At 33.6% G+C, this 72,089-nt stretch overlaps 2 protein-coding genes across 2 annotated transcripts; both read right to left on the bottom strand.

Moving 5' to 3' along the window:
* Positions 1-6,123: 6,123 nt before the first annotated feature.
* LOC114278227 (heparanase-like protein 2) lies at positions 6,124-10,309 on the bottom strand. Its single transcript, XM_082896494.1, has 9 exons — positions 10,087-10,309; positions 9,967-10,003; positions 7,979-8,162; positions 7,706-7,860; positions 7,374-7,607; positions 7,087-7,276; positions 6,861-6,986; positions 6,655-6,754; positions 6,124-6,544 (listed from the first exon to the last, which is right to left on the bottom strand). Exons 1-9 carry the CDS (start codon positions 10,300-10,302, stop codon positions 6,221-6,223), a joined length of 1,566 nt encoding a protein of 521 aa, XP_082752620.1. The 5' UTR covers positions 10,303-10,309; the 3' UTR covers positions 6,124-6,220.
* Positions 10,310-38,950: 28,641 nt separating this feature from the next.
* Positions 38,951-46,711, bottom strand: LOC114277850 (uncharacterized). Its single transcript, XM_028219810.2, has 11 exons — positions 46,392-46,711; positions 45,775-45,922; positions 45,254-45,325; positions 44,613-44,684; positions 40,814-40,885; positions 40,570-40,713; positions 40,399-40,479; positions 40,238-40,309; positions 40,049-40,120; positions 39,341-39,412; positions 38,951-39,262 (listed from the first exon to the last, which is right to left on the bottom strand). Exons 1-11 carry the CDS (start codon positions 46,486-46,488, stop codon positions 39,172-39,174), a joined length of 993 nt encoding a protein of 330 aa, XP_028075611.1. The 5' UTR covers positions 46,489-46,711; the 3' UTR covers positions 38,951-39,171.
* Positions 46,712-72,089: the final 25,378 nt, after the last annotated feature.

Here is a 72,089-nt window from a genome sequence, read left to right as displayed (position 1 = left end):
TGAGGACAGGGTCTTGCTTGGATCTAAAATTGTGCAAACAACCACGAAAAAGATTAAAGTCATTCAGCAAAAGCTTAAAATAACTCAAAGCCGACAAAAGAGTTATACGGATCATAGAAGAAGGGCTCTTGAGTTTGAAACAAGTGACCATGTGTTCATAAGGGTAATCTTGATGAAGGCTCAATCGAGATTTGGGAAGAAAGGTAAATTATCACCTCATACATTGGGCTGTTTCAGATTTTGGAATGGCTTCGTCTGGTTGCGTACCGAGTTGCTCTATCACCGAGAATGGAACAAATGCACAATGTGTTTTTTATGTATAGATGTAGAGGGGCTATCTCCGAGATCTATTCAATGTTATTGATCATCACCCAATAGCCCTCGATGAGAATATGGAGTATGAAGAGAAACTGATTTAGATTATTGAGCTCAAGTGAAATAGTTGCAAAATAAAGAAATCCTTATGGTAAAAGTAGAATGGAAAGAACACTACAGTACGGAAGCGACTTAGGAAAAAGAAGACGAAATGAGGCAAAGGTACCCCGAGTTGTTTCCAATTCGATGTAACACAAGTTTGGAGGACCAAACTTCTTAAATGGGGGAAGATTGTGACACACTCGCCACGTATTATGCTTTCAATTCTTTAATTGTGCATGTCCTTATGTATTAAGTGTGAATTTGAATGATAGTTATGTCATTAATGTGGTTTTGACTATATATTTGTTGATCGTAGGAAAATCTGTTATGATTCCCTTTGTGATATGAAAATTGAAGGTCTTAATGACGTTAGAAACAAAAATTGGTTAGTTTATTGTGATCAACATAATTTTTAGAGCCTATTAGAAAGTTTGATTAAAATTTGATTCAATCTAAATTAATTAGATTAAATCAATTAGAATTAAGTGTGATTAGTTAAACTTAAATCTTAATTAATCTCCTAATCTGATCCACATATATATATATATATATATATGTGTGTGTGTGTGTGTGTGTGTGTGTGTGTGTGTGGTATAATTAGGAGTTTGGGCTCCCTTAATCATAATTGAACTAAAAAATCTGAGGGGAGAACTCTTGAGAGAGAGAGAATCAAGTTCTAGAGAGAGAAAAGGCTAGAAGACTTGAAATTTGACGAAGAAATTGGAGAATTGGGTAGAACAACTCAAGTTCTTGCCAGAGTTAGTGTTCTTGAAGATTATAGGTAAGTGTTTATACCTTAATTCATAAGTTTACACCATCAAGTATGTGAATTAAAGAGGATTATGTGATTATGTACAAGAATTGAGCTAAGATTGTTGAATTTAGAGTCAATTCATACATGCATGAATAGTTTTGTTGAGTTTCACCATTTTTGGAGCATGATTACGTCATCCATGTTAAGTTTTGAAGCTATCTTCTACATGCATTCATGAATTATGAAGTTTAGAGCTTAGTTCCATGATTTACAAGGTTTTTGAAATGAATTGCATATTTCTGAAGCTTTGGAAAAGAGTATGGAAACAACTGATACATGCATGAACGTTTGAGTTTGAATTCTTGGGGGTTTGGACTTTTATTTTTTCAAATTGGCTTTGTATTCATGTTTTTGGAATATTTTCTAAGTGTTTTCAAAGTTTTGTCAAGCCGTGCAAAAAAATGATTTGAAAATACAAGCTTTGAAGGTCAACTCTGTTATGTAATTTCCAAATTTCTGCCTCACCGCTCGAGCGAACAATTCGTTACTCAAGCGCATATTTCATGCATCCAGTATTTTTTTAGACAATTGCAGTTGGCTCAAATGACCAAGTCATCGCTCGAGTAACTGCCTTTTATTTTGCACCTTGGCTCGAGTGAACATCGAGCCTAGATTCGAACCATCCAGTACTTTTACAGACCAAGTGGTCTGCTTGAGCGACCAATGTTATGCTCGAGCGAAGTGCCCTATTTTAGTATATTTTGAAAAGACATATTCTGATCAAATGTGCATTCTCATTCCCTCATCGGCATTCTTAGGCATGAATTGAACATCCTACATTAATTAAAGAGTCAAAAAAAGTCTAAGAGAATTGAATATATTAGAGAACGATTCGAATATGAAATATGACCTAATGTGTGTATGTGTTTATGAATTGTGTAGGGTCATCTACAAGGACAAGTCAACAACTGAATCACTGTAAGTAATATCTTAGTAAAGATATTTTCTTAATTACTCTATTTTCTGTATATCCTACTATGTTATGTTTTTCGAACTAAATAAGTTCCTATCTGTCTGATCAACATGATATCTGTAAATATGATGGATATGAGACGAATGTGTATGATGGACCTAAGGTCATTCTATATAACTGAATTGGCCCGAGGTTGTTCCAAATATCTGACAAGATGGACCCAAGGTCGTTCTGAATATTTGGTAAGTCTAATTATCTGTTATGAGTTAACCAAATACAGCTATAAATAATTGAACCCAAGGTCATTCCGTTAAGATATAATCAATTATGTCATGTACATTTGTTATCTGTTGGACCCAAGGTCGTTCCGCTATCTGTTGGTCCCAAGGTCGTTCCATTACGAATTGTTTATGATATGGAAATGCTTATGTCACTTAATAGAACTTATTTACATAACCCCTTTTATAGCGATCCCGGTTTTTTCCTTTCGATATTTGTTGTATTCCGGACTTTGGTTCCGTGGAGTTGGTAGTTGTATCTATCTTATTGTCATCATTTGATTCCATTTGTTTGAGTTTTAAGATGTGTTGGGCATGTTTCGAGCAGGTGGGTTGAGCCTTGGTCTAAAATCTTGTTGCCAGGTTTTTGGTCGTTCCGCTCTAGCGGGTCATCTAGCGCTCGAGCGGAGATTGCACACTCCCAGTATTTTGGTACTCTGCAAAACGTCTGCAGGTGTGATTTCTACGCTCAAGCGGATTTCCTGCGCTCGAGTGGGTCGCGCTCGAGCGGGCTTGTTGGAGCTCGAGTAGGTAGTACATTTTTGGTGTGAGTTCTGGAAGGGAGAAATCTACGCTTGAGCGAACTGGTTTTCGCGCTCGAGCGGATGTACTTTATTCTTGTGTCTTGGCGCTCAAGCGGGCCTTCTTGCGCTCGAGCGTGTCCAGATTTTTGTACGTGACGCTCAAGCGTCCTATTCTCCGCTCGAGCGGGATTGTCGTATATCAGAAGGCAGTTAGGCATTTTTTTTTGAATCACTTTTTACATTCACTCTCTCTCTCTCTTACTTTTCCAAAACCGATTTTGAGAGCCTCTCTCTCTAGAAATTCCCTTCTCTCTAGGGTTTGATCTAGTTAGAGTGCTTCCCTTTCCTTTGGCCTTTGTAAAAGTTGTGTTGATCGTCGAGGGTTTCGTTTTGATCCGTGGATCTTGGAGTTTGGAGCATTTTGGTTTTCTTCATCTCCTTCCCTTGGGCTCCGAATTTGAGGTTGGGATTCCTACTCACTTTTATGGGTTTTGACCTAGATATTGAGTTTTTTGTATAAATGGTTTTGGGTTTTGGAAACTAGGGTTTCAAATGTATAATTTTGAAAAGAGGGTTTTGTTTATTTTGGACCATAAATACGTATTTGGGTTTCAAAATGAGTGTATTGATGTTGTTGGTAATATATGGACTCTTGGAGTCAATATTGGGAATCAAAGGGAAAATGTCATGTTTGGGCATTTTTGGGTCACTAGTGTAATTAATGACAAGTGTTGAGAAAATACAGAATTGAGTTGAATATAATGAAATTGGCTCATTATGAGATGGATTAGTGAAGTTGGATTTATTAATCGCTCACTTTTGGAAATATGGATAAATTATCTGTTGACGCATTTATTATCTGTTTAGAAATAATTGCCTTGGGTTACCGGTGGAAGGTAGTCGTGATTGTTGTAGACAATACATGATGATTAGGCAAACTAAAACTAATCAATGGAATGTGTCATCGTATATGACAGTTGAAAGAATACATTAACTTTATGTATTATTTGATGATGTATATAATAACTGTTTATATGCATTGTGTTGTGTGGGAGGAGATAGGGGATGTACTCCACGGTTTAGGGAAAGATAGGGAATGGACCTCTAAACTGGTTAATGTTTGGGAGAAGATAGGGGATGGACTCCGGTGATACAGCTCATATGCTTATCCGTTGAAGTATTGATATAGCTCATATGTTTATCTATGGAAGTGTTGATATAGCTCATATGCTTATCTGTTGAGATGGTGATACAACTAGTATGCTTATCTATTGTGAAATGGGAAACGTTTAATATAAATTATTATCTCATTTAGAGTGTTTGGCCAGGTTCTGAGCCATGGTTGTGAATTGAGAATTGAATAAGAAATGGAAAATGTAATGAAATATGGACACAGTGGTCATGTAATGGAAATGGTGTATGAACTGGTTTATGAGAGTCAAGCATTTATCAATTGCTAATGTCTTAGTTACTACTCATTTTGTGTTTAGCAAATCTCTACTGGGCGTTGGCTCACCCTTTATGGGACATCATTTTCAGGTACAGGTAGCATGCCACCTCCAAGGACATAGCTTGGATGGTTATGGGAGTTGAAGACTCTTTTTGATTATTTTGTTTGTATTACATGTATATCAAGCCAAGGGCTTATTTTGTATAGAGTTAGTACTCTTCTTTTTATAACCAAGTGTTGACTTGGAAAGCTGTAAGCTCGTAGGGCATTTGCTTTTGTTGTTAACATGTAATACTGTTGTAAAAACTACTCTGATGAATAGAAAGGTGTTGATTTCTCTTATATCATGGCATGTCTAAAATGATGGGTTTTATGTATTATTTTGAGGGCGTTACACCTTTACTCTGATTTTATTCACTAAGCGTTAGTATATATATATATATATATATATGTATATAGCTGAGCAGCGGGATGTCCAACCCCAGCCTTAGTGAACTTGTGAAGGATACCAAGTTTTGTGAAGTCTGTCATGAGCGCTTCACGAGCGAAGCTTTTGTTCCTTTTGTTGTTTGAATTTCTGTCTTCTTTTATTGGTCATGTTTGACCTTGTATATATATAAGTTCTGGTTTTATATGATAACGATGTAAGAAAGATCTTGGACATATGGAATCTTATTATGTATGTATGAGTGTGAGTTATTAATATATAAGAAGTTTTGTTTATGCCATTTATACATGATCTCATTGGACAAATAATATATTTCTACTTCCGCTTCTGGCCCTATATAATTAAATATGATTGAATTTCTATCTAAGACCATAAATAAGTCGGTTATGATCCAAATTTTTAGGAGCAAATTCGAGCCATGACACTAACAGTTCATTCTAATCAAGTTAAAATAAACACTAAGCAAATTAAGAAAGAATTCCAAATCAAGCCAAACTAAGTTGCCAGGACAACACTACCAAAACAATAAAATGATTACACCCAAACACAACTATGCACCCAAACTCAAGACAATCACCAAAAAGCTTCAATGGAACAGTCCAGTGAAAAAAAAAACAAAAAAAGACAATTGTCCAGCAATGTCTTCTGAAATGGACAAGTCCTTTCAAAATAATCACTCAATTTTGGAGCTTCCATGCCTAACTCTGTTGCTTTCTGATTAATAAAGCCATAACACTTACCAAAACAAATATCTCTTCCTTCATAAAATCCCAACATCATAAAAATCGAATTGAAGCAATACCATTCTCAGCATATTCATCAATAAGAAGAGTCTGGCACTAAGTTAAGATCTTCTTAACTTCCTTTTTTAGTTCTTAATCGTGAAGCTAAGGGTTTAGTTGTGTGGATACAAATTACAGTAGTAGAAGAGTTTTTACACTCTCTAATTCTCTCCTTGTACATTCTACTTTCTTTGTACTTATGATTTTATTTTTTGACGAAATTTTTCTTTGTTGATCAAATAAATAAATAGACATCTAGGAAGGCTCTAGATTCAACCATTCCCAAATTTATGTTTATTCATGCTTTACTTTCCTTCTTATAATATTTTATTTATCTAATAACATATTACTTCTTTTGTCGATAAGGGAAAAGAAAAAAAAAAGTTATAAATTTAAACTTAGTGTAAACCCATTACTAAATTTGGTTATAAGCATACTTTTTTATGGTGACTAGTATATATATTTGATAGAAAGGATTAATGTGACAAAACGAGACAAAATAAGAGAATCCCATTATTAACATTTGTAAATATGTACCAAAAAAATAAATAAATAAATCAAAGATCTCTAATAACGTGACAAATAGAAAAATTCCTAAGAACAAGCTGGTGCTTTGAAATCTTTAAGAGTTGCAAAAACAATAGAATCAGGTGCAACACTGATAGGGTTTGAAGCATGCACGAGCACTGGATACATAGCTGGTATATCCTTTGACTCTGTGAGCACCAACGGGACACCATTTAACATCAACACATCACTTTGAATATTGCCATCCTTTGGAGTCAAGTGGTACTCTTCCCTGTGGATTTGTTGTTGGTTATCATCATAGTTGTCAGGATAGAAGTTCAAGTCATCCGCAACCGAAACTTCATAGGTAGTAGAATTTGACATGTTGATTAGAAGCAGTGAAATGCCCGACTGAGATAAAATAGAGTAAATGAATTTAATTAATGAAGTGATAGCTAAATGATATATTATTGAGAAGAAAGAGAAATTAAGCTAAAAAAGGTTAAGAATATTTCGCTTACTTCTTTCTTTGAACAATGAGAATATACTCGTAGATAAGGGGAACTATCATAAGTGGTCTGAAGTACAATCTTTCCCATTAAGCGATGCCACAGAAGAGCACTGTAGAAGAGCCAACCAAGCATTAATATAGAATAAATGTGTCAAAATGATAATTTCAACTTTATTAAATAGTAAAAGGTATTAGAAAATCTCAATATTGACTAACCCGTAATAATCCGGATTAGGGATAAATGTTGTAGTGTTGAGAAGGCCATAATTTCCTCCAATCAATGCCTGTCTGCAGAAAACCTTATGGTTGAAGGTTGATGTCATGCCCAATTGATCCAAATACCTGTTTCACTCAAAGTTTATTTACCTAATTCTATGTTTGATAGCACATATATGTAAATGCAACACTATTATATTTGCATGAGAGAGAATAAAATTGTGACCAGAATCCATCAGCAAAGGTATGTGATACATCTTTGCCACCACTGTTGTAAGCTCCACCAGCTTCCCCAACCCATGCCCCTGCCCATGGGCCAAACAAGTTGATAGTTGTTGAAACATCTTTGTATGTCTGAGCTATTTGGTCAAGAAAATATGGATCTTGAACCTTGTAGATTAGGTCGGAATCAACACCTACATGACCAGATATATTGATTTGCAAACTCAAAAGATCATTATAATTGAAACATGTTTGATTATCAAGTGCTAAATTTTAAGTACTTATATATACCTGCTCCAAGGTTGTAGATATGGTGGGTTAAGCCATCAACAACACCTGGTCCTGTAACCTGAAGGAAGTCATTAAACCATTTCTCATTATAGAAGCCTGCTGGTCCTAGGATCTTCGGCTGCGTGTCTTCGTCTGGGTACAATTCTTTCACAAGCTCCTTGAGGGCAATAATGTCTTTTCCATACTGGGAAGAATCTAATCTTGCAGCAACCCCAGTTCCACACAACTCATTTCCTAGAAAAAAAAAAACCAAGTCAGTTCATAATTCATTACTGAAAACGTAAAATGTGCACAACGGTAGGTAACATAGAAATTCTAATTTACTTGGTTACCAAGTTCATATGAGTCAATCTTGTATCCCTTTGAGATAGTATAATTCATGAGATCGCGGGCGTTTTGATCATCCCAATCGCCTATCCAAAGAGAGCCATCGTTCTCAGATTTGTTCCTCCCAGAGAGAGCATTCAACCCAAATGTTACTATAGCTCTGCAAAGATGGTCATGAAATGTTACAAATAGTTTTCCCAAATAGTATTAGTTGTTCAGAAAAAGTAAAAGTGAAATGGATATAGTGTTATTAGTGTGACTAGGGTGGGGTAGGGTACCCAGTTTGTGTGAATAGGTGATTGAGATTATCCCATTTCTTCATAGGGAGGCAACCTTGGCTAAATCCAAACAAGCCACCTTGTGTCTTCCTAAATTTTGGGCATTTATTGACTGCTTTTCCAACTTCGTACACAACCTGATCTTGCAGTGAACCTCCCACTCTGATTCGAAGAGTCTTGAATGCTGCAATTTTCACAATAAACTGTCAATTCAATTCAGGCTGTAAATTTTGGGCATTTATTGACTGCTTTTCAACAATGGAGGTCAATGGATGTCTGAAAGAATTTCTCATACGAATGAGTAACTCTATGATTGAATGAGTGTATGTAAAAAGGGTGTATGCACACTTTTAAATTTTTTATCATAAAAGGATATACTCGGAATAATTATGTGTACTTGTGTGTGGAGTGACAAAATTATAATTTATTAAGTGTTGAATATAGAGGGATGTTCACAGAGGTTATGTTTGATTCACAAGACTATCTATTGTTTGTTTTGTATTGAATAATAAAATATATGAATTTAGAATTACAACTATATTTATCTTCTTTTCTAATCTTACCCTCCATCAATATTTCTTCACAATTTTTACTTTATCAAAATTTCTTCATAAACGTAGTTTTGAAAAAAATTAAGTAAATAAATAAAAGCAAAATAAAAATACAAAATGCAAAGGCCATGTTTGGTTTGTTTTTTAATTTTTTTTTCAAAAAATATAAACTAATTTGATAAAATAAATATCAAAAATTATTTTTAAATTTTTAAAAATTATTTTTAGCCTTCTAAAATATAAAATTATATAAAAATAATAAGTGTTTTAATTTTTTTCCTTTTATCCGATTGGATTAGTAAGATAAACTATCCCCTTATCCATTGTTTGATTTGTATTAAATAATAAAACATATGATCTTTTCCAATCTTACCTCTATCAATATTTCTTCACAATCTTTAAACGTAGTTTTGAAAAAAATTATAAATTAATAAAAGCAAAATAAAAATACAAAATACAAAGGCCATGTTTGGTTTGTTTTTTAATTTTTTTTTCAAAAAATCTAAACTAATTTGATAAAATAAATATCAAAAATTATTTTTAGCCTTCTAAAATATAAAATTATATAAAAATAGTAAGTGTTTTAATTTTTAGTCAAGGGTAAAAGAGTCTTTTTATTTGATTTCTCAACTCAGGATATATAATCTTATCCCTACCTTATTACTAATAATCCTACAAATTTGTTGGATTAATTATCCATTGGATTAATAATCCTGAAACAAAATTTCAAAACAAACATATGATTGTTGGGCACACGGATTAATAATTTCAACCACATACTCTAACCCTATCAATCAAATACCCTAAGGCCATGTTTGTTTGGATGGACATGAGCTTGGGATTGGACTAATAATCCAATAAAATTATTAATCCGATGTTTGGTTAAACAATTGAAGTACGGATTAATTATTTTAAACTTAACTATTAGTTAAGATAGGATACATAATCCAACGAATTCGTAGTCCTAGGACTATTAGTCATGGGAATGCTAATCCAGTCCGCCCAAACAAACATGGCGTAAGAGTAAATGGTATGTGAAAATAAAACTTACCATTAAATACTCAAATATGTTTCTAATGCAGTTATGGTGTAAATAAAATATAATATGATGATGTTATGTTTGTAATAGAAATATGCTTGTTCCTACGATCACTTTCTCTGATTTCCAATACATTAATTATATTAATATATATATATATTTAACCCGAAAACTGGCCTGGTCTGGGATACTTTAACTGCTTCTTGCTAATAACTAATCTAGCATTAAATTATTTTTCCGTGTTTTAATTGTAAACTTGTAGTTTGATATTCATAAAACACAACACAATCATGCTTGATAGCAATAATCACTAACACAATCAATAAAAAAAAAAAAAAAAATTATAGACCAACTCGACACATGAATGTAGAGCAAGAAAAACATATTAATTTATTTACCTTTGATAGCATTGGCTAGAATCTTGTTATCTAAATCCTGCAACAATCAAACAATTATTTTTTATTTTTTATTTTTTTCAAGTAAAATTTAAAAGTGGAATAATATGGAGAGAAAAATACCAGATTCAAGATTCCAGCCTCCTGCCATGGACACTGATTGTAATCACACTTATTCGCAGGCCACCAATCCAACGTTACACATACAAAATTATCGTCTGTTTTAGCGATAGAGGTCACTCCTTGAACTTTCACTTTCACTTCTTCTATAGAAGAGAGTGACACACAAAACAATGACTGAATAACACAAAACAATATTATTGCAACTCTCAAATCCATTTTTCCAAATTTTCTTAGCAGAGAACAAAAAAATAATTCAAGAAGAAAGTAGAGAGAATGAAATTAAATACTACGATCTGAGCATCCTAATTTAAGCAACCTGATAACAACAAAACTTCAACATATCTATCCATATCTATAACTATATCATTTTATCCCTTTTTAAACTTATCTTTTGTTTTTTTTTTTTTTTGATGGATAAGCAATGTAGTTAACTATAACTATTATACCTTATCTACTTAATTATCTTGTTTTTATCAATTTCGAATCTATTACAATTTATTATGATGAATTATTTAGTTTGTAATGGGTTTAGAACTATTGATTTGATAATGCAAATTATTTCCCAATCACTTCAAGGTTAGACTTTTAATTCTCCAGCCCATACAATATATCAAAGTTTCATAAAGCATTAAGACAAAGAACATAAGGTCAGGAAAATCAAAATAAAAAATTATTATTTATTTTCAAAGCATTATATGACATTGTAAATGCGTATTAAATAAGTTATTTTTTATCTCTTGACTATCTAATATGAGTTAACATGTTTTATTTGTAAAATTATTCACTATATAAGTAATTTAAAACAAGAATAATGTTACGTAATCTTTTATAACTATTAAAATATGTTATGTACCAAATTTAATATAGGGATATTTTGAAAAAATAGTTAAAAATTAGTTTTTTTTTTTTTTTTAAAATAAGTGGATTAAAAATTAAAAAGTGACTTTTAACTCACTTCATGTAATCTAATCTGATCTATAGTATATAAGTGGAGTTCTGTACTTATATTTTTAGAATACCACCTGACAAGGGCAAAAAAAATTGGCCCACGTTATTCACTTTTTTTATATTCCAACTAAGTTCCTCGCTTATATAAAAGTCCTAATATATATATATATATATATATATATAATAAAAATAGGAAATCATATCTTATCATATATATATATATATATTATTGAAAGTAGTATTTTTTTCATATTTAGGTGACCCACTATATGAGTTTTTTTTTTTTTTTTTTCTAAGAGAGCTACGTCAGCCACTTTTTTTTTATATTGTTTTTTTATTTTTTATAAATTTTTATCTCTTTTAAACAAACCCACACAAATCACAATTTCAATTATACAATACTTCTTTCTTTTCACAAACTCAGACAAACTCAAAAACTCAATTCAAGTTTTACATAAAATCTAATTACAAATCCTATATGGATTATACTTTGAAAATCTTCCCTCTATCATTCTATACAATTACAACTCACCAATTATATTTTAAAATGGATAAATTATGCAAATGGTCCCTATAGTTTACACGATGTGTCAATCTGATCTATGTTATTTCAATTTGCTTGATTTTGTCCCTTAATTTGACAAATTGTGTCATTTTAGTCCAATAAATAACGGTTGTTAAGTTTGGTGGACGAAAAGTTTACACAATGTGTCAATTTCGTCCATATAGTTTACACAATGTGTCAATTTGGTCCCTGTTGTTTTAATTTGCTCGATTTTCACAGGGACTAAATTAACACATTATGTAAACTATAGGGACCAAATTGACATATAGTTTGACTTTCCGTCTACCAAACTTAACAACCGTTATTTATTGGACTAAAATGACACAATCCGTTAAATTATGAGGCAAAATCGAGCAAATTGAAACAATATGAACCAAATTAACACATCGTGTAAACTATATTCACTATATCATTTTATACCATCAAAAAACCTATACAAATTGTAGGATTCCCTCTCTCACTTCCTTCACCACTGCCCAAACTCCTCTTCGTCTCCCTCTCTCTCTCTCTCTCCGAGACACATCTCCATCACCAATCTCTCGAAGATTTGTATTGTTCGATTTTTAAATGTCTTATTCACACGTGACAAAGTGTCTCTTCCCTATAAGTCCTCCCCCTCTCTCTCTCTCTCTCTCTCTATTTGTTTCTTGGTTGATTTTTTTATATTTTTTTAATCCAAATATATATTCTATATAAAGTTGTGGGTTTTTACTCTCTTTTTTTTTTTTTCTTTTTCCTCTCTCTATGAATTTCTTTAGTTTTGTTTAGGGCTCAAACCTATAATTTAATATCATATAAATTTATTGTATATATTCATTTAAGTTATATTTTTGTAGCATGAAATGTTAAAATTATAAAATGAATGTTTTTTTTTTGTGTTATAATTTAATATAATTTAAAATTATATATATATTAATTTAATTTATATTTTTGTGTTATATTTTTATATGCTTATTATTTTGTGTTATCATGTTGTGTCATTTTTTATCCGTGTCCAGTTCGTATTGTAATTAGCACGAAAGGTTAAAATTATCAAATGAATGTTTCTTTTTTGTGTTAAAATTATTATATATATTTATTTAATTTATGTTTTGTGTTATATTTTTATTATTTTGTGTTATCATATCGCGTCATTTTTTATCCATGTCCGGTTTGTATCGCGGCAACGCGTCATATCAAAAAATTTCACTATTAACTAAAAATATAATAACCAATTTTATATGGACTCTATTTGAGAAATACTTATTTTCTATATATTTTTTACCGTGCATTCGGTTTTATCGTCATCAAATTTCTTTTATATAATTGATATTTTAATTTAATTATTATGATATTTAAAAAATAATTATCTCGATATACAAATAAATAAATAAATAAATAAGATAAAATGTGTTTAATTATGTATATCGTACTGATCAAATTAATTTTCTTTTCTATCTTTTATTTTTTGTCTATATTATTGATGTTTTAATATTAATTTACATTTAATTTTTTATTTAACATGAAATTATTTATTACAAAAAAAATTATATTTAATTTAAATTTTATATACCTATAACAATATGTATGAATAATTCAAAAAGAAAATTAAAGAAAAAATCAATACTCTACATAGTAAATTTATGTATTTGTTTCATAATCCAATCACAACATATTTGTATTTAATCTTTAAAATAAAATTTGTGTAGATCTATTTATACATAATTTTATTTTTCAAATAAATATAAAAATAAAAATAAAATTAAATAATTAGAATCAATTTTAGTTTTATACTACTAACTCTTTTTCTAATTTAACAATTATTTTTAATATCAAAATGAGTGTTTATTTATTACCTTATAATTTGATATATATCATATAAAATCATTATATAATAATTACACTTTTATAATAAAATTGAACTAAAATTATTAAAATAAATAAATAATCTAACTAAATTTATTATACATAAGTATTCAATTAACACTTTTATAGAACGATATAGTCAAAATTATTAAAATAAATAATTAAGATTCATATTATTTTTTTTAACACATATCATAATATAATATACTATGAGTGTCACGACCCAAACCCGCCCCTATGGGTTTAGCACCGTAACCGGCCAGTAATCCGAGATTACCGAAGGCCTGCTTAACAGTAATACAGTAATACAGAGTACAGGGGCTGGCGGAAGCCAATACAGTAAATAAACAATATCCAATGAGCTGTGATAATCTGAATGCAAAAAGACTCTTCATTCATATATATACAATCAGACAAGACAGTACGTACATAAATACATTCATTCAGTTCAGGGACCTAATCCCCATTAAACAGTACGGTAACAGTCTACACAGTCGTGCAAAATAGATACAGAGACAGACGGGAAAATTAAAAACACCCCTAAGCCGTAGCTTGACAGGCTCGGAACCTCGCATTGAGGCACATAGGTTGGCTCGACAAAACTGGAGTTTACCCCGACGCTCCTAGATGCGGTCTGGTGCCTGTACACTTACATATAATATGAGCAGTGAGCTAAAGCCCAGTGAATAACACAATGTGTAAAGGGGTTAAAAATGAATGTCCTTACAATAATGAAAACAGTTCATTAATTCAGTATATCAGTCATTCAGTCATATGTGGTACATCCATTAGCTTAACAATACAGTAAACAACAAGTCTTAAAAGACCAAACAGTAAATGATGGCCATCAGTCAGTAACAGTAGTGGTTCCAACAAGGGAACCGACAGAGATCTCTATAACAGTAACGGTAAACAGTAGTAGCTAAGGATGCCACAATACAGTTCAGAATATAGGGCATGCATTCATTCAAATAACAGTATCAGTTCAGAAAGCAGTACGGTTCAATTGTTCAGAAGATAATCATTTTGAACATATCTTTACACAGTTGTTACTCACAGAGTTCTGGGCTACAGTAAAGCTAGAGCGCGTCCCCAGTCACCAACCCTATACAGTTACAGATTGAACACACACTAAGCTACACAGTTGGGAAAGATAATAACTTAATCCCTAATTTGCCTCGGTGTGGTTCTACATTTATATCCTCATTAAGATGTTTTAAACTAGGCCTAAGAATGCCTAGGATGAGATGAGGATGCAAAGATGCACTTGAAAAACATTTTCAGAATTTTCAGAAAACAGGGGGTCACGCTCGAGCGTAGGTTACTCCGCTCGAGCGGACATGCAGACAAAGGTTTCCGCTCGAGCGTAGACTTACCCGCTCGAGCGTTCTGTAAAACAGTAAAAAGTGCTGGATAGGCGAAAATCACGCTCGATTGGGCGCTCAACACCCGCTCGAGTATGAGACACAATGTCCCGCTCGAGCGTCAATTATTCCGCTCGAGCGGACTTCAAAACAGAACAAAATGCTGGGAGCACGATTTCCATGCTCGAGCACCAGTCACCCCGCTCGAGCGTGAGTCCAAATTCTGGAAATTCCAGATTTGAACCTCAAGCTCAAAACCAAGTTTTAAAACATAAACTCCGATCCTCTTGGGCCAATTTTTCAGAAAACACATCAAAACTCATACTTTAACATGATTCAAAGCTCAATTTGTAAAATCAAAGCCCAAGGGTGTTTCAAATAAATCCAATTCAACCCAATTTCCATGAATATGAAGAACATGCAAACATGCATGAATTTAAATCATTTCAAAGCTCCAATTTGATGCTCTAAGGAGCCAATTGTTCCAAAAACAAGATGAAAACATGAACTTAACATAACCATGAGCATGAGCATGCAAGTGACAATTCTCCATGGAATCAACTCAAATTCAACAATTCAAACATGCATACATGAAATGAAGCCATAATTCAACAATTAAGAGCCATAACTTGGCTCTAGACTTCAACTTGCTCAAAACCATGCAAGAATCAATTCAAAACATACACAAGAGGCAATGAATCTACCTTAGGTCTTGTAGTTCAAGATGTACAAGCTCAATTTTGCAAGGAACTTTTCAATTACTTCAATTATCAAGCAAAACTCAAGATGAAATCAAGATTTCTCCTTACTCTCCCTCTCTCTCGGTTATGTTTTGAGGAAGTGGGTGAAATGATCTCACCATTAAGTCCAAATACAATATAGGAAATGGCCACTAATAGGGCAAGGTCGTAATTAAGTCTAAGTTGTGCAATTTAACTCATTTTAATCTAATTTAATCATACCTAATCAGTTTTCAGATAAATATGCTATAAATTCATATTAATTCTAACGATCATAAAACATCAATCAATTTTAGATTCGGCCGCCGATAAGGCCTTCAATTCGCATATTAACCATAAAAACACAAACAGATCAATTAACAAGCAACAGATAAAAATGCATTTAAACAGATACAGTCAATCAATCAGTTTCAGATTTCAGTCAGTTAGTTCAATATTTCAATCAGTTCAATTACTTCAGTCATCAATCACAATCAGTCTCAGTTTAGCAGTAATCAGTGGTTAATCGGTAAACAGTGACGGGGGTTGTTACAGTCTCCCCTCCTTAAAAAGAGTTTAGTCCTCTAAACTCGAGTTACCGTCATTTTGGAAGAAAACAGGATTCAGTGGAAACAGTTCAGGATATCTTTTAGCCATGTCATCTTCCCTCTCCCAAGTGGCGTATACGCCACTGTGGTTTTGCCAGTCAACTTTTACTAACGGGATCTCTTTGTTTCTCAGTTTCTTGATCCGTTTGTTTACAATCTGAATAGGCTGTTCCTCGTAAGTGTAGTTATCACTCAGCACTACACGAGTAGGCTCTATCACATGGAAAGGATCTCGGAGGTAGTCCCTCAACATAGAAATGTGGAAAACGTTGCGCATATGCTCCATTTCAGGAGGAAGCGCAACTTGATACGCTACCGGATTGATTTTCTCAATAATCTCATATGGTCCGACGTATCTCGGCGCTAAGTTGCCTTTGACTCCAAAACGAGTCTGGCCTTTCATCGGTGTCACTTTCACAAACACGTGATCACCCACTTCATATTCTTTATCCCGTCTTCTGACATCAGCATAACTTTTCTGTCTGCTCTGTGTGGTTTTCAGTCTCTGTTGTATCAGTTTCACTTTCTTAGTCGTTTTGTATACAATCTCGGGCCCAAGCAAAGGCCCATCTCCAACTTCTGCCCAGCAAATCGGAGATCTACATTTTCTGCCATACAATGCCTCGAAAGGCGCCATACCAATACTTGAATGATAGCTATTGTTGTAGGCGAATTTAGCCAATGGCAAATGGCTTTCCCAGTTTCCTTGAAAATCAAGGACACACATTCTCAGTAAATCCTCCAGAGTCTGGATGGTCCTTTCTGACTGGCCATCGGTCTGAGGATGATAAGCACTACTCAGTCTCAATTCGGTACCCAATGCAGTCTGTAAGCTTTGCCAAAATCTCGATGTAAACTTCGAATCCCTGTCAGAAATAATGGACACAAGCACTCCATGCAGTCTAACAATTTCGTCAATATAGAGTATAGCCAATTTGTCCGCATTATAAATTGTCTTAACAGGTAAGAAGTGAGCAGATTTAGTCAGTCTATCAATGATAACCCAAATTGAGTCCATACCTTTACTGGAGCGAGGCAATCCCACAATAAAATCCATGGTGATATGCTCTCATTTCCACTCCGGTATCGGTAATGGCTGCAATAAGCCTGCGGGTCGTTGATGTTCGGCTTTGACTTGTTGGCAATGAAGACATTTCGATACAAAGTCAGCAATTTCTTTCTTCATTCCCGGCCACCAGAAATTCAGTTTCAGATCTTGGTACATTTTCGTATTCCCAGGATGGATAGAAAATTTTGAATTGTGGCCCTCTTGCAGAACTCTTCTTTTCAATTCAGTATCATTCGGTACACACAGTCTTTCTTGAAATTTTAGTACATTACTTTCAAATTTGAAACCCGGTCTTGGTCTAGTTTCCCTTTCTTCGATGATCTTCTTCAAGAAGTCATCCAGTTGTTGTTTCTCTTTAATCTCTTCAATCAATGCTGATTAAGCAGAAATAGCAGCTAAAGTTCCACCTTATTTTCGCAAAACAATTTCAATTTCAGACTTTTCAAGGTCACAAAGTAGTTCTTTCTGCCCGGTAAGCAAACAGGCTAAATTTCCAGTCGATTTCTGACTCAGTGCACCGGCAACGGTATTGGCTTTCCTCGGATGGTACAAAATCTGTAGGTCATAGTCTTTAATCAGTTCTAGCCATCTCCGCTGTCTCATGTTCAGTTCTTTCTGTGTGAAGAAATATTTTAGACTCTTGTGGTCGGTATATACTTCACATGTCGCCCCATACAGATAGTGACGCCAGATTTTCAGTGCAAATACTACTGCAGCAAGTTCCAGATCATGGGTCGGGTAGTTCTTTTCGTGCGGTCTCAGTTGTTGGAAAGCATAAGCAGTAACTCTCCCATTCTACATTAAAACGCATCCCAAACCCTTATGAGAAGCATCACTAAATACAGTATAACCGTCCGTACCTGTAGGTAGGGTAAGAACCGGTGCAGTTACAAGTCGAGTTTTCAACTCTTGGAATGCCGATTCCCTTTGGTCAGTCTAGTCAAACGATATCCCCTTCTGAGTTAACTGAGTCAACGGTAAGGCAATTTTGGAGAAATCTTTGACAAATCTTCTGTAATACCCGGCTAGTCCCAAAAAGCTTCGGACTTCTGTCACATTTGTTGGTCTAGGCCAGTTTACTACAGCTTCAATTTTCTGCGGATCAACAGAAATTCCATCTTTGCTAACAACATGCCCCAAAAACATAACATGATCAAGCCAAAATTCGCATTTAGATAGTTTAGCATAAAGTTTCTGTTCTCTTAGGGTCTGTAGGGCAAGTCTCGGATGATGTTCATGTTCTTCTATACTTTTGGAGTAAATCAGTATGTCATCAATGAATACTACAATAAAGTCATCAAGGTATGATTTAAAGATTCTATTCATGAGGTCCATAAATGCAGCAGGTGCATTGGTAACTCCGAAAGGCATAACTAAAAATTCGTAATGTCCATACCTCGTTCGAAAAGCAGTTTTGTCAATGTCCGTTGATTTAACTTTCAACTGATGGTATCCTGATCTGAGGTCGATTTTAGAGAACACTTGAGCACCCTGTAACTGCTCAAATAAGTCATCAATACGTGGCAATGGGTATTTATTTTTCACAGTTACCTTGTTCAGTTCACAGTAGTCAATGCACAGTCTCAGTGAGCCGTCTTTCTTTTTCACAAATAAAACGGAAGCGCCCCATGGCAAAGTGCTAGGCCTGATGAACTTCTTATCTAGCAGTTCTTGTAGTTGCACTTTCAATTCTTTCAATTCAGTTGGAGCCATTCGGTAAGGAGCTTTAGATACTGGCTGCGTTCTCGAAATCACATCAACGGCAAATTCAATCTCTCTGTCAGTCAAATCCCCTGGCAGATTATCTGGGAAAACATCTGGGAATTCTCTGACTATAGGAATACTGTTCACGTTAGCATTATCATCAGTAGATACAGTCAATACAGAACACAGATATCCCTTACACCCCTTTCTAATCAATTTAACAGCTTTCACAGATGAAATCAAATACGGAGGAGGTACTACTCCAACCCCATTAAACACAAATTCGAGTAAACCCGGTAGACGAAAAACTACTTGTTTCGTTACATAGTCTATGGTAGTATGGTATTTCGTTAGCCAGTCCATTCCCAATATTACGTCAAAATGATCAATGTTCAGAGGCAGTAAGTCAATAAACAAATGTGCATCTCCAACAATAATTTCACAAGCAGGGTACATATATGCACAGGTCATAGATTCCCCAATGGGCGATGATACAGCTAACAGATAATTCATGGGTTCTAATGGTCTATTTAGTTTTCGCGAAAAAGCATGCGACACATATGAATGCGTAGACCCCGAATCAATCAGTATATAAGCATTTTGAGTACAAATAGAGAGAATACCTGACACAACAGTCTCGGTATTCTGCACGTCTCCCGATACTTGGGCGAACACTCGGCCCTGCCTCATGGGCTCTTTCCCGGTAGCTTTGGGGTTCGGTTTTGGTGCAACAGTTGATGCTGCTACGCTTGGTGCAGCTTTACTATTGGCTTGTGGAGCAGAGGGGCAGTCTTTAACCATGTGGCCCACCTTGCCACACCTGTAGTAGGCTCCAGATATTTTATAACAGACCCCTTTGTGCTTCTTGCCACACTCAAAACAGGGTGGTATGAAACCACTTCCTTGGCTGGGGCTAGTTGTTGACCCCGTATTCTGTTTCTTATTCAATGGGTTATGCTTGCCTTTCTTGAATTTAAAACCCTGCCTTTTACCACACCATTTAGACGCTGGTGTTTCAGTTTTCAGTGCTTCAATGTTCGATTCAGCCATCAAGGCTCGGTCAAGAACATTTACATAGTTCGGTAGTTTCAAAACATTAATTCTGTCGAGTATTGCAACATTAAGGCCGCCTTCAAACTTTCTGGCCTTCTTATAATCAGTGTCCACCATGTGTGGTTCATAATAGGCAAGTTCAGTAAATTTTGTCTCATATTCAGCCACCGACATGGTGCCTTGTTTCAGTTGTTCAAACTCAGTCACTTTTCTGTCCCTAACACACTAAGGGAAATACTTCTCGAAGAAGGCTCCTTTGAATTGAGCCCAAGTTATTACGGTGTTGTTATCATGGATAAGCATCCACCACCTTCTGGCTTCTTCTTGTAGAGTAAAGGTGGCCAATAGCACTTTATGTGCTTCAGAGCACGAAAAAACCTCGAACAATTTTTCAGTCTCAAGAACCCATGCTTCAGCTTTTAACGGTTCAAGACCTCCCTGGAAGGACGGCGGTTTCATTTTGTTGAACTTATGGGTGAGAGCAATTATGTCCCCATCATTAACATTGGCATTCTGTTCCGGCTGTACCGGAGGAGGAGGTGGGGGCTGTTGATTCTGTTGTTGGTCCAATCTTTCAGTTATTAGTTCCATCATTCTCTCTAGTCTTGCCATTCTTGCCTCAGAGGGTGAGGTTTCAGATTCATTTGCAGTTCTCGCATTATCCATTTCACTATATGCAGTTATAACAGTTATCAACATAGGCAGTCATTTGTTTAAACAGATTAACACATTAGCATACATTCAGTCATGTCATAGCCACACACACTTATCATGCTCATGTGATGCCCTATTTACTTTTCTAGGACACACTATAGCTCATTTGCACACGTGTGTGCGGTATAACTCGTGGTAAGTATCGCTCTGATACCACTCTGTCACGACCCAAACTCGCCCCTATGGGTTTAGCACCGTAACCGGCCAGTGATCCGAGATTACCGAAGGCCTGCTTAACAGTAATACAGTAATACAGAGTACAGGGGCTGGCGGAAGCCAATACAGTAAATAAACAATGTCCAATGAGCTGTGATAATCTGAATGCAAAAAGACTCTTCATTCATATATATACAGTCAGACAAGACAGTACGTGCATATATACATTCATTATAGCGATCCCGATTTTACCTTCATTGTTTAATTGTAATATATGACAACTTTTCAAAGATTATGCATGATTATACTAGATTCATCTCATTAGTAAGATATATGTACATCAATTAGATGGTGACTAATCATTGATATCTATTTATGCAATGTATAGAAGACTAATGCTAATACATTGAATGTGATGGATTTATTATGAATGGATCTTAGAGATGCATTATGTATCTATTATGAATATGTAAGATACATTAATCTATCTAATGAATTCATTAATATAGAAGATGCATTATGTATCATGAATGTATGAGATACATTAATCAATTTAATGAAGTTCATTGAATAAATAACTTGAGAGTTTCTCTCTCTAGACTACATCTTCTCTCTATAAATACATCTAGTTCTAGTGATCTTCTACCCTAGTTCCTTTGTATTGAGTGTGGAGCTTCCCTTGATCTTCATTTTAATATGAAAGTTTGGCAATTTGGAGCATTTTGGTTTTTGGCCTTCATCTTCTCCATTTGAGGTAGGGATTTCTTTGTTCTTTTTCAATACTCCGTCTATAGATAGACATGTGGTAATTTTGTATTGCATGAAAATCATATCCGTGTTGGATTTGTTTGAAATCATGAGGGGAACCTAGGGTTGGTTGTTTGAGAATGGTTTTGTTATCATTGACTGTGGTTTGGACTAATTAGAGAATAAAATTAGCATGTTATTATTGAAAGAAGAGAAAGCCCTAAATTATATTTTGATTTGGTAAAATAAAAAGGGTTTATGGTTGAACAATGTTGGTAAATTTCTATTGTTAATATGAGTTGTGTAGAAGGTGTTAACAGTTAAAGGATTAATTATGGTATTGGAGTTATTTTGAAATGAACGTAATGAATCAAGTTGGGTTATGGCTTATTATCCATGGAATTGATTTTGTAAAATGAAGAGAATGTAATTGGTTTTGTAAAAAGGGAAAAGTGTTTTTGGAATAAGTGATGGAACATGTTGACTTGAAAAATTATGAAAGTTGACCTTGAAAATGGTAAATGAAATGTTAACTCTATGTGAGTCTCAGAAAATAAATTTGAGAATTGAACTATTGTATCATGAGTGTTGAATACACACATTTGGGGGTTTTATCCTTACCTATCGTACTAGTGTCGTTGTTGGGTTTAAGGATTGCTTGAGAGTTGAGTCTCTTTTATTAGGTGTACTGAATACATGCATCTAGAGGTTTTGTCCTTGGTCATCGGTGGAGGATGACATTGTTGTGTTGAATTGTGATGCATGCATTACACTTGTGTTGGTAAACATTATTGAATGGTTTATGTGTATGTATTACACTTGTTATTTATGCTTTGTTGTATTGAGGAATTTGTACATGATAATCGCTTATATACATTGTTTTGTGTGGGAGGAGATAGGGGATGTACTCCACGGTTTAGGGGAAGATAGGGGATGGACCTCTAAACCGGATTTTGTTTGGGAGGAGATAGGGGATGGACTCCATTAGCACCACTATATGTGTGCTTATTGATATTAGAAGTGTTTTTGTTTGATATTGATACAACACTAAAATGTGTATCATTTGTGAAGTATAGAAGTGTTTTTGGTTACTCAACGGTTTAGGGGAAGATAGGGGATGGACCTCTAAACCGGATTTTGTTTGGGAGGAGATAGGGGATGGACTCCATTAACACCACTATATGTGTGCTTATTGATATTGGAAGTGTTTTTACATGTTATTAATACAACACTAAAATGTGTATCATTTGTGAAGTATGGAAGTGTTTTTATCTGAGATTGATATAGTACTAAAATGTGTATCTATTATGAGGTATGAAATGTTTAAAATGAGTTATTATCTCGCTTATCGTTTGGCATATCCTTAGCTTACTGTGCATATAGCCGGTAGAGCAGAGTTTTAATTGTTATCGTCAGTGTATCTAAGTATGTTATGGGTTGTGATGGTTACAGTTTTGAAAGGCCGAGCTGCCTCATTTGTGGATTATATACATGTTGATGATTTGTTATTTCCCTTTTATTTAAGGCATGCATGTATTGATATGCATGTATTGGAAACAAACCAAAATGCCATTTTGAGATTTTGGAAAGTGTGAAGGAAAATGGGGTATTTGTGAACATGTTTTCAAAAAAGGTCATTTTGTTGTAAGTACGGAAAATGGGGGAAGAGTAATGGGCTTGGTGAAATTGTTTTCTAGAACTGTTATTGTCATGAAAGTTTGTGGAAATGGGTAATAAAAAGGAAATAAAGATGAACCGCTTATAGCGTCAAATGAAATGGCTGTTTTCGAGAAAAGTTCATACTTATGTATATTTTGTATAAACTGCCACATTACTATTCTAGTATGAGAATGAACATTCATGATCATAGCTATCTGTAAGTTGTTATTGTTGGAGATCATGTTGAGATCCCTACTGGACTATATGTTCATCCCACGTTGTTGAATCTTTTTCAGGTGATAGCCAGGATGTTCTACAAGGTTGGATCTTCTTATTTGTTGGCCACGGGGCCTCTTTTGTGTTGGCGGAATGCCATTTATGTAAAAAGGGTTATACCCTTCTTCTTGACTTTTAATGATGTAAGCCCAAGGGCAATTTATTTAGTGTACTCATGTTGTATTTACTTGCATACGAATGAGAGCAATGTTATTCACTTCTACAAGTTGAATATACGAGTTTATTTCCGCATGTTATCTCTGAAATGGAATTAAGTAAATGAAATTGGTAATACTTTGAGTAATAAAAAGTGGGGCGTGACATTCATTCAGTTCAGGGACCTATCCCCATTAAACAGTACGGTAACAGTCTACACAGTCGCGCAAAACAGATACAGAGACAGATGGCGAAATTAAAAACACTCCTAAACCGTAGCTTGACAGGCTCGGAACCTCGCATTAAGGCACATAGGTTGGCTCGACAAAACTGGAGTTTACCCCGACGCTCCTAGCTACGGTCTGGTGCCTGTACACCTACATATATATATGAGCAGTGAGCTAAAGCCCAGTGAATAACACAATGCGTAAAGGGGTTAAGAATGAATGTCCTTACAGTAATGAAAACAACTCATTAATTCAGTATATCAGTCATTTAGTCATATGTGGTACATCCATTAGCTTAACAATACAGTAAACAACAGGTCTTAAAAGACCGAACAGTAAATGATGGCCATCAGTCAGTAACAGTAGTGGTTCCAACAAGGGAACCGACAGAGATCTCTATAACAGTAACGGTAAACAGTAGTTGCTAAGGATGCCACAATACAGTTCAGAATATAGGACATGCATTCATTCAATTAACAGTATCAGTTCAGAAAGCAGTACGGTTCAATTGTTCAGAAGATAATCATTTTGAACATATCTTTACACAGTTGTTACTCACAGAGTTCTGGGCTACAGTAAAGCTAGAGCGCGTCCCCAGTCGCCAACCCTACACAGTTACAGATTGAACACACACTAAGCTACACAGTTGGGAAAGATAATAACTTAATCCCTAATTTGTCTCGGTGTGGTTTTACATCTATATCCTCATTAAGATGTTTTAAACTAGGCCTAAGAATGCCTAGGATGAGATAAGGATACAAAGATGCACTTGAAAAATATTTTCAGAATTTTCAGAAAACAGGGGTCACGCTCGAGCGTAGGTTACTCCGCTCGAGCGGACATGCAGACAAAGGTTTCCGCTTGAGCGTAGACTTACCCGCTCGAGTGTTCTGTAAAACAGTCAAAAGTGCTGGATAGGCGAAAATCACGCTCGATTGGGCACTCAACACCCGCTTGAGCATGAGACACAATGTCCCGCTCGAGCGTCAATTATTCCGCTCGAGCGGACTTCAAAACAAAACAAAATGCTGGGAGCACGATTTCCATGCTCGAGCACCAGCCACCCCGCTCGAGCGTGAGTCCAAATTCTGGAAATTCCAGATTTGAACCTCAAGCTCAAAACCAAGTTTTAAAACATAAACAGCGATCCTCTTGGGCCAATTTTCCAGAAAACACATCAAAACTCATACTTTAACATGATTCAAAGCTCAATTTGTAAAATCAAAGCCCAAGGGTGTTTCAAATAAATTCAATTCAACCCAATTTCCATGAATATGAAGAACATGCAAACATGCATGAATTTAAATCATTTCAAAGCTCCAATTTGATGCTCTAAGGAGCCAATTGTTCCAAAAACAAGATGAAAACATGAACTTAACATAACCATGAGCATGCAAGTGACAATTCTCCATGGAATCAACTCAAATTCAACAATTCAAACATGCATGCATGAAATGAAACCATAATTCAACAATTAAGAGCCATAACTTGGCTCTAGACTTCAACTTGCTCAAAACCATGCAAGAATCAATTCAAAACATACACAAGAGGCAATGAATCTACCTTAAGTCTTGTAGTTCAAGATGTACAAGCTCAATTTTGCAAGGAACTTTTCAATTACTTCAATTATCAAGCAAAACTCAAGATGAAATCAAGCTTTCTCCTTACTCTCCCTCTCTCTCGGTTATGTTTTGAGGAAGTGGGTGAAATGATCTCACCATTAAGTCCAAATACAATATAGGAAATGGCCACTAATAGGGCAAGGTCGTAATTAAGTCTAAGTTGTGCAATTTAACTCATTTTAATCTAATTTAATCATACCTAATCAGTTTTCAGATAAATATGCTATAAATTCACATTAATTCTAACGATCATAAAACATCAATCAATTTCAGATTCGGCCGCCGATAAGGCCTTCAATTCGCAAATTAACCATAAAAGTATGAACAGATCAATTAACAAGCAACAGATAAAAATGCATTTAAACAGATACAGTCAATCAATCAGTTTCAGATTTCAGTCATTTAGTTCAGTACTTCAATCAGTTCAATTACTTCAGTCATCAATCACAATCAGTCTCAGTTTAGCAGTAATCAGTGGTTAATCAGTAAACAGAGACGAGGGTTGTTACAATGAGTTAGAACGAAGTTAAAATTTGTATATTATAAAATTTTTTGTTGTTTTCATTTATTTATTTTTTAAATATTTTGAAATATGTGAAATTCATGATTTTTGATAAATTTGATTAACACAATTGAGTATTCGATTCTAGATTGAGAATACACTTTTTCTGTTATAACTTTAAAAGAAATTATTTTTATGAGCCTTTTACATAACGTTACACATAATGACAAAAACTTTCATCAACCATTAACAAATCTGTTTATTTGACTTGTAATTGTTAAAAAATTTTACACATAAAGTATTAAGACTCAAAATTAATTTTTCATTTTAAAAATAAATTTCCGTGCATCGCACGGGTCACCTACTAATATATATATATTATTAAAAATATTATTTTTTTATACTTATGTGGCACATTATAAGGACTTGTTTTTTTTCAAAGAGAGCCACCTTTGAATATATTTTTTTAATTACATATAGAGTTCTACGCAAACCTAAACCTAATTTAAATTATACTATCTTTACCTATTTTATATGGATTCTACTTGATAAATATTTCTTTTCTATATATTTTTCATCATAAATTGAGATAATCCACAAACCTAATACTAATTTTGGATTTCATGTTTTTCTTCTTAATTCTTTCAAGGATATTAGGAATTTTTTTAATGCTAAATTGCCTTTTTTTCCTTCTTCTTATTTTTTTAATGCATTATTCTATACTCAATACTAATTCTATATTATGAATTTATCGTTTAAATTTTATAGTGATTCTATATATGAAATTATGCTTCTTCCTACATTATTTTATATAATCATCATTCACAGCAGAAAAAAAACCTGTACAATAATGAGACTCTCAAGAAATCTCTAAAATTTTGATTTACTGCTTGAATTACTTTTTCAATTGTTGAACAGTAAGTTATTTTATGTTTTGACATCTGTAGACGCGCCCGTGGGCCTCATGCTACAGTTCGGACTCGATTTGTGTCACGGTTCTTAATCTGAACCAAAGAGTCCAAATCTGGCAAATCGTTTTGAGAAACAGATTTTTGAAAGAGTAGTGCCAAACATGGACTGCTTTGCCAGATACAGAGTCGCCACCTAAATATTTTAAAATGGGAGAATTTAGGAAACCCTGACTCGGTGCCGAAGGCCACATGTCCGTCATCACCGGAGTTGTCTCAGCTCGGGAGCTTGGGTACGATCGGGGAAGGTCAGCTATGAGCACCCCCTTTCGCCCGGTCCGAAGACCGACCTCTACTAACCGTGATATCCAATTTTGAAAACGTTATGTGTTCTTAATCCGGTTATTAGCCTAGAATTACTATGTTGTGCGCGCAGCAAACAAGTATAGACCAAATCGCCTAAATTGGAACAAAACATTTCATGTTTGTTTTGAAAATGGTTTGCTACTCGCAAGTAGGCTAAAATGCAGATTTTGCCACCCTCAAGTGGGCTTTTAGAGAAGATGATTTTGCCACTATCTAGTGGGCTTAAAACTCACAGTTTTAATGCATTATTCCAATTTAAGTAATTCAACCTCCATCCACAGGCATTCAAACAATTTATAACACATAAGCATCTAGCCACATGTTAAGCATACTGTCATGGCAACACTCACACGCATGCGGGATGCTAAAGCATAAACACTTACATCGTACTCCGTGCCAAAATAATAAACTAGTTAGCAAACATGCATGTCCTAGTTCATGTTAGATTGACTAATGCAACACATACGGGATGCAATTGAAGTAGGCTCGGCTAACCTAAGCATGGCATGTGAGATGCAATCAATTGATGCACGTATTCAATTTTGAAATTAAAGTACAAATGCAGTTAGCATGATGTGTCGAGCCTGATGCATGTCAACAAATGCATGAATGCACGCATGCATAGCATAAGGTATGCTAAAATAAATGTGCCCTAATCTACCATCATAAGCAGGTAAATAAAAGGGAAGAAAGAAGTGGGGTTGGAAGACATACATCACACGCACGCACACTTATTACAAATATGCCCTCGCTCGGAGGGACCAAATAAATATTACAAATTAATTAACTACGCAAGCTAATTAAATATTACAAATTAATTAATTAATTAACAAATTAACTAATCTTAGGAAAACAGGTAAACCGCCTCGGGAAATGCGCCGCCATGCATAGGCTGCCTCTGTTTTCTTTCCTCTGCTCCTCTGAAGGCTACCAAAACCTCAAGACTGCTTCCTTGGACTCTGAGGAGTGCCACCGGCTGAGTAGAATTGCCACCGGCAGTGTGGTGTAGTCACCGGCACAAGATGAATCCATCGGCTGCTTGTTTACTGCCGGTCGGCAATATATACTGCCGGTCGGCAAGTAATGTCTGCAGAACCTGCAATTGACAGCAACAGAGTGCAAAGCAAAGCATGGCAGCACAATTCAAGGCATATATGCACCATTCATGTCCCTTATCATGGTAATGACTCAAAGGGGCATGTGCCTCGATTCTCGGACCACCAATCGCGCATTTCCATGCATGATGGCCCAAGGAATCAAGTATGCAACCTTCATGTCAAATGAAATGCAAACCAATCAAACAAACTAAAGCCCAACCTCTATCACATGATCAAGAGGCAAGGCATGCATGCCAATGCAATGCAACCTAGGTATGCAAACAAGAATACAAGCATGCTATGCAACTACATGGCATACACAATGCTAACAACATAACATGCGCAACGCTTTGAAACATGGCATACACAATGCAAGGTGGACTTACACCAATGTGAGTGGACCTCAGCCGCACCCACATCAGTGGCCATAAGATGAAAATGAAGTGCCTCGAAATGCGTGCACGCGAGCACGCAAACCGAGGCAATGGCATATGCAATGCAATGGCTAAAATGGCATATAGAATGCAACATGGACTTATACTAACATGAGAGAGCCTCAGCCACACTCACGTGAGAGGCTGATGGATGAAAATGAAGTGCCTCGAAATGCGTGCACACGGGCACGCAAACCGAGGCAATGGCATATGCAATGCAATGGCACGAAAAATGATATGCAAACATGCCAATGGGATTTCAGCACTGAAATGTGGGGGAAAACAGCCCCGAAATGAGGCGAAAACACACCCGATGCACGGAATAGTCCCGAAACATGGACTTTTGGCACCCGAAATGGCTTACAGCTATACAAAGCATGCACAATATGGACATGGAGCATGAAGACAGAAGCAAAACAGCTTCAAAATAAGCATTTTTCTAGTACAAGTCATGGCCAAACAACAAGCAAAGATTGGGCAACAATGGCATGCAAAAATGGCTCCGCAAGGGAGGTAATGAAGCAAGTGGTAGATGAAAAACCCAAACAGAAAAATACCCTTCTACAACACTGAAGAGGGACCAAAAATATGATGTTTTTCAGTAGATGACAAGGCTCGAAAACAGATACAAGCATGGCAAACAATTTATGCAAGATTAAGGCCACAAGAGGGCTATAACATGAAGTACACAAAATATTCATCAAACAGACAAAGACCCTTAATGAAACATGACAAGGGGGTCAAAATATGGCTGTTTTTAGTTCGGACCAAAGTCCAAAAACAGCAACATCAGGGGCTGCCAAGGCATGCAAAAATGGGACCCAAAAGAGAATATAAAGGCAAGTGTAGCATGGAGGTCCCAAACAGGGTTGAGCCCTTCTTCAATGTTGAAGAAGGGCTCAAAATAAGCCTATTTTCAGTTTACATCAGGCTCTAAAACAGATCACACATGGGCCAAAAATACGATGCAAAAATGATGGCAAACAAAGGTGTAAAGAGGCAAGTGCAAGCTACTGTCCTCAAAAAGCAAGAGGTCCTCAATAAAACATGAAGAGGACCTCAAAATATGATGATTTACAGTTTGGGTCGGAGCCCAAAGATGCAAGCAACTATGGCTTAGATATGATGCAAGAATAGGCTAGAAAAGGGAAGAAGAGGACTCACCTTTGTAGACCAATGAACCAGCACCTCTTGGACCAAGTTTAGGTGCTCCTAAGCTCTGGAGAACAGCCTCAAGCTGCTGGAATGGGCGTTGGATGCCTTGTGCTATGAGTTGATGAAGAAATGGCCCAAGAACGAGGGTGTTTGATCACTCTAACACACCCAAATGTAGAGAGAGAGGGAGATATAGAGAGAGAGGGTGATATATATGTTATATGTATGTATTAGGTCTGGTTTTTGCTGAACCAAAACAATGGAGGAGGATGGCTTCCTTATATAGGCAATCCTAAGCTTCTAAGACAAGCTTCAAAGGGTCAAAGAGGTTTAAAGGGGAGGTCAAGGCTTATTGGAGAAGCTTGGACAGCTGGTAGGCTTCTTGAAGAAGCCAAGATAAGGGGTCAAGGCTTCCTCAAGAAGCCTTGAGCAAAGGGTGCAAGAAAAGGGGCCAAAGGGTGCAAAATAGCCACATATATGCACGTGGAGTAGGGTCTGTGCATCCCAGCTGGCACAGCTGGCATGCACCATGCTTGGAGAGTGCAAATGGTGCAAATCGGCCAGAAAATTTGGTCGTCGGCCAAAATAAAGTGCCGGTCGGCATAATATTTTGCCGGTCGGCAAAATAGATTGCCGATAGATGATTCCAATGTCAAAAAATGGCCGGTGGGTATGTAAATTGAAGCCCCGGAAGTTAGCTTTCCAATGGCGTAAACCTTGCATTAAAATTCCTCCTGTGGAAAAAGTTATGCCCATTTTGGTGAAGCCGCGCAGATTCGATCCAACCGGGATGATGCCCGACTTCAACTGATCATATCTCCCCCACCCGGACTTGGCTCTAGGAGATTCTTGAGTGCAAAATGAAGCCCCGGAAGTAAGCTTTCCGATGGTGGTGGCCCCATAGCTAAAATCCAAGTGTACAGACAGATAAGCCCGATTCAGCGAGGGCTGCTCGACTCGCTTCTAGCAATTCTTGCCTATCTTCTTCTCCAACTTGGCTTCTCCCCTCTTCTCCTCTTTTCTTCAACTTCAAACCCCCTAAACAAAGTGTTTTGAAGGATTTGCCTCTCTCCTTGCCGAAGAAACTGAACATTTGCCCTGCACACCTCTCAACACCGAGCAAACCATCAGTAGTGCCCAAGTCTTAAGGGCGGTCAAAAATGGGGTGTCTACAACATCATACTACAGATTGTTAATCACTTCACACACTGAGATGTATCTATTGTTTGAATATTTTCATTATTTTTTCATTTTGGATTTAGATGTTATTATGTAATTCTTTCTTGGTTAGTCATTAAATTTCTTTTATATAGTTAATATTTTAATTTATTTAAGAATATTTATTTAAAAATCTTATAATTTAATATGTATATATATTATATAAAATCATTATATGATAAGGGAAAGTTACCTATAAATCCTAAAAGTTGGAATTGTATTCCATTTGATCCCATAAAAATTCTATTGCCCCGTTTGGTCCTTTCCGTTTTGGAAAGACACAAATACCACTGGTGGGAATATTTAATAGTTTTTTTGTGTAACAGGATTGCTTGATGTGCGTGTGGGTCACGTGCCACAATTGAAGTTTGTTGAATGGGCAAATGCTTCACAAGTGCCTTGTTTGGCGCGTGTGTTGTGTGCCACATAATAGGAAAGCACACTAAAGCTTTTTATGGGTTTTGGGTTTGGTGTGCTGATTCCACATGCCACACACCTCGACCCGACCACGTACAAACGATTGGGTTGCCATATCCAAGATATACAACATTTGAATTTGGGTTATGTTTGTTTTTTATTTTTTTAGTGTTACATAATATCCGTTACGTTGGAGTATCACGTGTGACGTTTGGGAAAAGTACACTAAGGAATTTTTAATTTTTTTAGAGTGTCACATCATATTCGCTATGTTGTTACATTTGAGAAAAGTACACTAAGAAGTTTTTATTTTTTCTGAAGTGTCACATCATATCCGTCACGTCGTCACATTAGGGAAAAGTAAACTAAAGAGTTTTTATTTTTCTTGAAGTGTCACATCATACCCATCATGTTGTTACATTAGGGAAAAGTACACTAAAGAGTTTTTATTTTATTTTTTAGAGTAAAAGTTTTGGAGTATCATATCATACGCACCACGTTGTCACATTTAGGAAAAATACACTAAGGGGTTTTTAATTTTTTGGAATGTCACATTAATACTTGTCACATTAGAGTATTATATCATATCTGTCACATTAATAAAAAGATATAATTGTCTACCAAAACACTACCAAAATTAAAAATAGGGCCATACAAAAATAAACTATCCATTAATTTGACTTAACAGATCAATAAAAAAAACTTGAAACTAATTGGAGTAGTGTCACAATGGTAATGTCTATCTGAAATATTCAAATATCAAAAAGTGCACACGTAATCCCACCAAAATCGTCCGCCAGCAAATGGAAGGGTATAATTGACTACTAAATACTAACAAACAAAGAAAACAGGATCAAATGGGATATATTCCCCAACTAATAGGACTATTAAGAACAATAGAAACAACATTGGGACCAATTGGTGTAACTGTTTATGGGATGAGATTTATCAGTAAATATCCCAATAATTTTTATGTTATTTTTTATAAAAAAAAGTTTATTTCATCGATGAAAGAATCAGGGGGGAAAAAAAACTGCCAAAGAAAACCCATATCCTTCTATCAAAAGAAAAAGAAAGCCCATATATATATATAAAGAGAGAAGGAGAACAACAATGGTGGAAATAGAGAAGGAACAAGAAGATGAAGAATGGGGTTATACCTGAAAGAGAGAGAGAGAGAGAGAGAGAGAGAGAGAGTCTTGATGGGAATGCAAGGAGTATGTGGTTGAAGTATATATGATTTGTTCAGTTTTTTTTTTCTTCTTGTTTTGATTAGCAAAGGAGAGTGGTGGGTAGTTATAGAAGGAAAAGGAAAACTCTGCAAACAAACCAAAATGTGAATTGGAGAGAGAGAGAGTGTATGTAATTGAACCCACACTGCAAAACTTGCAATCGCCGATGAATTTGGTGGAGAGGATGGGGGTTTGGATGGGTAAATTGGTCTATTAAAAATTAATGGAACTTGAAGGAGCAAATAATTTTATCTAGGACCTAATGGACTATAAGTTCACAAAATGGGACTTGTATGTAAATGCCCCAAAATTATTTGGGTTTTCTTTGATTGTATCTAACATTGTATTTTCATTTGATTTCAGAGCATTGCCGCATAATTTGGGCTATTTCAGGCGTTTACAGAGGTGGCATATTGAAGACCTAGGGCTTTGACATCGTCGATCTTGTTGAAGATCAGGAGCAAAATCGAATCCGGCAAGAGATCGAAATGGTCGATCTGAACCAATATATATATATATATAGATAATTATGTATACACAACTATAGAGAGAGGGGGGGAGAGAGAGGGAAAGTGATGGAATTTGGGATAGTAATTGTGATGCCAAATTGAGAACTTTCTCAATTTATAATATTCTCATTTTTAATCATGAAAAAATTGAGAAAATTCTCAAAATTGATAATTATCTTTCTTTTCAATCCCATACTTTTCTCAGAAGCCAAACAGAAATTTCTTAGTTTTGATAATTATATACTGAAATCATTCTCTGTTTTGAAAATTGAGAACATTCTCAGTTTTGGGATTAAAAGGCAAAATATCTTTTTACCTATAAATGGGACTTATTCGTTCAAAAACTTTTTGACAGGACCTAAGCTACCACCAAATATGTAGACGGGACTTTTTGATAATTAACTCTTTTAATTTTAACTCTTTTATAACATACATTGTACTACCAAATATTTTATTTAAAAAAAAAAAAAAGGTTCATTTCACGGTATATGAATGAGTCTTCCTTCCCCCACCACGACTTATATTCAAACGTTTTTCTCAACTTAAATGCTAATTAATTATTTTTTTGCTTCATCCACCCTTAATCTCCCTTGCATCTCTAATCAACTTATTCCGTTAATTAATAAATTCAACTATTAGGGCATGTTTGATTGGGTGGATTAGAGCATGGAATTGAGATTATTAATTCGTGAGCCCAATTATCCTGTATTTGTTTTAACATTTTGATTTTGGATTATTAATCCAATGGATAATTAATCCAACAAATTTGTAGGATTATTAGTAATGGGGTAGGGGTGAGATTAGATATTAATCCAATTAGATAGTGAATACCACACTAATTTAATAGGATTGTTAATACTTCACTATTAATCTTGTGAATCAAACATGACCTTAGAGTTCATATCTCTAATTATAAATAAATTAATAATAATTAAATAATAATTTTATTATCGCTAACATTACAAAAACATAATAATAATAATAATAATAATAATAATAATAATAATAATAATAGCCATAATTTAGACTAAGATATTATAATGAATGGCTGGATTGTAAGAAATTAACTTGGACTAATTAGTATATAATTATTAGAAATAGAATTTTTGAAAAAATTCCCTACAAATTAATGGAATACAATATATTTTTTAAACAAGCTAGTAACAAATAAATTAAATATTGGGGATTTTTTTTAAGGTCCTTGGTATTAAGATTTTATAGCATAAATGACACTCAATATTTTCATAATGCCTAAAATTCTTCAACATCGATCCAGAGAAAATTCGACCTAGAGAATTTCTCTAGACTTTCCAAAGAATTTCTCTTCACAGAATTTCTTCGACCTAGAGAATTTCTCTCCAGAGAAATTCTGGGAATTTTTTTGCACTTCCCAGAGAAATTCTCTAGACCTTCCAGAGATTTTCTCTCTAGGGAATTTCTCTAGACTTCCCAAAGAATTTCTCTGTGTTTTTGACCAATTTTCTTTGGTTTGCTCATAATTTTCTCTATGTTTTTTTATCAGACCAGAGAAAATTGAATAACCACCATTTTCATTTTGACTAATTTTTCTCTGAACTGTAAGACATTCAGACAACAACAACCTAGAGAAAATTGAACAAACACCATTTTCATTTTGACCAATTGTCTTGGGACTGTAAGACATTCAAAACACCAAAAGCAATGGATATCACAACACAGCACTTAACCAGACAAGTAAATTTCACCAACAATGGTATGAAGTTCACGGCTTGCTTTTTAATGATGATCATATCATAAATGTTACTCTAAAATGCTTGAAGCCCTCATAAAATCCAAAAAGTTTGAATTCTTTGGGAAGTCCAAAAATTCTTTGGATTCAAACTAGAGAAGATTCAAAGCATTCAATTTTCTCTAGTTTGAGCTCAGAGAAATTTCAATTTCTCTTTGTAATTTTCTCTGTTGTTGAATTTTATCTGGTTTGAATTCAGAGAAATTTGAATTTTCTCTGATTTGAATCAGACAAATTGTTGATGTCTACAATTCAGTCAACATTTCAAGAGATTAAAATGCAGAAAAAGGGACTCCATAGATAGCTAGATTGAAGAAAAGCTTCAATTTTCAAAATTAAAATAGAAGATAATACAGAGAGAATGGAAGAGAAATTCTTTCCAGACTTACATACCGTTAGAATTTATGTGGCTTTGTATGGCTCTATCCAAAGAAAATTGTGTTAGAGCAAATTTGTGTAGCTTTGTGTGGCTCTATCCAGAGAAAATTGCGTAGAGAAAATTCATGTGGCTTTGTGTGGCTCTATCCAGAGAAAATTGTAAAGAGAAAATTTGTGTTGCTTTGTGTGGCTCAATCGGGAGAAAACTGTGTAGAGAAAATTTGTGTGGCTTTGTGTAGAGAAAATTTGTGTTGCTTTTTGTGGTTCTATTCAGAGAAAATTGTGTAGAGAAAATTTGTGTGGCTTTGTGTGGCTCTATCCAGAGAAAATTGAACAACTACAATTTTCATTCTGACCAATTTTCTGTAGACTGTAAGACATTTAGACAACAATAAACCAGAGAAAATTGAACAACCACCATTTTCATTTTGACCAATTTTCTCTAGACATTCAGACAACTACATATCAGAGAAAATTGAACAACCACCATTTTTATTTTAACCAATTTTCTCTGAACCGTAAGATAACAACAAACTAGAGAAAATTGATAAAATTTGGAGAGCTCTACAATTTTTGGTCTTAAAAATGGTGAAATAACAGATAAATAGCATTTGACTCCCTCCAAACGCAGTCTTATTATTGTATCAAAATCCATTACCAAATCAAACTCACTCTTGAATGATACAACAATAAGACTGCGTTTGGATTTATCCATTCAAGCCCTCTTCTATATCTTAATATGCACAAACACACAGACACATATATATCTACATATAGGCAAAAACCCTAATGTAGATAAGAAGAAGCGCCTTGTTGGTTTCATCATTGTTGCTCTTAATCTGGTCTTGTTTTTCGATCACAGCAATTATGGCGGACACTTCTAATCCACAACCACAACCATCATCAAAGACTTCTGTTTACATCGTCTACACTGAGAAGCCCCTCCATGATTATTATCAGGACCCCGAACCTTTCCACATCCGCACCCTCTCCACTGTCCTTGACAGGTTGCGCTCTCTCTCTCTCTCTCTCTCTCTCTCTCTCTCTCTCTCTCTCTCTCTCACAATTAGTACTATTTCGGTTCTCTCTCTCTCTCTTTGTCGGAGATTGAGTGTAATGACTGAAAGAGTCAAATTTCTCTGTGATATATGGGTTGTGATATATGGGTGTGGGGACGAGAGACCTTAGACATCATAAAATAATATTGTGGATCTATTACCTTACTAAAAATTGAAGAGAGACCTTAAGCTAATTTTCCCTTAAATATTTTATATAGATTAGTTGTGGAAGTGATGGTTTTCAAAAAAGAAAAATCTTTTTCAATATAATCTCAAATAATATTTAATTAATTGAAACAAAATCTCAATGTCATTGAATTAAAATAAAATAAAATAATTCTTTTTTAACCTCTACCAAATAATTATTTTACTATATTTTTCTTCTATCAAACAAATACTACCTTAAAATTAAAATAATAATAATAATAAATTTTAATTAAAAAATAAAAAAAAAAATGTGCACACTCGCCCGTGCCTTGTACGGGCCAACTACCCTAGCATATATATTTTGCTTTTTTTTTGGCATGAAGTTGGTGTTGAAGCGCTACTGCACGTAGTAAATTCTGTTTTGAATTTTTAGGAAAACATCTGGTGCTAAAAATACTAACACTTTGCTTGATTCCATTTTTTTCAAAAATAATTTTTAAAAAATTCTATTTTTTTATTTTTCTTATTTCTTTGTTTTTACTATTTTTTTAATATTTTAAGTAATTTTTATTTTTATTTTTTAGACATACCTAACATAAATATACCTAGAAAGTAGAAAATTTATGACAAAAACTTTTTAAAAATTCACTAAATACAAAAAATATAAAAAAAATACGAAAATTCAGTACATTTTTTATATTTTTATGTATTTATTAATTTTTTAAAATATTTTTTAACAAATTTTTTACTTTTTAGATACATCTAAGTAAGGTGCATCTAAAAAAATTAAAAAAAAATGTTTAAAATTTTAAAAATATTCACTAAAAACAAAAACCACGAAAACCAAAAAACTCAGTTTTCAAAAAACTTAATTCAAAAAACTCAAACTAAAAATTGTTCAGCTTGCTTGTTTTCATTTTTCAAAAAATACTTTTCAGAAAATTTTACTTTCTTATTTTTCATATTTTTTTGTTTTTACTGAATTTTTTAAAATATTTTAAACATTTTTTTTTTTTACTTTTTAGACACACCTAACATAAATACACCTAAAAAGTAAAAAAATTGTAAAAAAAATCTTTTAAAAATTCACTAAATACCAAAAATACAAAAAAATATAAGAATTCAGTACATTTTTTGTATTTCTATGTATTTATTAATTTTTTAAAATATTTTTTCACAATTTTTTGACCTTTTAGATACATATAACTAAGGTGCATCTAAAAAAGTAAAAAAAAAATGTTTAAAATTTAAAAAATATTCACTACAAACAAAAGAATACGGAAACCAAAAAATTCAGTTTTTCAAAAACTTAATTCAGAAAACTCAAACCAAACACACTAGTTAATTTTTAACATACATTATTAAAAAAAGTCAATAATTGTTAATTTTTAACAACAGTTTAAAAATTGTTACAAAAAATGTCACTAATTATAAGTTTTAGCGACGGTTTAAAAAAATCGTCACAAAAAAACATTAATTTTTAATTTTCAGCAACAATCTGAAAAATACATCACAATAAAGTCACTAATTGTAAATTTTAGTGACAATTTATAAAAATCGTGACAAAAAAGTTATTAATTATCAATTTTTAATGACGTGTAAAAAAAAAATGTCATAAAAAATTATTTTTAATGATAATTGTATTAGAACTTATTTTCAGTAAGACCTGATAAAAATTAAATATAACTATTAGGACCTATCAAAAAGTTATTTTATTTTATTTTTTTAATTTAGAAAATTGAGTCTTGGAAACTTTTTTTTTTGTTCTTTTCATTGTTATATTTCTTAGCCAAAAACAAGGAAAACTCTGGTGTCTCGGGCATGCTTCCTTAGGAGTGCACACCATATGTATCTTATCACAAAATATAATTTTATCACAAAAATTTATAACATCAACTATAAAATGCATAACATTACCACAAATTAACATAATAAAAAATATCGTAACTAAACTACAAAGTTCTATAAGATCAATCATAAAATTTTGAGCATTTGATTACATTAATTTATGACAAAATTATGCAATAATTAATATTATGAAATTTTGTCATATAATTCATCAATTTGTGTACGGCATAGGCATTCCCCGAAAAGAAATAGATATCCTTTTTTTGGGTCCATACAATACCACACCACCATTGCCTGATTATTAACCATGGTTAGTTCATGACAATTGCTTTCAATCCAAAAAAAAAAAAAAACATTTCCCCGGGAAGTAAGTTAGAAATATTTTAGCCGTAAAATGACCCAAGAAAGGAGTTGATTATAACTTGAAACTATATACAATAGAGAACAGCTCCTTTAGGAACTTAATAAATAGTAAGTGATCAGGTAGTAGCTGCCTGAACTACAATGAATAGAACTTCGTTCATTCATTCTGTATACGGAACCATTGTTTTAAGCAAAAACAAAAACAAAACCAAAAACAATATCGCTACAGGTAAAGAATAGATTGATGCTTTAACTAAAACAGAAATTCAGTGTCAGATGCTTCAAGGACATTGTGGATGCCAATTGGGTTCACACCGGGCTTGAAAGCATTTCCTTCAATATACCTGTGACAACATATTATATTTAATCTTGACCTACTGTCGGATAATTGTGAGTGAAAAATAAAAAACAAAAAATCTCACATTTCTTTTAGGAAGGGGTGCTTGTAGAAAGCATCGGGAATTCTCCCAGTAAATTGATTGTGATCCAGGTACCTGCAGAAATTTCCAAGTTACACAAGCGCGAACATGCAAAACCCAGATATGTTTTGAGAGTTGAACAATACATTTTTTCTTTAATACCTCACACCATTTTTCAACTCATAGAAAGAAAGAAAGGAAGAAAACAAGGGGATGCCAAAAAAAAAGGTCATACCATATTGATTTAAGATATATTCTTAGTGAACATCAAACATTGGTCTCAGATGTCAATGAACTAAACAAACTAAAAGGATGAATTCAGAAGCAATGCACAGAGCAAGAATCAACTCAACTTTGGTGCTACTAATAAACTTGTTCAAATAGTTGTTCAGCAAACCCAATGCTATAGACGTTGAACAAATGGCAAACCTAAAGTAGAATGTTACAGGGGAAAATCTAGTGGTAACAATCTATTGACCACTTGAGTTGTGCTTGTCCTTTAGGGCTATATGTGACACTATTTCAATCATAAAATCAGGTCACCAAAGTTGTGGTGCAGGTTCCCACATGAAACTCCAAATTGCCAGATCAGTGTCTATTGCTATTGCTCTTAGAAGTAGGCAAATCCACCAGATCCATTTGGAAAATTAAATTTCCTAAAATAAACACATAATCCCCATAGAATGAACAGGAAAATTGAAAACAACTTACAGGTAAGTTAATTTGGGGATATGGGCAATTCCAGATGGTATTATTCCAGACATTTTGTTGTAGGATAAATGCCTGTAACCAACACAGCAATCAATTTGACAGTGTTAAGGGCAGTGACAACCAACAGAAATCCGGAAAGATGACAAGTGATAACACTCTTAACACAATTAGCATGAATGAAATGCTTACAGGATTTCCAGATTTATTAAGTTTGCCAGCTGCGCTGGGATTCCGCCCGTAAGGTAGTTATTATTCAGATAACTGCATATTAGATTTACAAAGCAATCAAAAAAGTTTTTATATTGCAAAATAGCATTTAAGTAGTTCAAAATTCACTGAAAAAGACTTACAGGTTGCGAAGAGATGGAAAGCATCCCTCTATACGTATTAGTTCCCTTATAGTTCCCACCAAATGATTGTTACCAACATCCCTATAAAGAAAGACACAGTATTCCAGTCTGGAATAAGATACAAATGGCAAACTATACAAATATTGTAGAGAATAAAATTTGATACATTACAAATGTCTCAAATGTTGTAGAGTGCCCAATTCTGTAGGAATTCGCCCAATAAAACGATTTTCATGTAGATAGAGATAACGTAGCTCAGGAAGATTTGCTAGCTCTTTGGGGATTTCTCCTTTGAAATTATTGAAACTCAGGTATCTGAAGAAGTTTTAGTAAATCATTTGTTTATTACATAGAACAAATAATATGAAATTTTATCAACAAAATTAATAACCTTGAAAAATGTTGAAATACTCACAGATGTGTTAGACTCTTCAGTTCACCTATTTCAGGAGGAATGGCATCTTGCAGTTTATTCCACCTTAAATTACTGAGAAGGAACAAAGAAAAGAAAAATGCATAATCAGAAAAAATAGAAATGAGCATCACTTTAACAAGATTTCCTCCTTTTTCTTTTTCTTTTTTTTTTATGTATAATATTATTAAACAGTCTCTACAGGGTGTGACTGTATGACCTATTCAAATGTCTCTACAAAATCTAAAAGTTTTCCAAGAACTGATTAACCGTCCCAAAAATGAGCTACACAAAATAGACAAAATTTACTATTGATTCTCAAAACATTATTTGCCCTTAAAAGTTATTTTATTTATTATATTCACCTCAAACTAACCACATAAGAGCCAAAGGGACCAAACACCAAGCCATCATACTCACTCCCACCCAAACTCCTCACCAAGAGCAAAGAAACTCCTCCACCTTTCTATGGAACACCCAAAAACTCCAAATATACAAAGGATTCATTCAACATCACAACTCCTGCACCACCTCATAATGGATGAGAAGATGACTCATTGTTTCCTCGTCATGTTTCACAAGTAACAGCAACTTAACATGCAGTTGCCTCCTAATTAGATTATCAATAGTAAGGATCCTTCCATGCGATATGCACCAAACAAAAAAAGCCACTTTCACAAGGGCCTTTGTGTTCCACACCTCCTTCCAAGGAAATCCCATGACCCAAGAGGGTCTCATAATAAGATTTGACACTAAATTAACCGGAATTGGATATAGAATCACCTCCATCTCCAGTGTACATGGATATACACGAAGTCCAAGAAACCAAGGAAACAACTGAAAGCTTGCAACTCTAAGGTTCTGGCCAACAACAATTTCTCCCAACTAACATGTTTCTGGCCAACTCCCGTAGGGATTTGTTACTTCCATTATCTTCTTCTCTCTTCCCCGAATCCTCTCTAATTCCTCTAAGGTTTTAGATTATTCATTGTACATAAATGAAACCAAAAAAAATAAAATAAAAACAACAAGATTAGAAATCTCAGTGAAAGAGGAATGTTTTTTATTCCATGCTGGAAAAAAGGGAATTAGACTTTATTTCAATTGGGAAAGTAGATTGCACTTAGCACCACATAAAATAAAATTAAAATTAGCATAGCATATATGGTGCAAAAATATGGGTGACAGAAAAGGACTAACATATATAGTGCTACCTTTGTTTTTTCTTTTCTTTTCTTTTTTTCCCCATTTAGTACGTTTTGATTGTTTGTACAATCTTAAATATATTATATTTTTTTAAACAAAAGCTTCAAAAAATCAAAAGCTTGAACCTTTCTTCTCAAGGGCCGCCTCCGGACTTGCGTGGTGCAACTTTTTGTTAGTTGAAAGCTGACAATCAAAAAGCAAGCTAAAGGCATCCTTCCCCCAACTTCACGATATTCAGCTTTTTTCAGTTCATTTAAAGCTATTTTTGCCTCATAAACTATAAGTAGAAGTTGTACCAAACGTTCTAGAACATATTACCAAAATAAAAAAGAAACATAAGCAAACTTAATAAGCTGCACCAAACAGGGCTCTTGTCTTGCACTTTCACCTCTCAAAAGGTAAGCTCAACCACCAGTCTTGTAGGCCACATGGAATCAAATCGGTACCTCAATCTCAACATTGATATCAGGCGTTCCAGTCCCTTGGGTTCTTTAGCTAACACAAAACAAGGATGGTAGCATCACCCGTCTTCCCAAATTCAGTGGAAAATCCCATAAAATTTACTTCTCTGTATATGATTGGAGGGGGTATTAAATTTAGTTCTCTTAATATGGCATCAAATTGGTTTCTTCCACTCTGCCCTCTATCAATTGCAACAAAACTCCATATATGCTGTGTGTGTGTGTGTGTCAGTGTGAAAAGCTAATCTAGTGTACTGGAAGCTTTGCAGCAAACTAAACTACACATTAGTAGCTAGTGACATTCTAATATGCATGCTGCATTTCAAGGACTAGCAACCTATGTTACCAAAAACGCTAATACCCTAGCGAATTACGTATTGGTACACACGTTCCGAAACATGGTATACTTCCGTTCCAAAACAGTAAATTTAGTAATCCAAGGCGATCCCAAAAGTTTTTTCTAATATATTCCCTGAAATGTCACTTTAGGAGAAAAAAATAAATAAATAAATAAAATAATAATAATAAATTATTTAATGCCTAATAGTTAAAAGAAAATTATTCTAGAAGTACCTTAAATTCTTAAATGTAATATATACTAATCTCCCCTTATCGTACCACATTTTAGAGCATGTGGCGTATCACGTTCCTATTTCCATTCCCCTTCCATGTACCGGAACGATCCACGTTCCAAGTAACATAGGTATCAATGTAGGTGATTGGTATCAGAGCCTCTTAGATGCCACAAATTCATATCATCTTCAATGGTGAACCGTGGTTGTCCTATACATCAGTCCAAAACATGTTCACACCCATGCCATTGACATAGGGCCCACAACCCACAAAATCATCTGGAAAATCTCCATCTTCCTATCTTTACCGCAAAAACATGATTGGTTGCACCCAAACACAAATCAATCTAAAATCTAAAAGAGAGTGACACTTTTTTTTCCCCAAAAAATTGAGAGCAAGCAAAAGAGAGATGGCCCTCATGCTTATGGATCCATACATAGTAGGGAATGAAGACGATGGTTAAGAATACAGATAAAAAAGTAGTTACTAATCTGAATAGGGCATCTCTTTTCCACTTAATTTGGGGAGAAGGCTAACATGACATATGATACAGTTCATTAGCATCCCCCTATAAGTATTACTTTTCTAGAAGGTCATAACGAAATGTTATGAAGACCTATCATAAGCACATAGTATTCATAATAGAGAGTAGGAATAACATAATGCACTTTGAGATTTAGCGAAACTCTAGCTTACATCTAATAGCATAGCCACTGGCAAGTAGTTTTGACCTTGGAGATTAACAGCTTCAGTGAAATTGTTTTTAAATGAAAATGCACATATACCACACAAGCCTAATCTCCCAATGGCATTACCAACCTATTTAACAAACAAAATTACTTATTGACAAGCATGCTTTATTGAAACAATAACTAGGGGGAAAAGCCCTTCTAAACTAAAACCATACCCAAAAATAAACAACAAACATTACAAAACTCTAATCCTACAGCCATATACAACCTTTAACACTCTACAACTTTCAAAAAATTGTATACAAATGGTTTATAATTACATCTTTATCGTGACCCAACTATATAAAAATATCAAAATTTCCTTCAAGGACCCTTTGGAAGCAGGAAACTCCTATGAGGGCCTCATTCTTTCCCTTGCCCCCGCTCCCAACCTCTCCTTCAATAAGGCCCTTGCTCCCTTGGTCCCACCCTTGCCCCAGCCCCCACCCCAACCCTAACCCTAACCCCAACCCCTGCCCCCGCTCCGTGCAACTATGAATCCAACCCATATAATGTAGAATGCTCCACACAGGGAGGGAAGTTGGGGAATGTATTGATAGAACCGCCTCACACTACCAACACAAAGAATCACCAATAGAACAAGACAAGAAATAGTTTTGTCACAAAGTTTATTGTAAATTGTCACGAAGTCTTGTCCCTTGCATCTACCTCGTTGTGTGACATGGTAAAGAGATGACATCCTTTTACTAAATATTTACAATGTGAAATTGAACAAATGTGTAAATAACAATATTAATCAACTTATGACGATTTATGTAAATAAAAAAGCGATGTTCAGGCCACCAATATAAATCAACCAAGAAACCATACAGTATTTTAAGACGCTTCAAACGCCCAATTTGAGGAGGAATTGGTCCAGTTAACTTGTTGTTGTGAAGATCCCTGCCACAAGAAAAAGATAAGGTAAATTCAGACATTCAAAGAAAAAGAACATTTGAAGGTGTTAGAACAAAGGTCTAGTCATTATTTGCATTCCTAAAAAAGGGAAATGAAAGAGATCACATCTTTTCACTTCCATTATAGACCATAAATTTATAATCCAAGATAATAACCATTCCAACTTAATATTTTCATAATTTACACTTAACTAGAAATTCGTTTACTAGACACAGGAAAAGCATAATATGAGTAACTTTTTGTATGCAATGTCATGCAAGTCAAACAAATTTGGTTAGAAACAATGCTATGGCACCCCTACTCTCTTTTTTCCCCCTTGTACCCATTGTTGGGGTTATGCCCCCAGACCTACATATCAAGTATGAGGATTTCATTTAAAAAAAAAAAAAAAAAAAAAACTATAAATCTAACTTTGCCATGAGTAAAAGTTGGCAATTCAAAAACTGTAATGTAGATTTTATTATTAGAAGAATGACTACATCTAACTCTTACAAGAAAATGAGAAAGTGCACAACAAACTATAGTAGGAAGACAAAGAGGGAGAAGAATCTGACAGCCTAGTAAGATCCAACAGATTGGTCACGGCAACAGGGAAAGGCCCCACGATTGACACTGCATAAACTTCCCTGCAAAAAGAAAAATGCGGTCAATATATGTATATGATGCTTGAATTCCATATCACCATCTTAAAGTGTTTCCTTAAAACTTGTTGCAAGTTGCAACCATGGTTGATAAGCCATGTCATCATCCAAGTTGTGTCTCACAATTCCTTTCATTTCACTTGCCCTTTCATTCACACCATTTTAGTTCCATCCTATAAATAGTTGGGTGGCATGGCATATAGCATGTACAAAAAAATTGAACCACGCAGTGATAAAGAATTCTTTCCCTGTCCAAGTTTTGGTAGGCAAAGAATACTTTTCCACACAAGTAATCTTAATGGCATTGATACAAAGAATTCTTGTATCAATGAAGGTACAGAATTCTCCCCAAGTTTTGTGACAAAGAATTCTTGTATTTATACAGAAACATAACACAATCACAAAGAATCAGAGTCAATGAAGGTAATGCTTACAATTCTGTAACTACTCTATAATCACCCTGAGTTGAGCATGTGACTCCAGACCACGGTGGTAAATCACCATCTCCACAAGGGTCATCTCCAACCCATGAATAGACCACCCTCCATCCCAAAGAAGCCTTAATTTCATTTAAAGCTTTCACTACAATCATAATGCCAAACACCAATTTAGACTCCATTCCCGTAGAAGTATTAAATATATGCATATCATGTATATCCAACCAAAGAGATTGTATTAAATGGATCATATAACAATCTACAATTAAAAAAATACCAGAAAACAAGCAAAGATTCAGTCACAGCTGACTTAGTAGATTAAACAAGGAACAATCTCTGCCAATACTCAAGCTATTTTCGATTATCTAACTATAATTTACGAAAGTAGAGACTTTGAATTTGAGGTTCAATCTAATCAATTAAAAAAAATATAAACACTTGAAAATCAGCTACAAACCACGACCTTCAAAACTTTTGGGCAAAATTGGCTCAATTATAATCACACGGAAGAGATAAACAACCCGATTGAATGAAAATGATTGACAATTTTTCAGCGAATATACAAAAACCGGAATAGAATGCATGGAAGTGAAGTGAAGAGAAGTGAAAAGGACCGTCTCTTTTGAGGGTTTTGCAGTGAACGACCACATTGAGGAGCATCGGCAAGAAGAGGATCACAGTAAACAGAGTAGATGGACGACGAATCGCCATTCCGTACACTGATCACTACTTTCTACAGTGTGTTCAGGTGCAGAATTATTTCCCTTCAAGCTTCGAATTCCGAAGGCCTATATTAGCATATGTGTATATAGATCCGAATAGTGTGTGTGTTAGAGAGAGAGAGAGAGAGAGAGAGAGAGAGCTAGGGACAAAGATCTCACGGTTTACAGAATAATCCTTCAGTACCCACGACGCGGAAACATTATCGTCGGTGGAAGCATTTTCTTTGATCATATTATTTATTTATTATTTTTTTTTTAACATTTTGAAAATTACATGTTTACTCTTCTAATTAATAATCTTATTTTACAAATTTTCTACTTATATAAAAAATAACAATTCCTAATAGAAAATAGGTAAAATTACATTAAAAAAATAAAATAAAGAAAAAAAACAAAATAAAGTAAAAAAAGATAGAGGGTACTTACGTGTAGATCCTAATAAGTGGACTTATTGTCTAATAGGTCCTATGAAAAAAATTTGTCATAAAAAAACGTCACTAATTATAAGTCTTAACGACAATTTATAAAAATCATGACAAAAAAAGTCACTAATTGTCAATTTTTGGCGACGTATGTAAAAAATTATCACAAAAAAATTATTTTTAGCGACAATTTTACCAAAACTTATTTTTAATAAAACTTGATGGAAATTAAGTCTAACTATTATGATCTATTGGTAGTTTACCCAAAAGATAGAGTGTATGAGTTCAATATTTTCATTTCGTCTAAATAATTACAATGACAAGGAGTTAGTGTAATTTTCCAAACATCAGAAAATGATATATATTAAATCCAAATCTTTAGAAGGTGTAAGTGTAATTTAACCTTTTATTTTATTTTTTTGAAAAATGATATAACTCATTGTACCAATGATATGACTAGTTAATGATTAAAGAAGATACGAAAGATAGTGTTACTTTTAATATTTTAATTGATTGTCACATCATTAGATTTGAAAATTAGATCTAATTTTTTTTTTTTTTTATCTTGAATAGTAATGCTCTATTTTTTTGGTTGTATTTATTGTATTTGGATTATAAATTTAAACAGAATTTGTAAATTAAAAGAAAGATTATTCATATGGAGACTCTCTAAACTACTAAAAAATATCACTTTGACCCTCTGAACTATAAAAGCGTAAACTAGATCCTCTAAACTATTGAAATGTATCGCTATACTTCTTAAATTATAAAAGTATATAAATAGACCCATAAACTATTGATGTGTTTCATTTTGACATTTTCTATTAGGGGGTCTAATTGGTTCGTTTTTATAGTTTAAGAATTAAAGTGATACTTCTCAATAGTGTAAGGGATATATTTAACGCTTTCATAGTTTAGAAAGTCAAATTGATATTTTGCAATAGTTCAGGAGTTCCATGTAAATAATCCTTAAAAGAAACAAAAGTGTGTAAAGGTTAAGGTATTTCATTCACATTTCACTTAGAGGGTGTTTGGAAGTACCTATTTTAATTGGCTTTTTGACTTTTCTCCCTATTACACCACTAATCTTCATCTATCCTATCTCTCAAGTGAGTCAATCCATGTGTTTCGACCCTTGGCTCAATGAAAATGAGTGTTAGGGGTTCTTTCATGGGATTGCTTGAGTGATCCATGGGATTTGGCGATGACAATTGTTGTTCTTTTCCTTTTAATCAAGCATTTTGGAAGTAAAACAAGAGATTTTGGGACAAAAGAAGTTGAAACCTCCCTTCTCAATCATTTGTGAACATAGAAAGAGGTGTGGTCATCCTTGTACTATGACTAGATGAGAGGTTTTCAATGAATTTGATGAATCTCTTGCTTTGTTAAGCCAAGCTTCCACTCAAAAATGATTTGCATTAATCTACGCTCTTCACTTAATAGCATGAATTTGGGTATTAACTTGCCAACATTCACAAAGATAAGATGTAGGTTCCTATCTATTTCTTGGGCTTGAATTTGTTTTGATTTTAATCCATTTAATTTGTTTTTTATACAAAATATTTGTTGTATATATTTGTTTATGTTGTTGTTGAGGGCTTTGGCCCATCCATCTCCTTTCCGGATGATCCTTGTCAACAAAAGGGGTGACAGATGTGAGAACCACCCAGAAAGCCCCACCTGGCCACTGTCCTGAGATTCTGCACTAACCTAATCCCCAGCTAGAAAAGGAATTTGGCCGGCTCATTTCTGCTTCGGCAGGCTTATCTAGTGTCTGGCCAGTCATTTTTTCAAAAACAGAATAGATAGTTTATGGGGAATGCTCTGCTGAACAGTATTGAAGCCCTTTGGTTGATTTTTTTCATTATTTAGTGTGATTTATTAGGTTCAGTAGTAGTTAGGCTGAATCGATTCACTACTGTAATAATTTCTTTTCCTCCCCTTTTTCCTATTCAAATTGTTGTAATAATCTTTCAACCCCACGTCTTTCTAACCATTTTATTTATCTACTTTCGGTATTGCATCATGTTTTTCTTTATCATGCCAGTATATTGCATCCACTTTTCTATGTATTTGAGTCTGGACCATCCACTTTAATATGATGTGTTATCTTCAAAGATGAATACATGTGCAAATCCATACATTGTTGTGATACTCATACTACATCTCAGCAATCTGGATTCCTAGGGACATGGTCTATATCTATTGCATTGGGAACTTGTATATAGGATCATGCATATACCTATCTACATATATCATGACTCACCCTGAAGTACTAGGTGTATATTTCAAGCTTTAGCATATTGTATGTATGTGTTCCTTACCATATATGTTTCTATAACATGAGACTAAGTTCTTAAGTGAGATATTTGTTTGAATGCCAGTAGATAGAGGTTGTGTTAATCTTTTTGGGGTGTAGATAATTCTTATGCTGCGGATTTTACCCAAGAAAACCCCTTTTCACAAGTGCATGAAATAAGAGCATAACCAAAATTTACCACACAATCTATATTTGAATGTCTTAGATAGTAATGACACAGTTATTACTAGTGACACAGTTATTACTAGTGACACAATCTAAATTTATGGCACAATCTCATTTTTTGTTTCACATTGTACTAGTGAGACTAGATCAGCAGATTGAGAGTCTGAATTGTTGGGTGCGCTTGGTAACCCTAAAAAGGTGATCCCACACCTTTCTTCCAGTCTTTCCCAGTCCTAAACCCGAGATATCTCAAGTACATGATGTCTTCATCTACCATGATAGTTTGGACTAACCGAGCCTCAGCTAAAGTGAATCCAGAAAAAAAAAAAAAAACTTATTATTCTTCATGATCTATCTCCAATACTGGAGTTTTCACCTCGGGTGGAGGATAGATAAATGAATTCCCAAAGACAGTGGCGACCCCTCCAGCATGCGAGTATTTGACCAGTTGATGCATTGCGGAAGAAACGAGTTTCATTTGATGTAACCAAGGCCTGCCCAATAACAAATTGAAAGTCGCTGGCACATCCATGGCTTGGAACTCAGTTTCGTGCTCAAATCGTCCTGCCAAAATATGTATTTTAATAGTGCCCATAACCTTCGGGCTGGTGTTATGATATGCTCAGATCAGCCAATTTGTTGGTGCAGAGTCTGCTAGCGTCAACCGTATTGCATAAACAGTATGCGAAGGGCAAACATTTATAGCTGACCCAGTGTCAATTAGAACTACAGGGATCCACTTTTTTGGGCATTCCAGAGACATATACAAGGGTTTGTTGTGCTCTGATCCTTTTAGAGGGAGTTTCTTATCCAAGAAATCATAGATGGAATGGGCCTAGTTGGCCTAATCAATGGCACTAGCTAGTTTGGTGTAGTATTAATGGACAACTTAGCTTTGCTTAACACTGTGAGCATAGCCTGTCGGTGTTCTTGTGATGCCATAAGCAATTCCCTAATTGAGATGTTGGCTTGGATCTTCTTCAACTGTTTAGGGACCAGATCTTCCTTTTCTTTTTCTTTCCCTTTCTCTACATCCTTTCCTAATGGCTCGCCTTGATCTAGGTGTGAGGGGTTAAAGAAACGCCCGTTTCTAGTTAGATGATTAATCTCTTTAGTGTACCAAGTGTCGTCTGGCGCATTGCTTCCCCAACCTTCATCGGTGTGGGTGAAGTATAGATCATTGTCTTCCCACCATTACCCTTCATTTATAGATAGGCAATCATCCAGCTCTACATGTATCATTCCTACATTGCAATCATCTCCTTTTGGCTAGTAATGTGATGTTGATTGGATTTTTGCAAAAATCTCTTTCATTCTCGAATGTATCCATGCTCGATTTACTCTCATGTTTTGTCTTCCTCCATTGGACTAGTTAGCCCAGTGTTCTTGGATACGGGGACTACCCTCTCAACTTCTCCTCCTGGAACTTCTCTTTTCGTCTTCTCTATTTTGGACTCTTCTGGCTTATTACTTGCTCTAGTTTTACTGATTGCACTTTCCTTTTCCTTGCTCTTTAGTGGCTTGTGTTAGTTTCCTTGTTTCCTCATCACTTCCTCCGGTTTCTGAATCTTCCTCACTACTTGGCCATCCATGGACATTGGCCAAATTGTTTGGGTTCCACCATTCAATTTGTACATCTTCCAGGCTCTATTCTTCGAAGAAATGAAGGTTATCCAAGTTTTCTTCCAAATCGGCTAAGTCATCTAGCCCTTGTTCAAGTACATCCTTCCTAATGACATTAATGGAAAAGGCACCAGGTAAAACAACCTTTAGTTTTGGATAAACAACTGATATTATGTATCTGCTGGGATCATACCTTGACAAATTCTCAATTTTTATTACTGGCACCTTTGTTGCCATCATAGGATTTTTGGGTTCTGACTGAGATTAAGGTGCATCCATCATGCATAGATTAGCACCATCAGGAATGTAAACTTCAGGTTTGGGTAAGTGAAAAGAGGTGATGTATATGTTGGGGTTAAAGACATGGGAGAATGTATGGATAAGGTTAAGACGGGGAGATGGAAAAACTCGATCATGGCTAGGCAACGGGTTAGTAATGACATTTGGCCTTTGTGGTGGGCCTTGTGGGGGAGCTATGATTTTACGATCTATGAGGTCCTGAATCTCATCATAGAGATAAATGTAACGGTCATATCATGCCTAGGTGGAAGTGGGCCAGGAAGAGGTCGAGGGTCAGGAAGTTTGAGATGGCCTTTTTCCACCAGTTCTTTTGGTCTCGAGGTTGGAGTCATATAGAGTAGATAGAAATTAAGGCTCGAGAATCGATTCTGATTGTACGGTTGTGAGGTGGCATCGACAAAGGGATTGGTCGTTTTTTGCAGAGGTGATGACAGTGCTAACTTCTGAAGGTTTTGTGACTGTGTTATTTCTGCTAGTAACATTGGAACCACGAACAAAAGCCTTTCTTACAGGTTATTTCTCATCTATAATGATTCCCTGTTTCATAGCATCTTCAATCTGAATTCCTATCTCGTGGAGATCTTTGAAAGTAAAGAGTAAGAGAACTATCATCTATTGTAACATCTTGCGATGAAGGTTCCTTACAACTATTCTGATATGATCCTTTTTTGAGGGCCTGTTGGTCATCATGGCTGCCTTAGCCCTCCATCTTACTATGAATTCAACAAAGTTTTCCTTTGGTTCCTGGCGTGTGGCTTCCAAATCCCGAGTGGTCACCTCAATCAGTGTGTTATAGAAGTATTGAGCAATGAATGTCTCAGTCAATTCCTTCTAATTTTGCTTTACCATATCCTCTAGCTTAGCATACCAAGTTGCAGCAATTCCCAACTAAGTCCTTCCAAACAAAGACAACTTTTGGAGGCAAGTCAAACCCATAGGTTTCAGAACATTTAAGAATAAACGGATATGTACCATAGGGTCATTCGATCTGTCAAACTGGTCAATATGTGGCATTTTTAATCTTTCTGGTAATTTGATAGCTGCTTCCATGTATCCATCATTTATATCAGGAATGTAATTGATTCCCTAGGATTTTTTTTGAATAACTTCTCTAACTTGGCTATTTCAGCATGATTGGATCAAATTCGGCGATATCTAGGGGAAAGAGTCCCTCGACTGGATGTATTGGGGCTCTAGCAATAGAAGCCTGGGCTAGTTCTTTTAGTTGACCAAAACCTGGAAAGTTCTCAATTGGCAGAAGTAGATCCAAACCTAGATGATTAACTGGTTATGGGTGGATAGCAATTGCCCTGACAGTTTGTTACATTCCAGTAATAGTATCACTATGAGCAGCTACTGTATGATTAATAATATCCATAGACCACTGAAGGTTAGTGATCATTTTTACGATATCTGGGAGACTCTGAGCCATTAAAGGGATTGGATTATAAAAGAGGGGTTTTCCTTGGAAATGATATTGGAATGGTTTGGTATCAAAAATTTGGGAAATTGCTTTTAAAATATGAAATGTTGAAAAGCATATTTGTCTGGATGTATTTTGAAATCTTTAACCATCAATGATTTGAATGAATGATAAGGGAATTGTTAAGATTTAAAATAATATTGTAATAATATCTGTTGGGTTGGAAGTGGAGTTGAACATGTATTATTACTCCAAGTATTGAAATTCTATATTTAGATCTCTCTCTTGAATTTATCTTTTGTATAAAGATATTTGTTTTGGGCTATCAGTGGAGGAAAGCTTTGATTGTTGTAGAAATTGCATGAACACTAGGTTAACTAAAACTATTCACTCATACATCCCTCATTGAAAAGGTATTATTTTTAAGAAAAATGGGTGAATACCTTAGAGAATCTGGTTAGGGGGTTTGGTTGTGGTTTATATTATGTTGGCATGTGTGTCCATGGTAAAAGTCCAGAAACCTATGTGGTTAGGTGTTGATCTTTCTGGTTAGGATTGATAAAATGGCTTTGGTAATGCTTGTATAGCCTACTGGCAGACACATACCTAGAAATTCCCAGTGTGTGTATCTACTGCCCTGCTTTCTACTTTAAAAGTAATGGTTTATGAATTGGTTTATAGACATGGCATTGCATTGTTTGAAAAGGAAAAAGCATCGTTTTGGTAATTGACATTCATGTGAATTCACCATATGACCTTGTTAAGTCTCATATAGCATATTAAATTAATCTATACTAGGCTTTAGCTCACCATATGTAGAAACCAACTTTCAAGTGCTGATGGTATTCCTCTACCAAGGACTCAGCTTGGGAGGATCTTGGAGCCAACAACTCATTTATTTTTGTGTTGTAAATCTTTTGTACAAGCCTAGGGATTTTATTTGTTATGCACTTTTGTTGTAACCAAATATCATCTTGGAAATATATATCCATTAGGGCATGAACTTCTCTTTTCTTTTCTTGTTTTATGTGTATCTGTCACATGCTATAGATTCATAGCTTAAGGTTAATGAATGTATCAATGCATGTGATGTCTTCTTTCTATTACATTGAAGGAATTAATGAAAGATAGAATGTTCTAGTAATATTGTCTCTAATGAATGACTGAATCTTATGAGCTTTCGTCTATCTGTTGAGTATTACAAGGTATCGGTTGAGGGTTATGAATGTATCTATTGTTATTATTTCGGGGCGTTACAATCTGAGGCCAATTTGTTCTCCAACTTCGCCGAAAGATCGGTGCTAGTATTGTCGGAAGATTCAAGAACCAGCTGAAGAATGGAGTCCACCAGTTCGAGTACCTCGTTGTCACTATACCTAAGGTGGATCTGTAATAGCAGTGACAGATTTGTAATTTCAAGCATGGCGTTAGAGGCGAAGTCAGAGGTAGAAGAGGTGTTTTGGGGCTGTGGTGAAGCTCTTTCTCTACATTTCAATTCAGTGGCCACAAAAGCTCTCATTTCTTGTCTCTCTTCTCTCCGGTGATAGCATGTGTTCATCTCCAACCCCAGTAACTAATCTCTTCATCTCTCTTCACTCACTTGTTCATCATTCTAATTTTCCAAATAGAAAAAGTGATTGTCTTTAACTAATTAATGATGTGATATTTGCTTTCTCGTTATAATTTATGATCTCACTTCATATTTTCAATTATTGATATTTCTAATGGACTTGATTGCAGCAATTTATTTGTTTATTTCCTATTATATTGGTGGTGAGATTCATAACCAACAGTGTTGGATTCATAAACAACAAAAACTTCTCCCTCCTCTCTCTCTATGATCTCTCTATTCCAGACACAGCAATGGCTCACATCCTTAAACCTTTGGATCTAAAAAGAGTTCAACAAGTCATACATTTTTGATTTTAGACTTTCTATGATTTTTGTTATTATTATTATTATTATTATTATTATTATTATTATTATTATTATTATTATTATTATTATTATTATTATTAATTTTGTTATTTTGATGTGTATGTGTTTGATCATTGCAGAAGAAGATTGATGGATTTTTATTTATTTATTTTATTGTTGATTGTTTTTGTTGTTGTTATTGTTGTTGTTGTTGTTGTTGTTATTGATGATTATGAAACACATTACAATTGATTAAAAAAAATATTTAGACAAAAATTGAGCAGATAGGTTTAAAAAAATTTGTATTGGATTTGTTCAAGTTTAAACAAATAAATTTCAACAAATAGGAAAAATTAGGACATGTTTTAAACAAATAGAGAGAGAAATTCACAGATTTTAGAGAGAGAGAGAGAGAGAGGGAGGGATAGAGAGAGAGAAACCAATAGCTTTTGAATAGATAGGAAAAAAAAAATTAACAAATAGATATAAATTTGAACCGATAGTCAAAAAATTTGAACAGATAGAAAATAATTTGAATAAATAGATACAAATTTGAATAGATAGTCAATTAAAAGTCAACAGATAAAAAAAGTCAATAGATAAATTAAGTGGTAAAATTGAAAATAAAATGTCCTTCAAAGCCAACAGAAAGATTTGTCACCAAACTATTTTCACAAAGGGTGGAACTCTTATCAACCAAAAATATCCACTGAACTTAATAATTTATACCATCCTTAAGTTAGATTTTTCAACAATTTTTTATTTCTTTTATTATATTTTTGCAATTATCAATTATTTTGATATAATTAAATTTTCTCGAAACTCTTCGCACAACAAATGATATTGGTGAGAATCAAGAAATTCATTCACAATTCTACATCTGTTGGAGGGCTACTGCATTTTGATGTTAATTAAAATTGCTAATAAAATGATAATAAATGAAGTTTGTTACATCCATTAAATTGTCAAATTTTAGAAGTAATAAATAGAAATACCATAGTTGGTTGGGCTTTGAACTTAAACTTGAGATAATTGTCAGGCCCATGGAATCCACCACAAGTTAACTATTAATTTTGTAAGATTTTTTGTGTATAAATATATTTGTCATTCATTTTTTTTCAATATAAATGTAATAAAATGAAGAAATTACAATTAGCGAATCTTTCTAAATTTTTTCATAAATGATATATATATAGAGAGAGAGAGTGAGAGGCCCCTACAAAATAACTGTTCAAATTATCAAAATAAAACTCGTGATGAGCCTCACAAGCACGAGTAATACTCTCAAGTTAGATTTGAATTTGAAAAAAACACTCAACTCCTAGTGCAAGCAATTGTTAAATGTATGTAGCGTATCAAATGGCACATTTGCAATATATATATATATATATATATATATATATATATATTTAGGGGTTGTTTGGGGATGATCTAAATAAGTGCACTTATTCAGATCACATCACCTCTCTACTTTTCTGCATATCTTTTCATAAAAATTCAAAAAGTGTACTAAATAAGCAAACCCCAAAAAACCCCTTACTCAAAAATTTTACAAACTATAAAAATGTATTTTGAATCTTACCTTAAAAATAATTGTATGGTGTAAATTTAAAATTAGTCAAATGTAGGCCACCTACAACGATTATGATGATTATAAATCATTGATTCTTTGTGAATATATATATAGATTAAATTTGTTATAATGCTGATATTTGCTATTTGAAAATGACATCATTTGGAACAGTGACTAGGGAACCTTCGAAGCTATCAGTAATGGATTTCGAAAATATGACTGTTATTGAGATTCCGCACTCAGGAGAGCCACGACTGGAGAAAGGATGCTCGACAGATGAGGAAGATCACTTGATTCGAAGCAAAAAAGAAAAAAAATTAAAAAAAAATCAAGAGCATCTCTGATCCAAAGGATGAAATAATGGCTAAGCCACAATCGGAATGAAAAAAATATAGTGCAAACTGTTTTGGCCTAGACTGCTCTGAAGAAGATCTAGAGGATAGAAACAAGAATAGATGGAAGAGATAAACCCAGATTGCATGAATCCTACTATAAGGAGCAAATGCAATCGTTCTTTTAAACAAGCTCTTCTACGATCTAGGTTTAATGAGACTGGGAACGAAAAGAATTTTGAATTCAATGTGGAAGAGATTTTCTCCGATGAGGAGGATAATACCACCGACACAACAATGGTAGAAGGAATACAAGATGAAAGTGCTAAAAGGAGAGGAATTCCCATTATCAAACTCCCTTCGTTACTTTTGAAAAAGATAAGGGAGCCGTAGAAAAAGTGTTTGATTGTGAGATTACTTGGGAAAAACATAGGGTACAAATTATTCATGGCGAAAATGACAAAAATCTAGAGTTTACAAGTGGATTTTGAAACTCTGGACATTGGTAATGGGTTTTTCATAATGAAATTTGACATGATGGATGATTACACCAGGGTTTATATAGGTGGTCCTTGGATTGTAATGGACCATTATGTGACAGTGAGGAAGTGGCAACAAGATTTAAATTTGATGATGCTGAGGAAAATACAACTGCGATTTGGGTTAGATTCCCTAATTTACCCATAGAATACTACAATGAGAAAGTCTTATACCATACAGCCAAATCACTGGTAGTCTCATTGAAGGTTGACATCAACATAACCATGGTAGCTTGAGGGAAATATGCTCGAGTACGTGTTGAAATAGATCTTTGGAAGCCATTGATTTTCCACTTCACCATCAGTAAGTAGACTTATGGAGTTGAATATGAACACCTACACTCACTCTATTTTTCTTATGGCAGGGTAAGTCATCGAAAAGAAGTTTGCAGCGATCGCCCGTCATCGAATGGTGGAGAAACAGACCCAAGAACAAACTAGAGAAGACATAGAGAAGATGGTGGGGCCCAACAAGCAAAGGTCCAAGCCCAGATCAAGCAATGAGAGATACTGAAATAAGCCAAACCAAATATGGGCCCTAGATAAAAGTTACAAACCAAATAAGGAAGCCCAAAGTCTAGGTGAATAATAGAGGAAGCAAAGCCTAAATGGGAAATAGATATGAAATTCTAAGAGAGAATAGTGAGCGATCAAAAGACCAGACCCACAGAACTAAAGAATATGGCCAAATGAGTAAAAGTAAAGCAAAGTTGGGCTTTAAGTACAAGACCAATAAAAGCCCAGATGAGAAGAGGAGTATCTTAAGCGGGCTAGTTGATATAGCCAAGGACAAAAAGAAAGAAGAAATTAGACTGGGAAAGAAGGAGATTTAGAATCCCCAGATACGCCATCAGAGTTCAGACAGTACTAAAGTGGTTCACACACCAATATTAATCTCATCCACAAACACAACCACTCCCACATCCATTACCGCAGAAACCATACCTTTGAAATAAGCAAACCCCCATACCAAAACTAGAGAACCACCGCACAAAGATGGAAGATGAAGGAGAGAGCTATCTAATGAAATATCACAAAGTGAATTAGCACAGAGTCACAGTGTATCTCACTCTAGAGAAAGAACCATTTCACCTCATCGCCTCAAAATGGTGGATAGAGGAAGCAAAAATAAGGATTCAACCATGGAGACAGATCGAAGTGGGACAGGAAAGGCATATGATATTGACAATGGAAACACAATTGATGAAGGGCAACCTAAAGACAACAAAGGGGCATTTGGGGATTGCTGACCAAAACCCATTACCTAAGCATATCAATACTCACATGGATTTGCTAATCTAGAATTGTAAGGGTGCGGGAAACAAAAAGTTTAAAAGAAAATTGCATGAATTAGTGCAGATTCATAAACCAAATATGTTAGTTTTTATTGAAACCAAAGTGAATCTAGCTTTAATGGGTAAGTTCTTCAATCAAATGGGATTCACGACCTCAGCCCATGTTGACCCTATTGGCCAGAGTGAGGGTATTTGGATGCTTTGGAACCCAAATTCTGTCAATGTTAGAGTAACTGAAGCAAGTTCACAACTAATAACAGCTAAGATTGCTAAATAGGAGTACCATGAGTGGCTTTTTTGAGTTGTTTATGCTAGCCCTATTAGTAATAAGAGGGAGAATCTGCGGAAAATTTTGGAGGACAATGCTGAAAACACCTCTGAGCCATGACTTTGCTAGCCAAGATGAAAAGAAAAGTCTTGCAGGTAACACCCATAGCAGCCAAGATTAGAGGAGAACCAAAACTTTTGCTGATAAGATGAATGGGTGCAACCTTATGGATTTGGGATGTTTTGGCTCGCGATTGACCTGGACAAACAACAGAAAATGATGGGCTAACACGATAGTAAGACTGGACTAAGCCATGTATAATAGCGAGTGGAGAACTAGGTTCCCCGAAGGACTGGTTAGAAATCTTCCATGAACCTACTCTGACCCATCCCCAATGATGATATTTGCCCAAGATAAGTCCCCTTACAACCCTTCTTGTAAGCTTTCCAAGTTTGAGGCTACTTGGATCTCGCATGAAGAGTTCTAAACAATGATGGAGGATAATTGATCTAATGACCAAGATTCTCTATTGACTAAGTTAGATAATCTAGCTCATAAGGCCAGTAATTGGATTAAATAGGTTTTTGGAAACATCTTTCGTATGAAAAGATGGTTGCTTGGGAGGATTGAAGGCATTCAAAAATCCCAAACAAATATCTCTTCCCATAACCTCCATGTGTTAGAGATGGATCTTATTAAACATTATAATAAAGTTCTCTACCAAGAGGAACTTCTTTGGCTTTAGAAATATAGATCTAAGTGGATTACCCAAGGTGATAGAAACACCAAATTCTTCCATCTTCTCACATTGACTAAAAGGAGGAAAATGAAGATTGATGTTTTGAAAGGTGAAAATGGTGTTTGGGTTGAAAGGCCTGAAGATCTGAAGTCGATTGTGTCTAATTACTTTACTAACTTGTTTACTTAGAGTTCTATCATCACTTTGAATCATTGGAATAATCTGGCTACTCGCACTGTTAGTAGTGATGAGAATAGTAACTTGTGAATGATGTCACTAATGAGGAAGTTTAGAGGGCAGTGAAGAATATTAAGGCTTTCAAAGCCCCAGGTAGAGATGGCTTCCAAGCTATTTTCTATCACACTTATTGGCATGTGATTGGTCCTTCTGTGTGTGAGTTTATTAAGAATTATTTTGTCAACCACACCATGCCTTTTGCCATAAATAGAACACTTGTTGCTCTTATTCCTAAAATAGAAAACCCTAAGACTATTAAACAATTTAGACCCATCAGTGTGTGTAATGTGACTTACAAGATCATAGCCAAAATTTTGGTTAATAGAATTAGACCCCTTCTTTGCAATCTTGTGAAGCCTAACCAAAGTAGCTTTATGCCTGGTAGATCCACCAATGATAAGATTATTATCTCTCAGGATATTATCCATACCTTAAATTGGAAAGTGGGAGGCATGATTCTCAAAATAGATTTGGAGAAGGCTTATGACAATATTTCATGAGCTTTCTTGAAGCAAACACTTAATGAATTTGGGTTTGATAAGAACCTCATTGAGATGATTATGTCTTATGTGACTATTGTGAGCACGACTATTTTATGGAATGGGGAACCCTTGGAGGAGTTTAAACCTGAGAGGGGTTTGAGGCAGTAAGATCCTCTATCTCTCTATTTGTTTGTGTTGTGCATGGAAAGGCTTTCTAACATGATCAGTTTTAAAGCTGCAAAGAAGAAATAAAAAGGCATAAAAACCTCTAGAAGGGGTCCATGCCTGACCCATTTATTTTTTGCTAATGAATTAGCTTTTTGGAAAAGCTGATATGAGAAATTACAGCACAATCATGACCACTATGGAGGAATTCTGTGAGATTTTGGACTTAAAATCAATGCAAAAAATCCAAGGTGTTTGTGTCCTCTAATATTGATAGAAGAGTGACTAGAGATTTGAGTGCTAAGTGTGGTATTTCCTTAACTTCTAAGTTAGGGAAATATTTGGGGGTCCCTCTTATGCATGAGAGAGTTAATAGATGGTATTTCAATCATATCCTTGAGAAAATGCAAAAGAAATTGGCTGGGTGGAAAACTAAAGTGCTTTATATGACTGGTAGGACTACTCTTATTCAAGCTGTGAGTTTTGCCATCCCTACATACACTATGCAAACTACTGCTTTCCTAAAAAAAATATGTGATGAGATTGATAGACTTAATAGAAATTTATTGTGGGGTGATACCCCAGAGAGAAAGAAAGTTCACCTAGTTAATGGGACATGGTTTGCAAGTCTAAAAATGATGATGGGCTTGGTATAAAGAAAGCTAGAGACCAAATCTGGCGCTACTTTCTAAACTTGGTTGGAAACTCTTGAAAAAAGAGGAAGGTTTGTGGTGTAATATTCTTAGAAACAAGTACTTGAATAACTCCCTTTTATAACTGGCCTAAAAGAAGAATGATTTCTTTGTGTGGAGAAACATCCTTCAAACCAGGCATATCTTGAAAATGAAAGAAGTGGAAAATTGGCAATGGTGCCTTGGTAGATATTTGGAAGGACTGGTGGTGTAAGGGCAAATCCTTTGAGGATGAAATGTCTAACACACACCAGTCCAACCATATATTTACAGAGGGTTTTGTTTTTGTGGCTGAGTTTTTGAATGACCAAGGAGGGTGGGATGTGAAAAAAATTACTTTGATGTTACCTCCCCTTAACATTGTCTCGGATAGTCCAAATTGTAAAGGAACTCAGTGTGGAGAGTTCTTAGTGGTCTCTACCTATGATTTAATCATTGGTAATCAAAGGTGCGAGGAAAATTGGTGCTGGATCTGAAATTTGAGACTGCCTCAAAAACTTAAAAGTTTTATGTGGCTGGTCTTGCATAGAAAGCTGCTAACAAACCAAATGAGGATGAAAAGGGGGTTTCACCTCTGATCCAAATTGTCCTAGATACTGTGGGGTGGAGGATATGCAACATATGTTTACAAATTGCTACAAAGCTAAAGAAGTGTGGTTGGCATTAAGTGCCAGAAATTGCTATATGGATATGAACAGGAAGACTTGGAAAGAATGGCTTTTTTCAAATTCCAAAAACAAGAATCATTTTAGTGATCATGCCACATAGTCCTCTATGTTCATTGTGACGTTATGGAAAATTTGGAAAAACAAGAACTCATTTATCTTTCATAAATATCACCTAACTGTCATGACAGTATCAAATTTATTCTTGATTACTCTAGAAATATTGATTTGGCTTTTAATTTTTCTATTATGAATCGAAGGCCTACTGTTAGATTGATTAATTAGGTTCTACCACTGCAGGAAAAATCAAGCTAAATGTTGATGGTATCAGAAGGGCAGAAGATGGAGGAGGCTTTGGAGGAATCTTCAGAGATGACAAAGGCAGCTGGGTATGTGGTTACTATGGCAAGATTGAAAGTGGCACAAGTTTCGAGGTAGAGTTATGGGCTCTTTACAAGGGATTAATGGTGGTACTTCAAAAAGGGATGCATAGGGTGGTCATTGAAACTGATGCACAACAGGTGGTGCAACTGATGGAAGAAGACATAGCCAACAAATTTCCATTCAAAGGTCGGCTAGAAGATGCTAAGAATATCTTTAAAGGATGTGAATGCACTATACAACATGTTTTTAAGGAAGGAAATCTATATGCAGATGCTTTGGCTAAACTTGGAGCTGCGTAACCTGAAAAAATTCTGGTGGTTAATGAACCACCATCCGAGATTCGGAGCTACCTTGTCGCTGATATGATAGGGCTCTCTAGAGAAAGAGCCTAGCCTTTGTTTACTTTTTGTTGTACCAAAAAAAAAAAAAAAAATGACGTCATTTGAAAAATTAATATCATCCTACATAATTCAATTCTTTCCAAATTAATGTGTTATGGCATATCAAAATTGGCGAAATCTTAGATCATGTAGATGTGTACTGTTATTCTAACTTAAATATTAGACTTAGTTTTTAAATTTAGTAATAAAATCAATTAAATTATTTAAGATAAATCTTTCTCTTTTACCTTTTCTAATCATCAGTTAATAATTATCTTTTTACACATTATTAAGTCTTAAAAACAAGTCTAGAAATTGGCTTCTATATCAGTTTCTTACCTAGATTTGATTCACATTATACGAATGACGTAACAATTGATTCATTTGAATAAAAAAAAAATAATGCAAATAAGAAAAGGAAAAAAAAAGGGAGAATTCCAAAAAATTAGAGTGGAGACAAAACAATTTTACAATGATAATAGTATAAGTGATTGATGCATAAATTTATCCAAAAAAGACTTACGCTATCATTATTTTGAAATTATTTTTTCTACTATTCATTTTTTATTCTCCCAAAAACAAAAAAACAAAAATACTAACACAAAAAATGAAATAAATCAAGGGATGAAGAAAGCAACTCTACCTTGCCAAAACATCAAATAATATTTCATTGATACAAACAGCAAGAACTATACATGAATATATTTAATGTACACGGAGTACAGAGGCATTGCATAGGGGACAATTTTGGCACCGTAATAAAGCCAACCCATTGAATTGGCTTCTTACTAAAACGGCTCCAAAATTAATGAAACTCATGGACTTCTCTTGACTCCCACCTCCCAACCGAAAATTGAACAATACAAAACAAAACAATAAAGATAATTATACTCCTACTCCTATATTTCCAAGCTTGTTTTTGCTGATTCCAATAGCTTTCCCTCCACTGTATCACTTGGGAACTAGACATGCAAGATCAAAAACAAGAATGGAAATAACAAGCTCTTGTAAAAAAAAGAACAACAGTGCTACAAACACTGAAAATTTTGAATTATCAAAGTTACCGATGTGAGAAAAAAAATATTATGCGAACATTTTTGTTTCATATCGGTGACTTCAGTAATCAAGATTTTCGATGTTGGTATACTTATTCATAATTTGATCAGAGTGACCAAGTTCTTGGTTGCCTTTTGGCGGGTACTGTAACCATTGATGTTGAAAAGGAAAGAGAAGGTCAACGTGAAATGGTAGAGAGAGAGAGAGTTGTTGCCAAATTTAGAGAGAAAAAAATTGGGAGATTTACGCTGTATTTGGTTGAGGGATTTGAGGAAGGATTTAGAAAGGGAAATAAAAATAGAATGTAAAATGTAAATAAAATATACATACATTTCACCTAATTTCACACTTATTTTTTTTTCTTTTCCAAATCCCTTCTCAAATCCCAACCAAATACTGTATTAGAGAGAGATGGGGTTAGGTTCAATTGTGAAGAGGGTTTGGGCCAGAGGGGACTAGTCTCTTCTCTACACCATATCTTGGATCAATCTCGTTGTCGTGGTCAAGTGGTGAGGGCTTTGGCGGCAGAGGTGGTGATGGTGGTGGCGACAGAGGTGGGCCGTGGCGGATTCTAGGAAGAAGGTCATAGTGTGTGGAAGTGGAACTTGAGGTTTCAGCAGAGATGGTATTGTATGATTGGGTTGAAGATGATGAGGATAAGAGTATGAGTAGAAGAAGAAGAAGAACAAGTGTCAAAATCTGAAGCCGGTGACTGGATAGCATGGTTGAAGAAGAGGGAGAGGAGAGCTCTTCACACAGCATGCACTTATGTTGAGTTATTGAGAGATAAGAAAGAGAAAGAGAAAGAGATGGGAATAGTAGGAAAGGGAGAGAGAGTGAGAGAGAGAGTGGTGGTGGTGAGTGGTTGTGGAGGAGGGTGGAGTTACTTTATAAGAGAGAGAGAGAGAGAGAGAGAGAGAGAGAGAGAGGGGAACAAATGATCAAATGTTGATTTGGAAGAGAAGAACAGTAGGAAGCTGTGATGTGAGTGACTCAAAGTCTATAGTGGTGGCCACTCGGCAGCCGGTAAATCACCATCTTCTCATCAAATGGGTCACGCTAGAGATCCTTAAAATTTTCTGCGTCTCTGTTCCAAATTATTCATAATTATTGAATATTTGATAATTCTAAAATTTAAGAACCACAATACATATTTAATGATTGTGAGTGATTTGAAACATAGAGACAAAAATTTTTAGAAACAAGAGATCCTTGGGCGCTCGCGTAGAATTTATATACATATAAATATATATGTTCCATTTGCTAACTTAATTATTTTAGTTGAATTTTTTATTATTTAATTATTTTAGTGTGATTAAAAAGTTATGTTTGAAATGATAGTTAATTTTTTTTTATAATGGATTTGATTATTATGAAAAATAAAATTAAATAATTATGATTTAAATATAATATTTTATCTTATTAATTATTTCAACTAAATTTTTATCCAAAAAAAAAATAATTACAAATCCAAGTTTCCAAACAGCCCCTTACATAGAGAGAGAGAGAGAGAGAGTTAACATTCATGTATATATAATACTAGCCTATCACCCGTACTATGCACGGAATAATTATAAATATTTATATTTATTTTAATTTTTTTAATATATAAATTATGTTTTTTAAGATTTTTTATAAAAATAATTTAACAATCTTATCACTAACCATAGTGTACATGAAAAATTAAAAAGGCTACTGCAGTAACTATGCACGAGCTGTATCTATAATTATTTGTATGATGAGATTTTAAATGCTAATCAAGGATTTTGACTAAATCAATAAATGCATGTATGTGGATTGAAAAAAGTTAATAAATGCTGATCAGGGAATTTTAACCAAATTAATAAATGCTGAGGGTTTTTTTTTTAATAAAAAATTTAGAAAATTAAGATTGAGAGATTGGAGCTCCCACAAGCCTTGGGGTTTAGAAATCTCTTTTTCCTTAATATATTTACAATTATCTATATATGTGAATTGCGATTTTTAATTGTCTTTTTTTTTTTAAATGTTTTCTTTTTTTCCTTTTTCATATTATATTAAAGTTTAATATTTTGATAATAATTATATGTGTTGGACTTTTCAAAGAATTAAATATCTTCTTTTTTTTTAGGAAAAATTAGTCTAAGGTCCCTCTCTCATTTTTAATAATAGAAGAGATCCACAATATTATTTTTTGATGTCTAAGATCCCTCAACCCACACTCATCTATTTTCTAATGTTCCTGGGCATTCTCGTCTTCGACCCAAACTAAATGAGTTCTTGCCTCAAGCAGTTGACATAGTTTTCGTGGTTGATGCTTTGGAATTCCTGTCAAACTGTTGAGCAGCGTTGGACTATGTGTATCATGAAATATGTGATATGTATCCAAACATGCATATGAACACGTTATATGATGAGTCTAACTTCTGATGTTTATGTGGAATAGGTACCTTTATGATATTTTGACCAAGGCAAGTGTTGTGAGGAAAATTTTTTTAGTACTTATCCTCTGCAACAAAGTAGATAATGTGACTGCACATACCAAGGAGTTCATATATATATATATATATATATATATATATATGTTGAAAAACAGAGCTTATTATTACAATCTAGAAAAAATTATAATTATTATAAGTTTTTCTGCATTTTTTTGTTGTACTTTTTATGTGTTTTTTATTAAACATGTTATTTTTGTCTACTTTTCTTGACAACCAAACAAACTTTATGCTTTTTGGTTCACTTGAAATCTAGAGAAAATCATAAAAAATCTATAGACTAGAATCTAAATAATTTCTCTGGCCTTTCCAGAAAAGTTCAAAGAATTCTCTATATATATATATGTATATTGCTTGGATTGATGTTCAAGGTAAGTAAAGAAATTTGTGGGTTTGTTAGTAAAGATTGTATTGTTGGCTTACATATTACACAAAGTCAGAGAAATTCTTTGTGAATAGAGCCAGAGAAATTTGTGACGTTAGAGAAATTTCTTGGATCAATATACAATCACTAAGGTTTGTTCATAAAAATACAACTTAGCTGCAAATAGAGAGAATTTCTCTGGTATCAATCCAGAGAATTTCTATGATCCATGTGGTTTGGAGAGAATTTCTCCGGTTTTGGACCAAAGAAATTTGTGGGTTTTATATATTACACAAAGTCAGAGAAATTCTTTGTGAATAGAGCCAGAGAAATTTGTGAAGTTAGAGGAATTTCCTGGATCAATGTACAATCACCAAGGTTTGTTCATAAAAATATAACTTAGATGCAAATAGAGAGAATTTCTTTGGTTTCAATCCAGAGAATTTCTTTGATCTATTTGGTTTGGAGAGAATTTCTCTGGTTTTGGACCAGAGAAATTTGTGGGTTTGTTAGTAAAGATTGTATTGTTGGCTTACATATTATACAAAGCCAGAGAAATTCTTTGTGAATAGAGCCAGAGAAATTTCCTAGATAGCCACAAAAATTTTCTCTAGATTTCTTTGGTACTCAGAGAAATTTCAATTTTCTCTGGTTTGCATCCAAAGAATTTTTTTGGGACTGAAATTTCTCTGGATTGATATTGAGGGACCTTAGACATCATAAAAATATTTGATGTCCTTTATGCTATAAAATCTTAATATCAGGGACCTTAAAAAAAATCTCCCTTTTTATTTATTATATTATATTAAAGTTTAATATTTTGATAATAATCATATGTGTTGGACTTTTTAAGAAATTTTTTTTATGTTTGTTCATAATGCATTAAAGTGCTATTATGAGGGATAATAATCATATGTGTTGAGACTTTCCAAGGAATTCATATGTGTTGGATTTCAAAGAATTTTTTTTGTACTTGTTCTTAATGCGTTAAAATGTTATTATGAGGGTAGGACTTAGGGGTTGAGAGAAGTTGATAAATGCTAAGGGTTTTTTTTAAAAAAAATAAAAAATTCAGAAAATTTAGATTGGGAGATTGAAGCTCCCACAAAGCTTGAGGTTAAAAAGCCCCTTTTGCTTAATATATAGTACTAGCCTATCACCCGTGCTACGCACCGGGATAATTATAGATATTTATATTTGTTTTAATTTTTTTAATATATAAATTATGTTTTTTTAAGATTTTTTATAAAAATAATTTAACAATCTTATCACTAACCATAGTGTACAGGAGAAATTAAAAAGGTTACTGCAGTAACTATGCACGAGCTGTATCTATAATTATTTGTATGAGGGGATTTTAAATGCTAATATGAGATTTTGACCAAATTAATAAATGCAGGCATGTGGATTGAAAAAAGTTAATAAATGCTGAGATTTTTTTTTTAAAATAAAAAATTTAGAAAATTAAGATTGAGAGATTGGAACTCCCACAAGGCTTGGGGTTTAGAAACCCCATTTTTCTTAATATATTTACAATTATCTATATATGTGAATTGCTATTTTTAAATATATATATTTTTTAAATGTCTTTTTTTTTCCTTTTTTATATTATATTAAAGTTTAATATTTTGATAATAATCATATGTGTTGGACTTTTTAAGGAATTAAATGTCTTCTTTTTTTATTATATTATATTAAAGTTTAATATTTTGATAATAGTCATATATGTTGGACTTTGTAAGAAATTTTTTTTATGCTTGTTCTTAATGCATTAAAGTGTTATTATGAGGCATAATAATTATATGTGTTTGGGACTTTTCAATGAATTCATGTGTTAAATTTCAAAGAATTTTTTTTATACTTGTTCTTAATGCATTAAAGTGTTATTATGAGGGTAAGGCGAAGAAGTTAATAAATACTAAAGTTTTTTTTTTTTTTTTTTTAAATCAAAAAATCAAGAAATTTAGATTGAGAGATTGGAGCTCCCATAAGGATTGGGGTTAAAAATCTCTTTTTACTTAATATATACTAGCATATCACCCGTGCTATGCACGGATTGTGTTTACAATTATCTATATAAGTGAATTGTGATTTTTAAATGTTTTTTTTAAATATCTTCTTTTTTTTTTCTTTTTTTATATTATATTAAAGTTTTTTATTTTGATAATAATTATATGAGTTGGACTTTTCGAGGAATTAAATATCTTTTTTTTATTATATTATATTAAAGTTTAATATTTTGATAATAATCATATGTGATAGACTTTTCAAGAATTTTTTTTTATACTTGTTCTTAATGCATTAAAGTGTTATTATGAGGGTAAGACTTAGGAGTTGGGAGAAGTTAATAAATGTTAAGATTTTTTTTTTTTTTAAATCAGGAAATTTAGATTGGGAGATTGGAGCTGTGAATTGTGATTTTTAAATATTTTTTTTAAATGTCTTCTTTTTTTTCCATTTTATATTATATTAAAGTTTAATATTTTGATAATAATCATATGTGTGGGACTTTTTAAGGAATTAAATGTCTTTTTTTTATTATATTATATTAAAGTTTAATATTTTGATAATAATCATATGTGTTGGACTTTTCAAGAAATTTTTTATTCTTGTTCTTAATGAAGTAAAGTGTTATTATGGGGGATAATAATCATATGTGTTGGGACTTTTCAAGGAATTCATATGTGTTGGATTTCAAAGAATTTTTTTTATGCTTGTTCTTAATGCATTAAAGTGTTATTATGAGGGTAAGACTTGGGAGTGGGAAGAAGTTAATAAATGCTAAGATTATTATTTTTTAAAATAAAAAAAATCAGAAAATTTAGATTGGGAGATTGGAGCTCCTACAAAGTTTGGGGTTAAAAACTCCATTTTGCTTAATATATAGTACTAGTGGTCACCCGTGCGATGCACAGGATTTTAGAAAGTCAATAATTAATAAAAAAAATTTGCTATTTCTTAATATTTTTATTTGGTTTGTGTATATAAATCTTACTTCACACCATTAAAAATATTTAATATTTCACATTATTGAAAATTTTAAAAAAGTATCATACATTAGTAAATCATCACATATATAATAGCTAATTTATCTAAGAATTACTTCAGACAACCAAAAGTAGAGTAACAAAGGCATATTATAATTAATCAAAATGACTAATTTATTAAATAAAAATAACACTAATTTTGCTTAATCAATAGTAGATATTACATTAATCATCTCATATAATATAATAAATTAAAATAAAATTAATTTTAATTCCCATTATATTTAGTTAGTGGTAAAAAATTTTACATGCTATTTGTTTTTTCGTTATATTGATTCATTAAACACAAATAGGTTTGAAATGATTGTAAAAAAAAATTTTAAAAAAAATGTTTGAAAATGCATTATACTTGAATTGACAAACATAAAGAATATAAATATTTAAATTATTCAAAAAAAAAAATGTAACATTTTAAATATGAGATATCTTCCATTTGCTCAAACTTTGAATCTAAATAAACAAATAAAAAATTTAAACAAAGAAGAAATTTGTGGTTTAGTTCTCAAAGGAAATGAGTTACTAAAAATAAATTTAATCATAATTATTTCAATAGGATAATCAACAAAAAAAAATCAACTAATGAATACATTTAAAGTATAACCCATATCCAATAAATTTTGATGTGTTCTTCATTTTCAATCTAACATCTACACCAAAAAAAAAATTAAACACAAATAATCAATAAGTGAGAGAGTTACAAATTGATAATAGCAGTGCTTTTATAAATATAAAAAAAGAATAAAATCTCAATTAAATGACACATTATTAACAAAAAGAAAGAAATAAGGAAAAATACAGATTGTAACAAAAAAAAATTTATAAAAAATAATAATATCCATTTATATGAACTCACTTTCTTACAAATGCAAAAACTCATGTAAGTACACATTTCAAATGTAAAGCAAATATTTAAGATTTTTAGGCACCGAAAAGGGATCAGAAATGGCTCAATGTTGATTGTTTTCGCTCCAATTTTCTATTCATGGTTTCTTTTGCAGAAACTTGTTTTTATATTAAAAAGATTATGTTTAAACAAAAAGATATATATGGAATTCTATCATGTTTAAAATTTGTATAGATAAGTAATTGATGATTTTAAAAGATAAAATATTAAATTCCACTTAAAGATAAACTTTAAAAAGATTAAGTTGAAATATATAGAAATTCTATAACAAACTAACAAAAGATAAATATAGATCGTTAAAAAAATTATCATCTTTTTGGGATATTTATATTCCAATCTTATTCTTTTTTTTATTTAAATATTTTGTTATCTTTTATTTGAATTTTCATTAAATAGTTTTATTTTTATTTTTGCATATTTTTTCATCTATATTTATTTGTTATTCATATATACATAATTACCTTTTTTATTTTAAAAATCATTTGACTCGTAATATTTTTTTATTTAATTTTTTTTAATTGTTCATATATAAATAGTTGACTTTTTATTTTTATAACTAATTGACTCGTAATATTTTTATTTTATTTTTTTTTATCTTTTATCTGACTCTTTATATTATTTTGTAGTTGAAATTTGAATAATTATCTTTTTATTTTATTTATTTTATATTTTTATTTGTGCCTCTTTTGTTCATATTTAAATATTTATCATTTTATTTAAATATATATAATCCTTTTGACTTTTGAGATTTAGATAATTAACAAATGATTAAAAATTAGAAAAAGTGGGAAGGGAGACTTGAAAAGTGACACGTAGGAAAGAGAATCCATAAGAATTTAGTATTAAGAGTTTGGAAAATTTTCATATTCCACTACATTTGTTTATATATATACTAGCGGTAACCCGTGCGATGCACGGAAAAATAGACTATATATATTTTGTGTGTCACTTGATAACATAAATAACTTGTATCAAACTAAATAAAACATTAAAAGAGAGAAATTCTATAAGCTCAGAAAAGTTATCATAAATTTACTTGGATTTTTAAATCAGTGGTGTATATTATTATTGTGGGATCAAATTATGAATAACTTTTAATTATAATTTATAAGTAGTTTTTTAAAAAATTTAATCTAAATTTGTTGCCTTGCTTATAAAAAGAACTTCTCAAACAAATCATTAATTGATTATATTAGCAACTCTCTATCTTTGATTTCCTCTATCAATGACACACTCATATCATATCAAAGTATAAATCATTCTCCATAGTTTGAATAATACTTGCATAGTTCCTACATCATTTTAAAAAAATTAATCAAGATAAGAATGTCATAGTATTATAAAAATTATATAAGAGAATAATTTTAATCCATTTTATTTATAAAAAAATGACAAAAAAATTATTTGAATTGTACTTGAAAAAATATAACAAATGATAGCTTTAATCATTAGATACCCAAAAAAAAATTATATCGGTTACTCAACGAAAAAATGGTCAAATACAAATAGAGTCATGAACATTAAATTAAATCATATGGGCTCTAAATTGATAGTATAATCTAGCAAATCAACTAATAATAACATAGAGATATTGACAAATATGTAGTACTTCCCTATCATCTTTGTATTATATTCATTAATTTCATATATTATATGAAAGTTTTATTCGTCTCGATCCTTCAATAAAATAAGGATCAAGAAAACAAATTTGATAAGAAATTGATTCTAAACTTAATTATTGAAAAAACAAAAATTTCAAAGAGAGAATTTAGAGATGGGATTGAAGAAATACTATAACGAATGACAGCCTTATAAAAAAAA

The sequence above is a fragment of the Camellia sinensis genome, chromosome 11 (assembly GCF_055761805.1).
Source record: "Camellia sinensis isolate YWXY chromosome 11, ASM5576180v1, whole genome shotgun sequence".
Taxonomy (NCBI): domain Eukaryota; kingdom Viridiplantae; phylum Streptophyta; class Magnoliopsida; order Ericales; family Theaceae; genus Camellia; species Camellia sinensis.
This window is presented reverse-complemented; position numbering and strand designations above follow the sequence as displayed.

Excerpts from the sequence above, each read along its gene's own strand:
- LOC114278227 (XM_082896494.1), bottom strand. The coding sequence starts at position 10,302 with ATGGATTTGAGAGTTGCAATAATATTGTTTTGTGTTATTCAGTCATTG. Across the intron at positions 8,163-9,966 it reads TCTAGCCAATGCTATCAAAG|CATTCAAGACTCTTCGAATC; the intron begins GTAAATAAATTA and ends TGAAAATTGCAG. Across the intron at positions 6,755-6,860 it reads CCTAATCCGGATTATTACGG|TGCTCTTCTGTGGCATCGCT; the intron begins GTTAGTCAATAT and ends GCTCTTCTACAG.
- LOC114277850 (XM_028219810.2), bottom strand. The coding sequence starts at position 46,488 with ATGGCGATTCGTCGTCCATCTACTCTGTTTACTGTGATCCTCTTCTTG. Across the intron at positions 45,923-46,391 it reads CAAAACCCTCAAAAGAGACG|TGAAAGCTTTAAATGAAATT; the intron begins GTCCTTTTCACT and ends TTATGATTGTAG. Across the intron at positions 40,121-40,237 it reads TTAATAAATCTGGAAATCCT|GCATTTATCCTACAACAAAA; the intron begins GTAAGCATTTCA and ends TGTTGGTTACAG.